The sequence below is a fragment of the Athalia rosae genome, chromosome 7 (assembly GCF_917208135.1).
Source record: "Athalia rosae chromosome 7, iyAthRosa1.1, whole genome shotgun sequence".
Taxonomy (NCBI): Eukaryota; Metazoa; Arthropoda; class Insecta; order Hymenoptera; family Athaliidae; genus Athalia; species Athalia rosae.
Genome location: NC_064032.1, coordinates 13,973,668 through 14,042,002, shown reverse-complemented (window position 1 = coordinate 14,042,002; position 68,335 = coordinate 13,973,668). Strand labels below are relative to the sequence as shown.

The 68,335-nt window shown below is 38.1% G+C and overlaps 10 protein-coding genes across 28 annotated transcripts in view; 4 read left to right on the top strand and 6 right to left on the bottom strand.

Annotated features, from left to right (window-relative positions):
* LOC105689526 (obscurin-like) overlaps positions 1-24,185 on the bottom strand; it is a 144,207-nt gene extending 120,022 nt beyond the window's left edge. Inside the window, exons 1-3 of one of the 3 annotated variants that reach the window (XR_007279248.1) lie at positions 23,938-24,184; positions 23,178-23,320; positions 21,204-22,999 (exon numbers count right to left, since the gene is read on the bottom strand). The gene's annotated coding sequence lies outside the window, so the exon portion shown is untranslated. Of the gene's footprint in view, positions 1-15,082; positions 16,644-21,203; positions 23,000-23,177; positions 23,321-23,937 lie in introns of those variants that run through there. The other 2 variants (XM_048657948.1, XR_007279249.1) reach the window with 2 other exon arrangements.
* Positions 24,186-26,849: 2,664 nt separating this feature from the next.
* LOC105689570 (sodium/hydrogen exchanger 7) lies at positions 26,850-37,322 on the bottom strand. Of its 11 annotated transcripts, none has more exons than XM_012406685.3 (14): positions 36,895-37,322; positions 36,124-36,353; positions 35,957-36,034; positions 35,482-35,558; positions 34,817-35,026; positions 34,482-34,729; positions 34,205-34,407; positions 33,849-34,114; positions 33,720-33,771; positions 33,076-33,102; positions 32,593-32,649; positions 31,960-32,184; positions 31,776-31,862; positions 26,850-28,397 (listed from the first exon to the last, which is right to left on the bottom strand). In XM_012406685.3, the coding sequence occupies exons 1-14, from the start codon at positions 37,139-37,141 to the stop codon at positions 28,356-28,358; spliced, it is 2,049 nt and encodes a 682-aa protein (XP_012262108.1). In that variant the 5' UTR covers positions 37,142-37,322; the 3' UTR covers positions 26,850-28,355. The 11 variants fall into 11 exon arrangements, with proteins under 11 accessions (XP_012262108.1, XP_020710014.1, XP_020710015.1 ...); XM_020854355.2 differs by having other exon boundaries at positions 26,850-27,955; XM_020854356.2 differs by having other exon boundaries at positions 26,850-27,955; positions 31,960-32,169.
* A 149-nt stretch (positions 37,323-37,471) lies between these two features.
* On the bottom strand, positions 37,472-39,529 carry LOC105689546 (alpha-methylacyl-CoA racemase). Its single transcript, XM_020854369.2, has 5 exons — positions 39,388-39,529; positions 39,094-39,289; positions 38,701-38,989; positions 38,397-38,643; positions 37,472-38,321 (listed from the first exon to the last, which is right to left on the bottom strand). Exons 2-5 carry the CDS (start codon positions 39,199-39,201, stop codon positions 37,811-37,813), a joined length of 1,155 nt encoding a protein of 384 aa, XP_020710028.2. The 5' UTR covers positions 39,202-39,289; positions 39,388-39,529; the 3' UTR covers positions 37,472-37,810.
* A 62-nt stretch (positions 39,530-39,591) lies between these two features.
* Positions 39,592-45,439, top strand: LOC105689583 (U2 snRNP-associated SURP motif-containing protein). Of its 4 annotated transcripts, none has more exons than XM_012406719.3 (19): positions 39,592-39,733; positions 39,841-39,957; positions 40,068-40,164; positions 40,233-40,547; positions 40,625-40,689; positions 40,777-40,942; positions 41,023-41,186; positions 41,606-41,665; positions 42,096-42,139; positions 42,327-42,431; positions 42,533-42,760; positions 42,842-43,084; positions 43,179-43,365; positions 43,448-43,634; positions 43,722-43,855; positions 43,951-44,039; positions 44,123-44,276; positions 44,362-44,516; positions 44,603-45,439. In XM_012406719.3, exons 1-19 carry the CDS (start codon positions 39,710-39,712, stop codon positions 44,886-44,888), a joined length of 2,820 nt encoding a protein of 939 aa, XP_012262142.2. In that variant the 5' UTR covers positions 39,592-39,709; the 3' UTR covers positions 44,889-45,439. The 4 variants fall into 4 exon arrangements, with proteins under 4 accessions (XP_012262142.2, XP_012262141.2, XP_048515017.1 ...); XM_012406718.3 differs by having other exon boundaries at positions 44,117-44,276; XM_048659060.1 differs by having other exon boundaries at positions 41,023-41,192.
* A 1,453-nt stretch (positions 45,440-46,892) lies between these two features.
* LOC105689547 (eukaryotic translation initiation factor 6) lies at positions 46,893-48,654 on the top strand. Its single transcript, XM_012406631.3, has 6 exons — positions 46,893-47,232; positions 47,303-47,388; positions 47,466-47,641; positions 47,745-47,921; positions 48,037-48,218; positions 48,313-48,654. Exons 1-6 carry the CDS (start codon positions 47,126-47,128, stop codon positions 48,320-48,322), a joined length of 738 nt encoding a protein of 245 aa, XP_012262054.1. The 5' UTR covers positions 46,893-47,125; the 3' UTR covers positions 48,323-48,654.
* A 235-nt stretch (positions 48,655-48,889) lies between these two features.
* LOC105689586 lies at positions 48,890-53,435 on the bottom strand. Of its 2 annotated transcripts, none has more exons than XM_048659114.1 (9): positions 52,193-53,435; positions 51,866-52,114; positions 51,502-51,787; positions 51,225-51,418; positions 50,861-51,004; positions 50,539-50,782; positions 50,308-50,450; positions 50,084-50,219; positions 48,890-49,968 (listed from the first exon to the last, which is right to left on the bottom strand). In XM_048659114.1, the coding sequence occupies exons 1-9, from the start codon at positions 52,874-52,876 to the stop codon at positions 49,787-49,789; spliced, it is 2,262 nt and encodes a 753-aa protein (XP_048515071.1). In that variant the 5' UTR covers positions 52,877-53,435; the 3' UTR covers positions 48,890-49,786. The 2 variants fall into 2 exon arrangements, with proteins under 2 accessions (XP_048515071.1, XP_012262145.1); XM_012406722.3 differs by having other exon boundaries at positions 51,129-51,418; positions 52,193-53,433.
* Positions 53,436-53,560: 125 nt separating this feature from the next.
* On the top strand, positions 53,561-55,016 carry LOC105689577 (TM2 domain-containing protein almondex). The gene is made up of 6 exons (XM_012406706.3): positions 53,561-53,912; positions 53,980-54,056; positions 54,137-54,280; positions 54,381-54,502; positions 54,568-54,711; positions 54,807-55,016. The coding sequence occupies exons 1-6, from the start codon at positions 53,828-53,830 to the stop codon at positions 54,940-54,942; spliced, it is 708 nt and encodes a 235-aa protein (XP_012262129.1). The 5' UTR covers positions 53,561-53,827; the 3' UTR covers positions 54,943-55,016.
* On the bottom strand, positions 54,961-59,892 carry LOC105689575. Of its 3 annotated transcripts, none has more exons than XM_012406702.3 (5): positions 59,754-59,892; positions 55,732-56,921; positions 55,366-55,661; positions 55,180-55,297; positions 54,961-55,100 (listed from the first exon to the last, which is right to left on the bottom strand). In XM_012406702.3, exons 2-5 carry the CDS (start codon positions 56,905-56,907, stop codon positions 55,005-55,007), a joined length of 1,686 nt encoding a protein of 561 aa, XP_012262125.2. In that variant the 5' UTR covers positions 56,908-56,921; positions 59,754-59,892; the 3' UTR covers positions 54,961-55,004. The 3 variants fall into 3 exon arrangements, with proteins under 3 accessions (XP_012262125.2, XP_048515072.1, XP_012262123.2); XM_048659115.1 differs by lacking the exon at positions 59,754-59,892 and adding an exon at positions 57,695-57,949; XM_012406700.3 differs by lacking the exon at positions 59,754-59,892 and adding an exon at positions 56,998-57,139.
* Positions 57,548-59,524, top strand: LOC105689576 (integrator complex subunit 14). The gene is made up of 6 exons (XM_012406705.3): positions 57,548-57,730; positions 57,807-58,131; positions 58,215-58,426; positions 58,489-58,743; positions 58,816-59,151; positions 59,216-59,524. The coding sequence occupies exons 1-6, from the start codon at positions 57,548-57,550 to the stop codon at positions 59,438-59,440; spliced, it is 1,536 nt and encodes a 511-aa protein (XP_012262128.1). The 3' UTR covers positions 59,441-59,524.
* Positions 59,497-60,433, bottom strand: LOC105689578 (pyroglutamyl-peptidase 1). Its single transcript, XM_012406707.3, has 2 exons — positions 60,076-60,433; positions 59,497-60,000 (listed from the first exon to the last, which is right to left on the bottom strand). The coding sequence occupies exons 1-2, from the start codon at positions 60,307-60,309 to the stop codon at positions 59,596-59,598; spliced, it is 639 nt and encodes a 212-aa protein (XP_012262130.1). The 5' UTR covers positions 60,310-60,433; the 3' UTR covers positions 59,497-59,595.
* Positions 60,434-68,335: the final 7,902 nt, after the last annotated feature.

The window sequence follows — 68,335 nt, the reverse complement described above, 5'->3', positions numbered from 1 at the left end:
TATATCGTATGTATACCCCGAGCTAGGAAGACGTAATTGATAGCCGAAAACTCTACGGTATAACGATAAAACAATTTTTATCGCGGCTTATTCGTATCGTCATGAGAAATATATAATGTTATACGTAATATACGTACCCTGGACTCGATGATAAAAATGACGGAGGAAAAAAAGATCGAAAACCGTTATGAAATATCAGCGCTATATCGGAATATAATTATTATACATGGAATTTAGAAAAATTTTACGTATAGATACGTATAATAGGGTAGGTATGTGTACCATAAACCGTTCGAAAAGTGGTCCACTCGAATTAAATGTTAGAATCGACGAAATTTATTTCGAATACATACATATATTCCGACGAATATGGGATATTGGTAAATCCTGGAAAGGTATACTTTTTCTTATTGACCCGTGAATTGCTGAAGAGGTTTCTTACATATATGGGGGATTAATATATTGCATTCGGAACATATAAAACCCGTTGCATGCGAGCGGTAAAAAGTTGTTTTATAGCGTCCTTCCTTCCCTTACTTTTCCCATTCCTTCGATCCTCGCTGAATAGCGGAATTGGAAAAAAAGTAAATAAATGAAAAAATCGCGGATCAAAAGTGCACGTATACCTACATGCATACCGGCTACGTATACGCAAACTAGTTATAAAAAAGAAAGAAAAAAAAAAAAAATGGAAAAGAGAAAAAACCACCCCCTAGCTGGCCATACCGTGTCCAACCCCTTAATTCCCGTAAGAGGAATTTATGACAGTTGAACAACGCTGCGGTTCGCGGGTAAAATGTACATACATTTATATACTGTGTACCGTAGGTATACGTATGTGCAGAAAAGTATAACACATAGGGGTAGCAAAATATAAATACTACAATCGTATCTCTTCGGGCGTGGTTATCCCTATGTAAAAGTAGGACTTATATACTTGAGATAAAAAGCAAATAAAAAAAATACAAGCCGTGCACGATCGTTGAGCTTTTGACTCGATATCATACGCAGCTACCTACACATTAAAGTCGACTATTTTTATTCGTAACGATTTTTCTTTTTTTTTTTTTAAATTTTCTATACGTTTTATTCAAAAACACGCAGATCCGTGTCGCGTCTACAAAAAAATCCTCCATCCCCTCAAACGGTAGACGAGCTTTTCTCCCTTTCTGTATCTTTGCGCGCGACGTTAAAATTTTCCTTTTACTTTTCATCCCCCATTTTGTAAACCCCAACTCTTCAGCCCTTTTCTGAACAGGTAGATCGTCCGCTGGCTTGGGTTACATCACCTACGTCTATATAGATGCATACTATGTACTTAACGCCACCAGAACTGGGTGCTATAGAAACTTTAGGAGGATCAGTTCCCGCAGACATTTCATCCCCACACCTATCCACATAGGTAAAGTACACGGAATCTTTCCTAGGCTTTTTAGGGGCATGATCTTCACCTCAAACGTTTTCTCCCTACGTACCTAACGTTATGTACTGACCGCAGATAGAGCCTACGTACATAGGTATGCGACGGCCTTTAATTCCCCCTATTTTCGACATTGGATTTCTTCGCTTCCTTTTCCTCTTATACCGACGCTCATCTTCTTCCAGTTTTATTTCTTCTGGCAGCTCCATTAGCCGCGTTCTCATATAACCGCACACGAGATTAGCAGTTAGTCGGACGTTTTATAGGTAGGTATATACGTATAATAATTCCCTCTCACAGCTAACTCGGCGCAAACAGCCAGGGACGACAGAATCTTATCATTTAATCGTCGATTTTCTTTATCTCAGGTATACCCCTTTCGTTTTCTTCATTTTATTTTTCATTATTATTTTTTTTTTTTTTATCCCCTACTTTCTCTTTCTCTTTCTTTTCAAATTGGGTATACGTATAGCGCTATGAGAAGGGAAAAAAGCAAACTTGGCACTTTTTCCTCTAGTTACCGAAGAGCCGCGGGATTTACACCATTTTTATTATACCTTCGCAGGTATTAATTGCCAGCAAACCTTTTGTCTCAATTTCATGACACACGATTTTTTCGAACAGATCCGATGGAAGTTATAGACTAGAATTTTCGACGTTTTATTTCTCGTGCCAAAAATTCGAGAGGACTGGATTCCGAAAAAATAACCAAGAGAACTGAATAAAATAGGGGAAAAAAAATATCGAAAATAAACTCAAGTACATAAAGTAGCTAAATTTTTTTCCTTTCATTTTCTATTCATTTGATGCACTTGAATTTTTATACGGTGCATAGTTGATTGTGTTTTAAGTAAGGGAAAAGTTTGTTAAACTTCAACTTGAAGTTGTTACAAATCGACGGAAGCTGCTTATCCCGTCGAGTTAAGTTTATTTAGTTGTTTTTTTTTTTTTTTTTAGTTTTTGAAAACCTTCGAGTGCAGTGGCAACTTTTCGAAGGAAAATCTTTGAGGGACAGTCCGATGCAATAAAATACATACATACATTCTATGTGCGCGTAAAAATATGAGAAAGACATCGTTAAATAATTATCCGATCATTTAGATAATTACGTGTTTGATCAAAGTGAAATAATTGATGAGCTTTTTTATAATTTTTGCCATTTTTTTTTCACCTCCGCATTCAACGTCCGGACCGCTTGGACTTCATTCTCAATTGGACATTCGTGAAAATTGAAAACTCTCTGAATATAGATACAGTCGATCTTCAAACACACCCCTAACAAATATTTGAACGGAAGCGGTCTCAACGAGAGAGCTTTTGCTAACGTTAATTTTACATATACGTATATCAAAAATTGTGGGGATACGGAAGTATACATATATGCAGGTACATGTAAATCTATGGAAAAATAAATACCCCAATGTACGCATATACCTGTATCAAACGTGTGTGTATACCTAAACGAGAGCGAAACATTTATTTGAGAATGTCGGAGCCCGCTGCAGGTAGATATTGACCAAATAACGTTCACGTACGCAAACATATTTGCTATAAAGTTGCGTCATATGTACCCACATACAATGTATTTGTGTAGACAACATATATACCTTTACATATATCTGTAAAGTACCAACGGTCATATGTGCGTTTCCCTATTTGTTCAGGAATAATATAATATGCGAGATCTATGCGAGAAGAAAAAAAACCTCTGCCGTTGCATGATCAGATGTGTATTTTTTTTAGTGATTTTGAGAAAAAAAAATTATCATAATTTTTATCGTCGTCAAACATTACATACACGTATCCCAGAAATTTTATTTTAATTGAATTTATCTCCGGGCCCTCCTGAATTTCTTTCTTCGTTTTTTAATCACAAAGCGGCTAAAACGAGAAACAAGAAGGTAAAATATTTGAAATTTGAGCATTCTCTTGAACTTCGTTAACCCGCATACACGTACTTATATAGGTACATATATTTTTTCTCTTCATGGAGTTTTCGAAAACGAAGGGAGCAAGAAAAGTGACATACGATTGAACGAGTAAATGAGGCATAGCGAGTTATGGGGATATATTCCTACCAGTAGCGTTAAAATGGGAAGCGTGAGGGTCGCGCAGCTAGTGCGATAACGAAAAGCGAAAACGGAAGATACAAAACGACGTCGTACGGGAATAGGATAAATCGACGTCGATCCCACCTAGATTCCCACCCTACGCAAGGCAACACTTCGTCAAATAATTTCTACCAGCAAAAGTAGACAGCTACCGATAGAGAAGAAGACAAAAACAGAATCGACTTTTTTGGTTTCATCAGTTTCTCAAAATTCTCATCTCAGAGCTTGAATCATTTTCAGGCGTTGGTGACCACATTTTTTGGGATAATCCGATAATCATCAAGAAACATTATATCAACCCAAGTCTAGGAAAAATTTTCAACCACGTATTCTCTATGAAAAAGAAAGAAAACCGGAAATTTTAAAATCGATCGACTTCCTCTTCAAAGGGAAGAACTGCGTTATATCAGACTGAAAAAATCTCAATTTAAATCTATTACAGTACGTACATAGATACCTAAGATACCTGTATAATATATATAATATATAGGTGCCCATATACGTACATGGCTGCGTACTTATATTACCGTTACGATATGGAAATTTTCCGTGATTAGCAATTAGTTGTAACAAGCGGGTGACGCAAGCGGCTCATACATATCGCATGATATGCATATAGGTATTCAGGTATATAAAGACATACAATATATACACAAAGTAAGGGTGATTTCACATGGAAATAGAGGTCGAAAATATATATATATACCATGATCATATATACATGAATATGTATTTTCTGCACGCAGATGCTCCAAATGTTCATTATACAAAAAAAATCTCTTCTTTCACTCCTTGAATTTTCTTATTTCGGATATCTTCGAAGAAAAAGTATTTCATCATCTTCAAGATACGCGAAGATAATTTATAATCAAACGCAAAGATAAAAGCTCTGAGATCTGAATGAGAAGAGAGATTATTGAGCGTGATAAAGCGTTAAGTAAATGGAATAATGCGAAAAGGATGAAGACTCGCCGGGGGATATCGATAAATTAAAATAATTTTACATAGCAACGCACATCGCCATCTAGATTCCAATATTTCAAAGCAGAGATGAATCATTAATAATTGCACGTATAGTTTTAAGGGAAGAACATTTGATTTTTTTTTCTGTCACCTACTTGACTTCGAATTTGCGCGTAGAATACGACCTAATACCTACTGATCCCAGTTGAATTATAACAGGCTGTTTATTATTTAGCTGCGATTCAAACTGTGCTACCAACCAACCCCCCGAAAAAAGTGATTAATCGGGCAAATCACCGCTAGTTTAGCACCAATGCAGCACGCAGACGGCTCGTAAATTGTTGATATATTCGTGCCCAAAATTTTGACCTATTGGAATACGCCAGCCTCGTTATTATCATTCCAATAAATAATCGACGAAGCATTGCAAAAATGAAAAACTAAAAAAAAAAAAAGAGATATACAAAAGACGAATTTGCTGGACCAATTTTGGGCAAAAAAAGAACAGACAGAAATCGATCCTGAAAGGATTACTTTCCAATTTTTAATTTAATTTTTTCTTTTAATTACGTTTCTTTCATTTCTCGCACAGGGAAGGGGTGGAGTGGAGGGAGTGAAATTTGTGAAAAATATAAATTAGGGCGGGATGAAATATTATTAGGGGCAAGTAAAAGCATGCGGCGCTAAAATTCCGACTGTGTGGTTATGCAATGATTAGCATGATAAAGAAAAAAGTTTAGACGTTAGAAAAGGCGCCGCGGGAATGCAAATGTGTTAATGCAGCGAACCCCCTCAGGTGCCCAATTTTAGAGCTTTGTTTGAAGATTTTTCTGTTGCCATAATTCGCGAGAAAAGAGAGAGGGGAGAAAAAAGACGTACTCTCCTACCCACTTCGCACCGACTTATCCCAGACTTATTTAATTAAAAGTAAAAGAAAAAAAAACTCGTCAATTATATTTAGACATCAAAGATTATTACAAGATCGGATGTGACTAACTAAGAGGAGGAAGAAGAAGTACGGACGAATCACCTCCTAGACGAAGGATAAAAATATGGTCTTAATTTTCGAGGACGAGAAAATTAAGGGAGAAAAACTTGCGGGATAAAAATGGCCGCGGGAGGTGCTGGTTAGTAAGGTGATGGTGATAGTGATAGTGATACCGAGTTGGTGTGGAAAATAGAGTGAAGATAATAAGTAAAAGTAGAAGAGATGAGGAGAATAGGGGAACCTGTGGTAATGCAGCGCAGCAAGCCCAAGAAATAAATTCAAAACTCTAGCGTGCCCAGAATTCAGAATTCAGTGGGAAATAAAGGAACATTGCAAACCGTAACAAACTTGCAGCCAGTTTTATATCGCAAAAATTTTTAAATCGCTAAAAGCACCCCTCCCCCTTTTTCTATATTTATACGACATCCAACTTTTACATTATCTCTTTTCGCTCCGCAGGAGAGGCACCTAATACATACCTATATAGGTAGTCAGATAGGTATATACGTACACAACTATTTATATACAAATATAATACATATTGTATTATATATGCACACCTCTCCCTGCCAGAAAGGTGTACCGTATATACGTATATTTTTTCGTTCTTTTTCACACTGCGAGAAAATAGTTACAGCTTCGCTTAATTGGGGTAGTAAATTTTACCCTGCAGGTAGCTCAGTAAAAAGCTATACAAAATTTTTTTTCTGTTTCGTTTAACTTCTTGCTGATATTATTTGTGTTTTTTATCCCCCCCCCCCCCCCCCCTGAAGCTTTCGCTCGTTATTTCATTAAACTCTGCAATTACCAAATTTTCCTGTATTTTAAAAAGAAAAATAAATATAAAAAACAAAAATTGAATAAGGAAATGATAAAATGAACTAAAAAGCTCCAGTACCTGTATCCCGATAACTGTCACATTTTACTTATCCTGCATGTGAATCATTTCGTAGGCAAATCGCCATTTTCGCAAAGCTGCAAGCTCATCCTCGACAGGTCGATTTATGGAAATTGCATAAATAGCGTCGCCCAGTTTTGCATGATATCCATGTACATCGATGCGGTCTACTTTTTCTTTTCTTTCTTCACGCATCAAAGTGACCACCCATCAAAATTCCACGTACCTACTTCTCTACGCTTCTATGAGCAACGGACGTGCGTTTTACATACAGAAAGCTTACGTACGACCAGATCAAAGCTGCAGGCGCGGTTAACCAACTTCATACTTGCAGAGCAACTCGTTGCGAATAAATAGACGTATAAATGGCGGTTTAATAATATGCAAGTATACTTGGGTACAATTTACGTACAGTACGTTCCTCAAAGCTCGCTTTCGGTACCGCGAAATGGCGGTCAATGTAAAGCAAAACGCAACAGAGAACCAAATACAAGAGTAGCTTGTATAACGCGGCTTTCCCCTCAATTTCACATACATATGGTGAGAACATATGCGGAGCTTATAAATTTCCGGACACGAATGAACTGCGGTGATGGAGGGTAAGAAGGGAGAGGGTGGAAAAGCACGCCACGCCTTTAAACCCGGAAGTTGCTATGCAATATCGGTGTGTACAAAACCATGCATTATATGTATACATGAGAAAAGGCCGGGGGGAGTAAAGATATGTATGGAGAAAACCGAGGCCGAAAAACGTACAATTCTACCTGACGCAATTTCATCTTGCGGATTTGGGTCTCCTTCCTCCTCTCGTATCTCACAAGCAAATTATGTATCGTTTTCACTATACGTATAGCCTTGTACGTTATATACATACGTAGCTCAGAGCTTTTCCTTTTCCCTTTCCACGGGGGGCCAAATCTCTCCGGCTATATTCATCAAATGAAACCCGAGCACGCGATACGACGACGACAGTAGAGCGCGCGAGACGTGTTGAATGAAAATTTTCTACTTTCCTTTTATTTCATTAATTTTGCTGGTATTCTTTTCTTTTTTTTTTTCCTTCTCTTTTCCAGTTCTTATTACGACTTCTACACCTCGAATTCAATTCAAGATATCCTCCAAATTCTCAACCGCGCATACTAATTATGTCCGCTGAATCAACACAGATAATACATTAAATTATTCTGAACCAGAGAACGAGTCGATCGTGGCTTTTCCGAGGGCTTTTCTCCCTCTTATCGTTATTCTGATACCCCTTCCTTTGAACTCCTCTTTTTCTTACAATTAGGCAAACACGAAAAAAGGAATACCATGAATAGAAATTTCAAGCTTCTTCTCTATAAATAATTTCCAGCTTTATTCTTCATATTTTCGCGACCTATTTTCGTAAATTTTCACTTGGATTATTGTCGATTTTGGGTGAAAAAAAATATTTTATTTTATATGCTATTTTTGTGTATTATAAGTGGTGAAAAAAGTTTCAATTTAACAAAAATATCTTAGAAAAAGTGACCCTTTTGAAGTCGAATGCTCCATATCTAGGTACGTACGTAATGCACCCTTAACAGCGTAGCAGTAATTCTGATAAGTTTGATCATGGCGCGCATGGTGTTAATTCGGTTTAAACTTGTAATACAAACGCGTATCACATGAACTTTGTCACTCTGAGCGATCCATATTTCATACGATATACGCGTATTATACATTCTAAACACTTTTTGACGTGTATAAAAAGCAGAATTTTTTCGTCGTCACATGTTCATTTCTATTTCTTCTATTTCTCCTCCAACCGAGTTAAACCACCTCATATCACGCATCACATAATCAACACATACGAACGAAATGCAGCGACGATATTTTCAATTTGGCTCGCATTTTCTTTTCATAAATATTATTACAACATAATAATAATATACTCCCCCCCCCCCCCACCCGTATACCCTCTACCTGATTGGAACCCAACGCTAATGAGAACGCATTTTTATTAAGTCTTATTTTGCTTTTCTTCTCGTATTTTTTCTCTCCTTTTTACCCCAATTATCGAATAAAATCCTATCGAAATTATAAAATTCGAGGCAAATGAAAATGAGATGAAAAAAAAACCCCGACAAATAATTGAATAAAGTGATGAATAAATGGTGTATTATATGGAATTTGTAGACGTGGCACAATACTCGAATATCATGAAGTTATACGTTCCTACAATTAGAGGAAACGAGGTGTTGTCATCTTTAAACTTTGAAACCTTGACGACGGTAAGTCTTTAAATCCTGTGACTCTAAACTTTGAAATACTAGGCTCTACTTGCTACTACGGATGCTGCTGCTGCTACTGTTGGTTGTGCAAAAGAAACTTGTACCCCACGCGAGACTCGCGTTCGTTTTACCTACGTGCTACGATTTCTGATGTGAAAAGCAGCATTTTATCTTCCATAACCTCCGATTCTTTTTTCTAATTTTTTTTTTTTTTTTTTTTTTTTAATTCTTATCTCATTCTTTCTTTACCTAGCTCCCACCACTTGTTAGCTGTGTATAATAATCTAGACATGAACCAAAATGAAAAAAAAATTGAAAAAATAAAAGAGCAAACTAACAAATTTCCAAAGGCACCCAAAAACGATTCTACAGCCTATAAAAAAAGAATCCTAAAAAGTTACACGGTAAAAAAGTTCAACAATTTTCCGGGACTCTTGAGGCGACAAGTGTTTTATATGGAGTGAAAGAAAAAAAAACTTCAAATCCCACGTCACCTGGCAAATCATCATCGAATTCCCTATCGTATCTATCGGATGATTTTTTTCTTCCTCTCAATTTTTCTAGTTTGTAAAAAATTTATCGATTAGAATTCAGTTGTTGAGAGGTATCAAATGAAAACCACTTAGGTACCGACGGTGTCGACGAGGATATGATAGAAATGCGTGTAAATTATATTAGGTATATTTATATACGTGGACAACAATCGTAGGTCGCGTTGTTCAAGAGGATAGAAACCAGTCCATTAAACATTTGCTGCAGTATACTATAAACCACGATATAATCTCGCAATGCGGTGAACACTGCCAGATAGTTAAGCGAGAACGACTACTTCTATCTGCGCTAACCTGCTGCATCTATACATCGTTATATGGTACCTACATGTATATTATAACCAGAGCTGACCCAACCTGACCTGCACCCTAGGCATAATATTCTATGTCTATCCCATCCCTACGTTGTGGCTTTAGATTGTCCTAGGTCCTGTCGTTGGTGGTGCAGCACAAAGCGCTCGCATCAGGATTATATAATAACGGAACAGGCCGTGATCAAGAGTTCCGAGTCGGCCTAAACACCATCCCAATTGATGAGAATGTGGGAATAGGGGAAAATTAGCAAAATTTCGAAAGGGATGAAGATTCGATTGAAACGGTAAAAATTTTCGGATAAAACTTTCCCCCAGGTACGGAAACAATACCTTCCAGATGATTAATTATTTCTCGATTTTTTTTTTTGGACACTCGCATACAAGATGCGAGCCACTCGTTAGTTTTTTTCTTACGAGTTTAGTCCGTTTTTTTTTTTACTTTTTCTTTTTTCCATCTACACAACTTTATAACCCAGTTGTTGTTCTTTCCTCACAGTTGGATTGAAGTTGGCCGAGTACCAAGTAGGTAGTTTAGGTATAACATAGCTGTATAACGAAAAAGTATATTATCGCGAAGACTACGTAGATACATATGTATATCGTACATATGTATGCTAGAAGGTGAGTTTGGTAGTAACTGAGGAACGGGGGAGGGTCAGTAAATAAGTGGTAAATTGTAATTAAAAGTTGACGCCTAATTGCGCGACGGGGATTGTGACGTAAAAAAGAAATAAAGAAAGAAAGAAAGGTAATGGAAAGATAAAAGAAAAAACAAAAAGGAAAACGAGGGAAAAAAAAAAGATTGCAAAAGCGTCGACGGAGGTATAAAGAAACCAAAAAAAAACAGATCGTTCGCAATTTCCACAAACTACGAACAGCGCGTACACGGGTATGGAGGCTTCTCTCCTAGTCAATGTTAGCAAAGAATTGAACAAAGTGGAAAGCGGGGCAGGGGGGCAGAGAAAAGAAAAATCCACAAGAAATAGAAAAAAAAAAAAAAAACCACAAGAAAGAACGTGAATGTCACTGCAAAGCAAAGCTCTAATACAATAGGTAGACACGCGAAAGACTTTATACAGCTTATTGTCATGGCGATGACTTCGAATTTAATTATTTTTCATATTTTTCATTCTACTCGAAATGCGTTTGAACTTTCCAAGTGGGTTCAACATTGAAGTCGCACAATTTATAATGAAATGAATTTTGAAAAACATATTTTCTATAAAAAGTTTAGACGACGTTATGCCATCAACTTTGCTATCGGATAACAAACGCAATTAGGTACAAAAGCACATAACAAGCTCGGGTTCTTTTTTTTTCGTTACCTATTTTATCACCGGTTCAATTTTTTATTCTCCCTTTTACTCTGATCAATGTTGATTTGAGCAGATATTCAAAAATTTCGAATTTTTCCCCCTTTCGCTTAGCTCGAACGCAGGATTAAACAAACAGCGTACGGATTGATTACTTTTCTCTCAGATATTATCATCGTTATTATTATATCAGGTGGAAAATTTCGCGGGTCACCAGCGAAAACCGCGGATCTACTTTGCACTTAGTACTAACCCCGGGTTTCCGGTTCGCTAATTTTAATATCCTAAGCCTGACAAGTACTTTTAATACCTTCGAATATTATTAGGGTATAAACCACGCGATTCTACTTAAATCACGCTGATTCACCTGCATTATAACCTTTTCAGAAATCACGACGGAAATACGATAACGATTAATTCAAACGATTGATTCAAATTTTTCTATTCTTTTTCATTTCAAATTATTTGACACGATTCTAAATAGGCGTGCGATTATATTTTTTCCAATTATTCTAAAAAACTAACGGCATCCCTCTGCTGGGATCTCTGTCCCACTTTGTAAATTCTTTCGACTGGTCTCTTCCTTTCGAATCTCTATTTCTTATGACAAAACGAGAAACGAAACGAAAGAATTCTCCGCCTGCAAGTTCCTCATTTACAACATAATCGTATATTTATATATGTGTATATTCTTGAATCTTTAGTCATGTAGAATATTGCAGTTGTATCAGATGCACCTATCTAATATGTATACCATAAAGTGGAATTTACACTCTCTAAGATCTCCCTCGCACGAGTCTGTATCTATATACGCCATATGCTGCATATATGTATGTACGTACATACCTAATACTGCAGTTTCAATCCCGAGACATATTGTTTGAAGGTATAATGTAAGAGGTAAGTTTCACCTACTTCGAAAACCGCTGCAGCTGTAGGTATTTCCTCTAGGAATTGAATTCGCGAACTCCTATCTCACTTACATTAGAAAGGTGTGATGTAACTCAAAGCCACACGATAAAAAACTGATGCATTCAAAAAATTTCTCAAAGTTTTTGTTGGGAAATTTTTTCTTTTCATAAGTATAGATAGAAAAATCAAAGCAAAAAAAAAAACCACTACGACAATTTTGCTGAGACATTCAAAGGAAAAAGATGAATTTTCTTTCATCGAACTCTTTGATATAAATAACGTAATAACGATGATGATAAGCCCTGTATAAATATGGAGTGCCTAATTTAAGGAACTGAAAATCAGTAAGAATTTCAGCAAAACTCAACCACCTTTGAATAAAATTTTGTCGCCGTTCCGACGAGTCAAACTGTACCCTATTTTCGAGTTGAATATATCGTCGTCCGCATCTATACGAAAGTCGATCGCGGTGAATACGATTATCTGTAATGGCGTCATTCGACCAACTGTGTATAAAAATATATAGGTAATATAGGTGCGACGGAATCCACCGTTGTACGAATATAAATGGCAAGGAATTTTCGAAAATATTTTCATTTCTCTCCCCACGTTCCTGTGCGCCATTGTTATTTATTTATTCGTTGCTTTCCATTTTTTATTCGGAATCTTGATTTCAAAAGATACGAATTCGTGGATGAAAATACACCAGATAGATAGCGATCAGCTGGTGTTCCGTTAATTAAATATCCCTATAGTCTCCTTCGCGGATAGACGAAGCAAAAAGAGAAATATATAGATATGCTTATATGATTATAGCTGCAGCGTACATAAAACGAAGCTCGACGACGTTACGCGACGGAAAAGCAGCTGTGAGCACATGCTCTGATGTAACATTGATTAGAATTAAGTTCAGACGAAGTGGGTAATAACGAGCCGAATTTCTAATTAAGCTTCGAATGTAAATCAGATCGCTGGCAAATTTTGCCCGCACCCATCCTGCACCCGGGCTTCGAGCTTTTGTGGAACGCGATCAGCAGGGAAGGGGGGTAGAAAAGAGGGAGGGAAGATTCACCCTATAGGAAAAGGGGGACGAGTCGCGTAAAAGCTAAGTCGTTAGGATAAACCTGACGAATTTACTGCCTCGCCAGAGCTTTAAGCTCGTTCAGACATAATACGACGTTGTAAAGTTCAGGTAGAAACCACCCACCCCAATCTGAATATCTAGATCCATGTTCGCCATATGCTTCAGAATTAAAAATCCCAACATTAAAAGCTCCGCGATTTTCAGATATCCGATATGACGATTAAAAAAAATCGACCGACGATTATTTTTCCCTTTTTCAATATCTCTGTACGCGTGAATATATATATCAGGCGAAAATTTAACCGACGAGATAATTAAAGGAAAAGAGAAAAAACATTAATAATCTTCCTTCTTCTTCTCCATTTTTTTTTTTTTTTTTTTTTTCAAAGCGAACTCCTGCTGTTTAACGATCCGTTATCATTTCTCGGCCCTTCAATTATGCTAACGTGGCAAAAAGGGATATTATAGCACCGCGCGATTACCGCCATGAAAAGGTCCGGCGGCGAGCAACCGAAAACCCACCGGTCGTCGTATCGTTGTAAACCTAAGCAAAGTTTCCGCACCGGCTGACCAAACGCGGATTATATCTACTGCCGCGTATCGCTATAGCCGTACCGCCGTACGTACCCCGGCCGACATCCCATTGACTCGCACTACTGACTGATGAGATCGGAAAGAAAGGAGGATAAAATTGGATCGAAAAAATAGGAAAAAATATGGATAAAATATAGAAACTAAATTTCTTTCTACCACGTGTTTCTAGCCTCCGATGCGATGACGGAATTAGCGACAAGTTCGAGTTACAAATTTAGAATATTTGGTCGGAATCTTTGAAATTTCGCAAACTCCTCGACAGGGCTGTCGAATTAACAAATTTCTAATTAGTAAATAGTCTGTTATTACAATAAAACCAACCGTACGATGTTTTTCTAACGCTGGCTGATGAATAATTTTTTTTTAGACAAGATAATTGGATCAAAGCGGTGATAGATAAGGGCGAATATAGAGCGAGGAAAATTTTTCCCAAGACACAAAATATCGTCGGACTAGTGTTTGTCGCAGGTATATAGAAGTATAAGGTATAAAAGGAATAGAAAATAAAGGTCGAGGCGAGTCGGACGGTTATGGGAACACTCCATCACATTAAATGTGGCAAGTGTCCAATACCCGTGAATTGATTGTAAGTTAACAAGACAGTTTCTTAGTATAAAGCTGCATTTGCTCCGGGTTTTTCGGTGCGCTGCTCGCTGCAGCAACAGAAGAAGCAGCAGCTACCAACTAAGTTTCGTACTTTCCGTCCACGTTAACGGAGGTGTATTTTATATCGGTAAAGTCGCGAAAAGTACAAAAAAAAAAAAAAAAAAAAAGGGCAAAATAAAATAAATGAATAAGAAGATCGGTACACGGTGTACGCACAGCTTTTCGTCCCGTTCCCGTTCCGTTTCGTTTCGTTTCTTAATTGGGCAAAGCTTCTAAAAGCAAATTAGGAGAGAACAAAAAGCGGCGAAAATAAGCTCGATATATATATACCTCGTCCTACGGAAAGACAGAGAAAATCAAAAAAGGGATGAGTGGTAGAGAAAAAAAAAAAAGCTCCGAAGAGAAATTGCTAACATACTACCTAGCTAAGGGGACAAAAAGCATAACTATACGGTATAGTAGGCAAACAAACAGTGGTGAACGAGCTGACTGAAGAAGGATCAGCCAGTTTCTTATTTCACATCCACTTCATTTTCGCAAGGTGTTTTCAACTATTATTCGTATCTATGTTGTTTCTCAAACTTCATCTCGGTAGCTTTGCAATATCATATCCCTGTATTATCCCACCTGTCGACGAATATAATTATCCTCGAACTAAATATATGAATGACGTGAATATTATCATCTGACTCACTTTCTCCCGGGTTGAGGAGAAAGAAAAAAATTAATAACTTTTAATTATCTGCTTCGTTCGGAGAGAAATTTACGTGATGAATTTCTGTTCAATAATTTCCGCTTTTCGAAAGAGACGAATGAACCCAAAATAAAAGCTAGAAATTTTCGAGCATAGGTATATGTTAAGCAGGTTCGTGATTTGGTTGTGAACGTGCGATTCAGAGGCAGCTGATAATTACAGTCGATAATAATCTGTTAACGTTTCATATGATGCAGCAACGTCGTGTACATATCAATATACAACAACCGCACGTATATGCATGTGTGGCATATATATATTCTGTATATATCCAAATATATATGTATATATATATATATATATTTATGTATATACTAACGTGAGTTGTCGCCAACGGGTGTATATCCGCCGGTAGATAATATCGGTGATGATGAATTATAATTAATCAAACAGATCCAACATGAATAGCAGTAGTAGTGGTAGTAGTAGTAGTAGGAACAGCAGCAGTAGCACCAACCACCCTTTCATGCGCACTGATTTCACACCGCCCACGCCTTTTGCACCCTCCTGTTACTGCAACGTCACCGATTTCGCATATCGTTTGCATTTATTTATCAATATTTCAGCAGTGAAAACTTGCGATATGCGTGGGTATAAAGAAAGAGGTTTTTTTTTTAGCACCCTCGAGAAAAAAAAATCAGATGAATAAATAACTCACATCAAACGCGTACATAGAAACACTTCTTTTTTTGCATTATCTTTTTTACAGAAAATTCCACGCACTGTTAATATTAAAAAATTGATTAAAAATTATCACTGATTAAAATCACATGTGAATCTATTTTGTTTTCAAATTTCAGTCGTTTCTCTAAACTGATAACAGCTCTTGTAAAAGACGTTCTATTTTTCCTGTTACGATCTTCGAACTCCGAACAAAAGTTTACACTTCTTCTTTTCCGTGTGCACTTGTAAACTGTTGGGATAAACTCACGACCGAAAATAGTGATAAAATAGAGAAAATAAGAGAAATGAAATAAAACAACACCCAAAACTGGACGGAAAAAACAACTAACAAGCAAAAGAACCTAATCGTCTAATGGAATCGAACGAACAAATGGACCGATCGCACAGAAGCAACAAAAAAAATGAGTCAAATAAAATTGATCCACTAATCTTGTTACTTATTCCTTTTCACTCTTCACGGTTCAGAAGTGATGTATGACAACCGACACGGTTAGATTGTCACGAACTTTTGTATTTTTTTTTTCTATTTTAATCCGTGCAGTAAAGTTGAATAAGAAAGGACGTCTAAAGAGGAAGGTAATCTAAGTTTTGTAGGGGTAGAAAACTCTCGCTTTGGCGTTCTGCTTTTTACAAGTGATTTACGAACTCCGAGCAGCTATACAACCGCTGCTCCATTCCTCAGTCATATTCCCACCACCACCGCACCTGATCTTAAGCGAATCTATAGCGTCAACGATCTTTCTTGAAATTCTTCCTTTTTTTTTTTTTTTTTATTCTAAGGAGAAGAAGGGGATGGTCGGAGTAGTGTCACGTGTATGCAGAGACCGAGGAACGAGTAGTTCCTTTTTTTTTTTTTTACGGCGGGTTCGAGGGGAGAAGTGGAGGGAAAAACTAAACTTTAAAGTTGAGCGGTAAAACTTGGTACGTTTTTCAAAATTCTTTGACAGCCTTGCATGGTTTCCCCCCCTATACCGTCATACATAGTTCCGCACCGCGGATTCCGTGTATAAATTTCTATATTTTTTTTTTTTCTTTTTTTATTTTATTCGAATTTTTTTTTTCTCATGGGTCACTCGCGTGTGTAAAACGCGCGACCGATTGCGAAGTTCTGAGTTCGATAGCATACGAGTTCGGTTAACCTCGCGGCGAGACCAGTACCACCGAAGCTTTCAGACTCCTGGTTGTTGGGAAGTTCGGCAAAGGACTGCCGACCGGAGGCGGCAATCTCCAACGCGCATATCGCTCACGCACCAGCTGTCCCACCCCCAACCCTCTTTATATATGGAATATACCAAGCTTTTCACCCTCTCCCTCTTCAACATCCTACATTCTTCTTTCTCCTACTCACCGAACACCCGCAACCATGTCGCCAACGCCGACGCCGACGGTGTCACAGAAACCCACCCCCTCCCCCCGTCCAGATATGACTATCGCTACCGGACTTGTAAAAGTAACTTTGCTACGAATAATCAAATTCCATACTGCAGAAAATTACATCGATAATTTCAAAACGCCCGAGCTCGCTATTCCAAATTTTTTATCGGCATCGCTAATCGACGCGAGCCAAACTTTGGCAATTCGTTTTTCCCTATTTTTTTCAACCGACAGATTAATCGAAAATTCTACTTACGTTTCGATCGATTCGATCTCAAAAAAAAAAAAAAAAAAGGGAACACGATTCGGATCCGAGAAAATGGGAAAAAAAACGCGAAGGGATCTCTATCGTACATTACGCGGAGTATAATCAGGTTTGTGGGTCCAGGTGAGTTGCAATGTGTCGTGCAATGGAGGATGGGTTTTGTCTGACCGGTAACTGGCTGGCTGGTCGGTTGGTTTGGCTGGTCATATTGTTAGTCTATCTGTTTGTATTTCCCCTGGGAAACGCAGCCTGCCCGGGTACATATAACCTACGTATTCATACGGTACCAGATAACCTACCCCCCCCCCCCATATACACAAGTGCATCGCACGTTCAGGTTTACCAAACACCTGAACAATTATGTGTTATATAATGGAGAGAAACAACTAAATATATAATATTAATATAATACATGTAATTGAGGGTGTGCGATTTCTGTCAATTTTAACCATATCGTTATTATTAATGTAACCGTTCGACAATTACGCTTCAGTTGTGACCATTCGGATGTACGCGATTGACGAACCCTAATAAATCCATAGCCGAAAGTTTTTCTTCGGGTTTTGGAAACGGTGCAACTTATCGAAATAAAAAATTTATACATTTTCTTTCGATTACAGATACAGATGTATACATATGTATACCTATGTGTAACATCGACGTTATCTCGATTACCGAAATCGTATTTCTGAGCATATTTTCATTTCGATCTGATAGGAAAACGAACTCGTACGCGGTATCAATGTGTAGATTCGATGTCGAACAATTGCCTTTGGGGTTATTCCCAAAGGTGTAATATACTTTCCCAGCTTTTCCTTCCTTCCTCCCCATATCTCTATGTACGTTAGGTATATTGCATATATATACGTATGTAGACGCGCATCCCTCGATGTACATACACATATAAGCGCTTATAGTAAACCGTAAAACAGGAAATGGAAAATTAAATTAAACCTCAAGGGTCAAATACCGCGCACCTTCGAGAGCTTGCAAAAAAAAAAGAAAAAAAAAGAGAAAAAAAAAGCGCGAATAAAATCAACTAAAAAAGAAAAAACCGCGCAGCGATATCTTTCAAAAGCAATACGAATGGCGTTCGTAAATTCGTCCGGTACACCACGCGAAAAACATAAGATAGGATAATGCCCAATGTAAACGTTTTCTCAAGCTTTTCCATCCCCTATATACCTAAGAAATCCCAACGGTAAATATAGAATTGTTGGAATCAGTTGTTGCGGGTTATGTACCTGCTTCGCAATTGTCTAGTCTGTGCACCCTGCAGCCGGTATCGCATCTAAAACTGTGGAGGGATTTTGAGTCGGTATGAGAAAACGCGTGGTGTGGGGTGTGGGGTGAGGGGTGAGGGGTGAGGGGTGAGGGGTGAGGGGGTGTAAGTTGTGTGGTGAAAATTTGGCTCTGGTGCCAGACCATTCCGAGATTGAATCCCGCAAAACTGGCCGCACTTAATCCTACGCGTCTCGGTGTCTCCGTAGTTGTTATAGTCACTTGTGTCTACTTCTATTACAAGTGTGCATACCTCATATGACCGTGAAACAAACATATACCGCACACCGTTCTATCCACGCACGTATATAAATTTTCGCCAACAAAATATCATCTCCTTAGTATCTGAGGACCGTTGGAAAAAATTAGAGAAATGTACGAGAGTACGAGCAAAGAGAAACTGTAGAGGTTTAAAAAAAATAAGTCAGAGGTGTAACAGCGAGGGGGGTGGGGTGGGGGGGACTAGTACCGGTAGGGATATAATTAATTCATAATGCCCCTAATTGCGCGACCATGTCGGATGCACGTAGCGTTTACGTTGGCGTTTCATTTGTTCGCTAATTAAACGGACTGCATATCCGCGGTAGTACCTACTCCGCAGGGTAGTACGGGAAAGTGGTAGGTGCACGATATAGTCGTACAGTTACAGTCGTACTCAAGCTATGTAGTGCTATGTGCAATGTTTAGTGGAAAGTCCCGAGCCTCCGAGGCTTTCCGTATAGTAAACCGTTTTCAGAAGCAACAACGTGCGGAACCAATGTACTTCGCGTATACATATATATACATTCTAGCGGATGACTACCCCCTCAGAGAAAACCACCACCTTTGCCTCCGAGAATAGGAGAGTTAAGTTGCCACCATAGAGTCACAAAACCAACTTCACATAGCTTAAAGCTATACCTGTACTGTACATATGTGCGCGAGTAAATAGTATTATATATATATACCTATCTACACTCGTCCAGATCTAGGCTGAGAGAGAGAGAACTCCGTTGCACTATTCCCTCACAAACGCGTGATTAAATATGTACATATGTACATCTTATGAGTACATATGTGTATGGTGTATACCTATACCAGCGGACTAAGTACTCTGACGTGGTAGTCGAAATTGGCTTTTGGGAGTTGGACAGAAGGGAAATATGATATTACTCACGTTTGAGGCGTACGAGATTATCGGTAAATTTGTAAGAGGATAAAAAATTTTACCAAAGGATTTTTTTTTTCTCCCTCATTTTTTTTTACATCCCTAATGTGAACCATGACTGTTCCCGCTACCTATTATCGCTCAACTGCATCTGGGCGCGGGTTGATAAGAGAAAAAAAATCAAAAAAAAAAAAAAAAGGATGAAAAAGGAAGGGAAAAAAACTGGTGTATAAAGCAAGTTGTAAGTTTTGTCGCGCGGCGTTATGATTTATGCGAAAAGGGGTGGTGGTAGCGACGCCCAGGGTTGTTGGAGGGAAACGAATAGAATTTCGCGAAGGTTATAAAAGGGAAGAGGAAGAAGTGCGAGAGGAATGGAGGGGGGGGGGGAGGGGGATATAAAGGGGGGATATTCGTGATCCTTATCGCGGCAGGATCGGTTCGTCGCAAGGACGAATTTGCGTACCGAAATTGGATTCCTATTCCGTCAGATTACAAAATTGACTAAAAGGTTATATACTGCAGATACCTATATGGTATATACGCATATATATATACTCGAGTATGCGATTCTCAAGTAATGGCCCCTCCGATGCTATATACCCGTCGATTAACCGTCAATCTCTTGAACGCACGCTCCGTTGTGTTCTCCCATCCGGTAATTTTGCCGAAGAGTTTAATCATTCCAAAGTCTACACGATCTGGTATAAAACGGAGCTTTTTATACATATGGCGTATGTATACTATGTATATATGTGCCTAGGTATCTATGTACAGCAAAAGAGTCTCTAAGGTTAACTGGAGGAAGTTGAAAACCCCGCGTGTCGACGTTGAAAAGAGGGAAAATATATATATATAAGAAGAGAAAAAGAAGCGATGAGAATATGAAAAGGGGTAGAAAGTGAGAAGAGAGCAAGGACTAGGGTATAAGAAGGTGGAAAAGGGCGTAGAAAAGGACGTTTTGGTGCGAGTCAGCTAACTGGCTCAACCGTGCGAGAAATAAGCAATTCCCTCGACAATGGTGTTGGCGTTCACCTCACCCCCATATACCTAGGAAAGGTACTTAGAGAGGACATAGTTATGGAAGGTGTGAGGTTACCATCACTTATACGACATACGCGCATAAGAAAAGAGAAGATAAGAGAAATAAAACGGAGAACCGGAAATTAGATTTCGAATATCGAGTCATAATCTACGGTCAATTATTCATTTTCGATCCATACGTCTTTCTCCACCATAGACGAGATTTTATTTCATTTTTTCATCCCTTTCAAAATAACCTCTGAAGAAAGATATATATTCACACCTGGTTCTAATCGGGTACCGAGTACACTCTATGCGGGGATAGAGATCGGAGGGGCCTATATACGTGTATGCTAAGAGATGAAGGAGACGGAAGAGACGACGATGATGATGGATGAAGGTTGGCCCGATTGGCACCCACGTTATTGCCGACACGTTGCGCAATCACCATCAGTAGAGGGTGAATGAGAAAAAAAATAGAAGGAAAAAGAAAAAAAATAAGACGAAAAAGAAATATAAGTACATACATGTATCGCATAATATGCTCAAGCGCCGCGTTCTTTAGAGACTCATACCGCCACAGAAAAAACCAAATGTACCCTAATTTTATCTACTTTGCCTGTTACCTATTCTTCAGTTAAAAAAAGGGCTAGTTTGATGTGTACCTACATGTAGTTACTGCGTTCTACAGCATTGGCGGTTGGTCATCAGCTTCTGTAGCAGATCTTCCATCGTCGTTCCAATCGTCTTACTAAATTAGTAAGAGACTGTTCGATCAGTTCGAAGCCCTGGAACATTTCGGTATTTCCGATTACAACAGAAACACTGCTCTACAAATATCCATGCCTCCCGAGGTGTTCGCAAAGGAACACCTCGCTATCTGCGGTGACCTGAAACCCACAGCAGATCAGATTAGTAAGGAATTAATAATGAGGGAAAAAATTCGACTTATCCGAGGACTTTACCGACAAAAGACCCCGCTCACTGGGAGACCTGCAACACACAGCAGATCAGATTAATTTTAGATATTCGTGGGAATAAGTATTTTCTAATTGGAGATCTCTGGTAGGCTAAATCCTCTCACTGGAAGTCCTGAAACATTTGGCAATATGATATGAGTACGTGTCAACGGATAATACAAAGTTTCGAGTCCGAGCTCTAATTGCAAACGAGCTGCGAGACTCTCAACTACCAAACACATGCGTAAAGCGATAAGAAAAGAGCATTGAAAAAAAAAAAAAATTATTGAAAAAGATAGAAAGGGAAAAGGAAAAAGTAGAGACAAAGATAATTGGTGGCATGGCGGTCGGCGATCCTCTTCAATACGATGGCTTCAGGCGCAGCATCCCTCCTCGACCCTGTACTCCCCGTTAGCACAGAGACGAGGGGGAGCGTGTTGCCCAGTCGAACAATCGCTTGGCTTTATTCTCTATTTTAAAGACAAGAGGAAAAACTTGATTTTCAAGAATTATAAGGATCTCATCGAGATGAGTTTATTGCTGAACAAATTGGGAACAAATGATATGAATGAAAACAAATTGTGCTAAATATCTGTGCGATTGTAGGACGCTGTGAAACGAAAAAACGCACGCGCTTAAAAACTACCTGCCTATCCGTTCGCGACTCCTTCCTACCCCTGTTCTTAATCACCCCCATAACTCGACGGACCGATCTGATCAAACCTCGGAGTTGAGCCAAACGTTCGCAAGTCAGTCTCAACTCCGGGTTCTTATTAATAATAGCGCACATTCAGTTCAACCCACATTCGACACCCGGCCTACCCAATCCTACCTATACCACCTATATTTAATTACGAAACGCATTCTCACCAACACACTCACTCTATACGCATCAATCATACAACGGGGTTCGGAACTTACTTCGTTGAGTGTCACTGTAGGGAAAGAACGGATTAATACATCCTGTCCAAAGTATAATGCTAATTTTGAAGCGACTTTCAAGTTATGAATGGAATATTAAAATATGTTGATCATGATTTTTATTAAAACAATACTGCAATCATCAGTTAGAATAATATATGAAGTAGATCAACATTTTCACTAAATTTTTTCGTCAAGTAATAACTGTTAAAATACATCGAACTTCTAATTTTTTAAGGAATTGACAAATTATTTTAAGAGCTTGAAATATACATTAAATTAATAAATGACACAAACAATGGTGAACATTGGTACCGCCATGCCACAGGATAGAAAAGTTAGATGAAAGATAGATAGCAAAATCAAAGCATGCGACTCACTGACTCTGCCGAAGTTGATTTTCTTCTTCTGGATTCACTGCCATCTCAGCTACCTCGCAAGTCCCATTTTTTCCATCTCCGGTATCCCAATAGTTATAAAAAGTTCCTTCTACGTTGAAGTCTCTACACACTGCACCACACTACGCATTGTAAAAAGTTCCTTCCACGTTGAAGTCTCTGCACACTGCACCACACCACACACTATCTGCAAAGTTTTAAAAATGCCATTAATTAATTACATTTGGATATTTTCGTTTATAACTATCATCAGCTATTGGCTTCGACTGGTGGGTTTCATATAAATATAGATATGCTTTTTTGAAATAAATATGGAAACCAGCTATGCAACTCAATAATTAAAAAAATAATTGCTCGTCACTTACCACTTTCAAAAATACGTCAGAGCTGTGGGGTCGACGGCTCTGCCAAAATTCAATTTTCTCTTCTAAATTCACTGCTATCTAGAAGCTACTTCGTAGATTCAATCCTTTCCATACGGCTCTCGCTTGCTCACTGTGAAATATTCCTACAAAGTAAAAGCAACACTGAAGTAAACGAAACGCATTCGTAGTAGCGGGCAACTCAAGTTCAAACGTACGGAGTACATGTTTTGGTTGGCGGCTTATCCCCACCCCTACCTATCGCTCCGTCCGGACGCAGGCGGTTGAAAATTTTCTATTCAACTGACTAGCAAATAGCAATGGTAACCGGCCCCAAATAAAACGACACAATGCGCAATCAAGAAAGAGAAAAATTGTTTTTCGCTAGCAAAACCCTAAGCCCAGCACCCCCATTACCAGCACTGAGAAAGTTCGCGACCTCATTTCGTTTGATTTTCCAGAAAGATCCGGCCTAGCAACCACCTAGCAACCGATCAACAACTACAGAGAATATATGAAATTAAATATTTCTACCTTTGATTCTACGCACCAAAATGTACAATAGAAACAATATGCTCCAAGAAATATACCGACGCGACAGCAAATAAACCAAAAACTTTTAATTCTTCGTCTAAAAATGAAATTTCTACTCCGGATTCGTATATACGACGCAAATTACTCCACGATGCGTCTCGAGGCCCTGCATGGCGGTCGCGTGCCAACAGCGATTAGAGAAAATTATACAATTTGAAATTCTACTTACTCAGACGCTGCAATCGGGTCTGCGATGGTTTCAATTCGATAATAGGAGTATTATATCGACATTTTGCAACAATTCAGCGTTTATAACAAAATATTTCAACAATAAAATTTTAAATAATCAAGAGCGATGTCGATGCCAACCGTCCTCCCGCGTCGACCCACGAAGAAAGGACGATCGCGCGATTTCAATGGCGTAACATTAAATAATTTCACAAATAAAAAAAAAAAATGGCGGAAAATTATGAAAAATCTCCTATCATGCTTGTTATGTCTAATCTTATCTCTGAACGTTGTGTGCAAAATATTTTACCCCAATTTACCTAGTCTGAGCTTTTAGAACAATAATTTTGTCAAAATAGGTTGAATCAAGGGTAACTCGTAATATTGTAGGTGACGTACCTACGATTATATTGCTCCTCGATTCCCGCCATCTTTCAAAGCATTATTACCCCTATTATAATACAGCACACCGTAGGTATACACCGTGATCATTAGGGATGAATTTTTCTTTCTCGTGGCTATCGATAATTTCCCTGCTCTGATTTTTATTTACAAAATGAGTTTCGGTAGGGATTCCATCGTATATATTATATCGATCCTTCTGCGACATGATCTAATCTAAGAAAGTACGAGCCCCTATGCTAAGATAAAAAGAGTCTGAAAAGGTCCCTCAGAAGCTTCGTCCCACATGACATGTCCGTATGCATGTACTTAAATTACACTATGTGTTACGTGCATGTGTATATAGCAATGTAGGTAATATGCATAACTACAGAGCGAGTGAGATAGAAATTTGGTATTAAGCTGACGATTGGGATGTTCGTCACGGAGAACTCACAGATGCCCATTGCTTCTACCATGCCTAATTACACCGCAGGACGTGTATTTCGAGTTGGATTGGTTCACATTAGTGAGAAACAACGACTCTCCCTGTATCGTCCGTGGGTCGAAATTAATTCATTTCACATACCTGAAATGATATCACAGTTCCTAATAACTAGGTGCAAGAAATCATCATTTTGATGCCTAATTCTTACCTGAGTAGTTATGTATGAACTCGTTACAAGCTCGTAATTAAAAAAAAGCTAAGAAGAAATGGTGTACCTGCATATCCCATTACTTGTCAGCAATGTTATTTTTTTTCACCATTTCCAGTGTGTAAGTATACAGTATAGTGGAGCTTCATGGGCCAAGAAACATTGGCAAGAGCGCAAAAGGTGCAAGCTAGTTGAAAGCTATGCTCGCTATTCACCATTTTCCTCACGGACGTTGATATAAAGCTGAGACACAAATTCGTTGCACCTTTGACACTGCATTTCACCTTTATAACGCTTCGCATCATAGCGTATTGAACATCAGGGTATTAAACAAGGATTAAAAAAAAATAGAAAACGCCCAGGTATCCCTTGTTTTTGACAGTGTATATGATGATAAAATACTAGGAGATTGAAACGCGGTTTCGAATGGGCTGCACCTGGTATGAATTCGGTGAATTCTTCACCAAAAAAGCAGCAGCAAAAAAAGAATAACTGTAATTTCATTTCCCATGCTCACCCTCGAAGTGGCGTACTAGATATTGAAATATGCGTGATTAGTTTCGAGTCACACGATGATGATGTGTATACGTTATTAAATAATTACCTGTCCCGGTTTTTAATTACGCAGTCATTGTTTGTAGAAAATAAAAATCCGTGCACTCTACCCCATGCAATAAAATGTAGAGGGTATATGATGTACCTATACATACATGCAGCGAACGCTGTACAATACACATAAATATAACGCTCTTGGAAATGATGAAGTATTTAATATAAAGTTAATGTAGCTTGCCGGCGCAGCCTCTGATCGATGCTACCCATCAATCAGGCTACCGTTCTGCAACGAAGAAAACCACCCTCTTCGCCCTGGCCGACTTCCTTTTACTATAATATCAGCGTGACGCTCGCGGTAAAGAAGAAGAAGAGGAAGGCGGACGACGAACTCCCAGTTTGCTCAAAAATCTCGAAGCTTTCGGAAGCCCAGAATTTATCTTTCCATTGCCCTAATGCATGACAGAAAGAAAAAAAAGCTCATATAAAAAGAAAAATATGTTTACGGCTGGATCGATTCATCAAAATATTTATCTATCTAACGATATTAGCTGTACACACATGACAGCATGGGAACCTCTGACACGATTGGCTGTTTGTTTTCCATCCCCTTTTCCTTGCTTTTTCTATAGAATGTCGATTAATCAATCTTATTAGATGTATTTCCAGTGATCATTCATGGTTTTCCACACATATGTATGCGTACCATGTATTCCGATATTTTTAATACCTGAATACTACCCTCATCAGTTGAGAAGAAATCACGATTTTCACTGATGTTTGCGTCAGAATTTTCTAGATAAAAGAAAATAATCTAATTTCCCAATCTATTTTCTGCTTTTCTTTCCATCACCACTTTGAACTCATTCTTCGATCAAAAGTTTTTTGGTAGCAATGCAACGTGGTATTTTATTTATTTATTTTCCTTGCCTAGAAGAGATGAAGGATTTTTTTGTCGGGTGAAATCTGTACCGAATACATATAGAGTCCTGTTTAATGGATTTAACTTGATGTAGGCTCGCCTTCGGGGCCTATTTTACTTTTCTTACCGCTGTAATGATCCGTGCAAAAGTTAGAAGTTGGAGCCCTAGCTCGAAAACATGGTTGGATTAACCCTCGTTTTTGCTTCCTTTCTCTTTCTTTTATGACCCTTCCCTTATATTGTGAGCTTTGCAGTAGTAGGGTTCACGGAATTAGTAGGCCACAATTATTCCGAATTCATTCTTATTACAGTTACCCTACTTCAGGGATAATTCTGTAACTAGAATATTAATGGTCAGTAGTGCAGGTGTTACATTACAGGTAAAAAACTATAATTATTCGATTCAGATCGTTACGAGACAATTTTTATTTAAAACACTTGAAAATTTCAGTGTGAAATATAATTATGTAGGCATTTATAAACATGGGTAGACATATACCTACATACATACATACATATTTGAATTCATATTTACATCATGTATAAGATATATAAGTATATTAGTGTCTTTTGTCCAGAATTTTTATGAAAAAATAAGTAGGAAAACGAAAACTAGACATTGAAATTACATTAGCTATTAGTATACGTACATAACTATTGTTCTCATAGAAACACTGGTAGAGATTCAAGCATATACCGCTCCAAGTCCGCATTCAGAAACTACTGGAAAATGAACATGGCAACAATTTTCTCGATGAAAAATTTGAAATTCTAAGTTAAATGTCAATTTCAAGAAATCTACATTTCAGGAATCACAGCCAAAACTTAACTTTGCATAAGAAATATAGCGATAACAATAAATCGCGTAATGATTAATCAGATTCAAGGTCATGAATGTTCTAACTCCATCATAAATTTGGTCTACAGCATAAAAGACGAATTGATAATAATCAATGACAATAAATTGGGCACAAATACATAGTCATTATTGTACTTGCGATCAAATTACAATTCACAATTAATCCGAACACTCTAGTATTTCAATTAATAAATTAGAACGTCGTACATGATTAACAGATTTTCTGAATTCCATCATATCCCGTTCACTCCAATATGCTTTTATCTATCTGCGTCGGAGTATGGTCGGAACAAAATTGCTCAACAAATGCTGTTATATTCACACCATAATTACAATCATTTTATAATCTAAGTTTGTCGATCGAATTGTCTGCCTCCACAACACAGTATCATAGTGTACCGAATGTCGAGTGCAGATATTATAGAATAGAAATAATTTTCATGTGTTTTCTCTTTTTTTTGTACAAAGACAAGAATCATTATATTATTAATTTTACATCAATATATATTTATGTATACTAGAATTTGTAATTACACATAATACCTGTATAAATTCATAAATGTCTGCCGATCAAACCTGGCAAGGCGACACGTGTGTGGAGTTGCTGTTGTTGCTCCGGACAAAGTACTTCTCCGGTCACAATTCCCAACTGGCTCGCACGAAACGAATTGAAGAAAAAGAAATGTTTTAAAACCATTGAGAATGGCGACGATAGAATTAGGTACACGACACACCTGTCGGTCAATAATAATGTCGAAATATTCTGATTACTACGATTATTATTTACAAAAATACTGGTCCTTATACGTGAGGTATGTCTGTGCGTATTCTATTAACAAATTTACTATGTACTAGAAATTGTCGCTAATTTAATAAATAGTAACTAATAATTAAAACACAAATAAATAGAGATAGGAAGTTTTGGGAAGACTTTGGAGAATTCTAGCACACTATTATAATAATAATGATAGTAATAAGAAACGAATAAAAGGATACTTAAGAACAACGTATCTGTCTTCTCTATAGGCTGAACTCAAATTCATCAGGTTTTATAAATGCAATCCGTGCATTGGGGACTGCGTAATAATTGTCTGCGAATAAAACGAAAGGAAATAAAGGCGGTTAATAATGAATATGAATTAATACTATTTACATAGTGATCTGCGGCAAAAACTATAGGAGGCAGAAGTACAAAATACCAAAATAGAAGTGTAATAAATTGTTATGTAGATTAATGACATTATCATTACCATTATTACCATTATTATTAATAGTATTAATGAGGATAGAAAAATGAATGAATAATTTCATATATATATTTTTTTTTTTTTCAATTTGTTCAGTATTTATTTAATCAAAATTAGCAATATTATCATAATATATGTGTATATATATATCTTAGGTATTTCACACAATTAATGTATGTATGGGTACCACACACTACGTGCTGTTATTATTGTACAGTTAGTTATGTAAAACTTTTTAATAATCTTCAAAAATAATATGTTAAAACAACAATTGCCGCGACGATTAGCAATATAAAAATGTTTCCCAAAATGCTTAACTATATACCAATTTACATACGTATGAAAATGACTCATTCGTCTCACAATCAGACTAGAATACGTTCAAGATTATCCCATAACTACAATCATATATTATATAACAACATGTATATATAAATATATATACATGTATGTCTATAATTACCGTGTTATGATAGCAATAATCGTAATTGAAAAAATGATTACAACGATGGTAATTTAAGCATTTCAGAAAACTATGATAAGGTCCTAAGAGTTCGTAGGCATAAATATGTAACTGGAAATGAGTTTATAATATTATGAAGAAGAAATGAAAGAGAAAAATTGAAAAGAAGAAAAAACAAAATAGAAAAAGGCGTTCAACCCTCTGTCATTAATTGGCACACACTGTTGTGTTTGACAACATCGATAAAAAAAAAAATAATTACATATGCAATATGCTTGTGATATGAAATCTAATTTGTCAACTAGGACTTCGTAGCTATTAATTACAACTACCAATTGACTCGATATGAATAAAAACAACAAAATCAACCTGAAGACGAAAAATTGATGATAAAATATGAAATTTCCTAATTCGGTCCAATTGTTACGTTTAGTATTAATGATAAATGTAATTGGTCCTATAAAAGTGACCATTCTTTCTCGACTGATGCGATGAATTAGTTTCAAGACGTGCCTCACATGAAGTTGAAAGCCTGAGGTGAGACCGGATCCTCCAAGCCGCGTGCGAAAATGCTTGGTAAGTACTTTTTTCTGTATTCTATTCAATAGCTAATAAATAGTAAACGCAACGCATAATACATCTTTAATACAATATCAACTATGTAGGTATAATATTATAGTGAAATAAGAATCAAGTAAATAAGGCATACGAAAAAAACCGCATTGAAAAAGAAAAGGAAATAAAAACTGACCGCAAATGGTCGTGATTTCAGAAGCGATGATAATATAATTACGCCGCAGGTAGGATACAATTATATTATACTGTATGCATAGGTAGCGAAAATTATGTTTAATGTTCGACGTTTTATATATATGTATATATTATTATTTTTTCGTACCTCATTAGATCTTCGATTTACTTTTTTTTGTATATATATATATATAGGAATGATCGTTGGACTAGACGTTGAATGCAAATCGTGTTTCATAGATTTCTATAGGAATGTAAAAATTATCAATTATGTAGGAACTAGTTGTTATACGTTACGACTATAGTGTATATATGCATAATATATCATATGAGTATGTAACCGAATAAACTTTCTTCGTACAGGTATTGTTTGATTTTATATAAAGGACGGTAAAACTCGCAAGTTATAGACGCACAGCTGGACGGTTCTTACCGCGTTGTTTATTCATTATTTAATTACTTTTTCTTTTTGGTTTTTTAAACCACTTTTTACGGTGGATAGAACCTATTTCGTTGTTGTTATTAGTGTGAGGCTTATCGTTATTATTTTTTTATATTATTCCGTTATCTACCGCTCGTCTCACATTACAAAGTTCGCAATGGAATAAATCCTTCCATTCCAACGATACGAAGATCTCCGTCGGCGCTAGATTTCCACTAAAAAAAATTGATTAGAATTTTCGTACAAATTGAAACACTGAATTATAAATTTGAATAAAAAAGACTTTCCCGTTTTCATAATTGAACAGAAAAATTATACACAGTATCAGAGAGTTTATACACAACTATGAAGGGTGTGCTATTTTCTAGACAATTTGTTAGCAAAAAAATCAAGCAAATTCGACACAAAAAATTATATCCGTCTCAACGACTCCAATAATATAACTCAGGACAAAATATTTGAGCGTCACAAATCGGTTCGTTGGTAGATATTAAACGTTAAACATTGAACACAATTTTCAATTTTATCAAACAATTTCTATTTCATGTATTTGCTTGATACGTAATATCAACCGAATCACCACGTGTAAGTAAATTAAAGTAATGAATAAATTTTGACTACAGGTATTAAAAATTCGTGAGTTTTTTCCGTTCAATTTTTAATCCTGATTTTCTGAATGAATCAATTAAATTTTACATATTCATTACGAATGATAGGTATTACACGACTTACGAATTATGGTTTAGTATCGCCGCTCGTTTAAATTTCTGAAATAAATAATATGAAATAAAAATATTTTTCTCCATTAGATTTAAACGTTCGGCCCTTCTGCTTCGTTATGCACAAACTTTAGATCCACCTGAAGTGTTGTTTTAGAAGTCTTGAAGATATTTTGGGTGAAGTTTTCCCTTTGTACAAAGTTTATCTCTGTATTATAATACGAGCTAATACTATATCCGAAGCTATAACGATCGGTTGTACAAATTTTAACGAATTCCCGGTAACGATAAAATCAACTAAAATATGATGGAAATTAACGTGATATACTGGTGATCACTTATTCCTAGAAATAAACCAACTTCAATTCCATATCCTATCGCATACTAAAGTTTCTTTTTCATCGAGACGATAAAGTTACTTTTTCAATAAATACCTGACATTCACTACTGAGTAATGTGAGAGAATTTGATATTTTTAGTCCACACCTAAAAGTTTCTTTCAACAGCCCTGACTAAATGATCAAAGTATATGCTAAATAAATAGAACAAACGATAAATAAGTTTCGTACCGAGCGTATAAGAAATAATCACATGATCCATCCATACGCTGGCACGTATTAAATATCTGAAGCCAAGCATGATGATAAGCATTTACATAAAAGAGCCGTTGTATGGATATTGTGTTAATAGGCGAAGCGAGTTGTTAGTAGTTGATACATCGTCGATTGTATTTATTTTCTTGTAAAATTTAGGACAACGAAAGGCTCATTTGGATTAGTAATAGCGGTGCCGTTATATCGGTAGCACGGATTGTTAGTATAATTGAAGCTAGGTTGATGATAACTCACCGGCTGAATGCTAGTTCTCCGTCTATCGCCATCACGATCCTCCAAGCACAGGTCTGAATCCGAATCGACTCTCCGCGAGATATCATCCTGTATTTTCAGTACAAAATTAGAATAGTAATCGATGAATGACAGAAGAAAAAGAACTTTTCCAACGAGAAATGTCTAGCAATATCCTTTTACTTACTTGAGTCATTTGTTGAGTAGTTGTTAAAATTCTAGCTAATGGACCACAGCAAACTGGAAGTGTTTCCAGTAGTGTAGGTCGCGAATGCGTTAATAGCGGTTTCATGTATCGGGTATCAAAATTTCCCCAAATTCTAGCCAGTAGAGCTTTTTCGTTTGTCTTAGACGTGCTTCCTCCGCCAGAAAGGGATCCATCCTGCATAGAATCGTACTGTGAACCATAAACCTATTTCATTTGAATGAATACATTTCAATTATTCTATTCAGCTATTCAATTACTTGATAAAAAGAAGGATTTGAAAAACAATGAAAATAAATTGAAAAATCGAGAGCAGGTATACGAGAAAAATAAAAATTGTGTGAGCACCATCAACTAATGATAGATTACACATAAGACATCAGACGCGTTAGTATTATCTCAATACATACCATACATATGTATAACACATCATGTTTTTCTAGCATATCATGCATGTATTAATCTAGCGATAAACTTAGCATTATTTGAGGATGCATGTGCATTTAGAGATAAGAAGAGAGAGAGAGAGAAAGAGAGAGAGAAAGAGTAGGAAGAATGGGAAAGAGTATTGAGTAAGGCTTTATCAAAGAAGAGTTTTAAAAATAAGGGACATACCGGGGGGGTTCTTTCTCGACGACTCTCTGGATCACCAAAGCCACCTTCGCCAGCAGACTATTAACATTCGTAGGTAAATATATCAAGAATTTATCGTGCTATAGTTACTTGAATTTTTTAAAAAATAATTACATTTAACGGATCATATTGTACGGAATGCAGATTATAAAAAATATCATCTTGCATTTTACTACGAAATTCTACTATAGGTACCAAGATAACAATGATTCGGATTATTCTACTGTAAAAAGCTTTCACATAATTAGATGCATACAATGAAATATATCAAATTCAAAGGCTTAACACCTATTTGATTATTGGTTTAAACAAGCGTACAATTGATGCAGGCACTTATAAATAAATTTTAGGACAACAATATAAACAATTCACTATATGCCATGCCTTTTAAAAATAATAGTTAGTAGATTTGCATAGTGATGAAAAAACAATAACAATAATGATGAATAATAAGATCTGACGCACCCCAGTGGCGTCCATGGAATTGTACACCTGGGTGTTAGCAATAAGGGACACAATAATGATAATTAAAAATATATTTAGAAAAAAAAAATTAAAAATCACAACAAACTTCTATGCCTGCGTATGAATTTACGCACTCCGACAGTTCATTTGAATCGTGGATTTATGTGCGCAAATTATTATCACTGCTGATAAATGAGACCACAAGAGAGTGTGCGAAAAAACTCGAGTACACACCATATGACTACTAATTTTTACGAAAAATTAAGAACGTAAGGAGAAGAAAAAAAAGAAATAACCGGCTGCTAATTGAATTCAAAGAACTGGGTCACATAAAAGCGTAATCGCGTATGAATATTTATAAGCATGGAAGATTCGAGGCGACAAGAAGAGGGGTAAAAGCTTGTTGATCTTGCTTCCAAGCTACTCTATTTATTGATTCTTTTCTTTATCAATTATCTCTTGTTTCAGAGATGAGTTTGGGCATTTATAGACAAGAATGAAGTCGCTGCGCGCAGATTAGTTCATTACTCATACAGAATCTGACGTATCTTCTACCAAGCGCTCACATTCAACTCAGGCTGTTGGTTGTTAATGAGTCAGAATTATTTGAATAATTTTTTATGGCATGGAAAAAAACTACTTACGCTTCTGACTCCGTTGTAAGATAGTACCTCAACTTCTTCGTCGACGCCGACCCTGAAATAATGAAAACCAAAAACAAGGTAAGGAAGAATAATCGATCGCGGATAATTACAGAATTCATCAATACTCACGGTATATTAAACCAACTTAAAAACTGCGTGGTCGCCCCCCCTTGAAATATCACTGTCAAAATAACAATGAGACTAGTGGTTGTGAGCATGGCTTGGCGAGCATCGGATACAGTGTTCCTGATCGCAAGTGCAAAACTCATGGCTCCTCTGAGACCAGCACAAAACAACATGTGCTGATAATTTTTGGGTATTTTTGGATTACGACCTAAATTTAAGAGGAACGACAACGGATACACGTTTGCCGCACGGCCAAGAAGTGCACAGAACTATCATTCAACGAGTTAAGGTGTGCATATTTCTGGCGAAACAAAATTTACTTTATCAACATGTATCTATTTGGTTGAAGAAAAGGATACGAATCCGGCAAATATAAAGCCTGGATCAAAGTGGTGCTTGGGAAAGGTAAACATGGACACACCGATGTAGCTGAAGATAAAATTCTCTGCCAAAAAGTTGAGTAATTCAAAAAGCTGCTTAGTCCGTTGCCGAGAATCTAAGCTCAAGTTGTTGTAAGTGTAGTGAGCTTGGCATATTCCGCAGAATAGAACGGCGACGACTCCTTGAATGACAAAGGTATACGACGTGACCGATCGTGTAACTTATCGTCAATTTGAGCCAAAAATTAATTTTCACCTGTAAGATCAGACGCTTCCGCAATGAGGAAAGTGCTGTACGACATCAAGACGAAAAGTGCTGATTCCAGCAGCGGAAAATCACGTACTCTAGTGAATTTTGTTAGCAATGCAGTGACACAACCCATTGTTGCTCCTATGAATAACGACAAACTGAAAATGCCAACAAAATCTCCGAGTGCTTGGAAAAATGCCCAAGTCTCAAATCCACCAGATCCAGAATAGCGTTCGGCGTAGTTTTGAATAGACCTGGTGAAAAAGTTTAAAGTACAATAAGTAGAGAGGATGTCAAAGAAAACTATTCCAGCTTATTAATTGACAATAAGATATCCTTACCCACTGAGCACAATAGCAACTGCATCATTGAGAACGCTCTCTCCAAATACCAGAGCATATAAATTAACATCAACGTGTAGATCATTGAAAATAGAAATGATAGTCAGGGGATCAGTCGGGGATATCAAGGCACCAAAGTATAAAGTGTCCAAAAAAGTGAAAGATGCAGCCAAGTGAGGTATCAGCTGTATGAATGCATACATCAGTGCCCTGGAATCAGAAATGAATAATCTACTAAGTCACTGTTCAAGACTTCATTGCGATAGTAGACGTTAAGCCCTAAATAAAAATAGCTTTTTGGCTATCATGTTCTTCCGTTTACAATCCCCTGTATTTAATCAGTTAGAGATACGCATAAATGTGTTTAAATAAGCAATTGAGGTAAAGTTTTTCGGTAATAAATAACGGCCACAAGATGGCAAACATAAGAACCAGAGAGGCATGTGACGTGTGCGGAGGACTTCAAACAAATCGTTGAGATGAAATAATTTGATAAAAAAGTCATCCAGTAAATTACAAACGAGTTATGCATTAGTCGAAGTGAGCTAAGAACTCGCTCAATAAGATAGGAATTATAAAACAAGAATGTGATAAATATGAACAAAAATAGTTGTTTGTCGTATATATTCAATATGTTATTTAATAGTTTGTGAAATCTTACTCACCCAATCACAAAGGAAGATATAGTCGTTCCTATTAAAGCATAGGTTAATATGGCGCCGAGATTTCTGAAGAAGTATTTCTGGAAACAATGGACAAATTTTTTTTTTAAATACCAACGTTAACCAATACTGTCTACCGCAGGCAATGTTAACCTTACGAGTTCTTTGTTTAATATTATACTTCCAATTGTGGAGAGCTCTTAAAGGCCAATCATTATGATAACACGTAAAGTGTTGACAGTACCGTATCCAAGATAGTATCCTTGAAAAATATGTTTACACAAAATCATTCTGTGCATTGTCTTTGATTTTCTATGTTATCCAGTAATCAATAATGCCTGCAAGCTGCAAAACGTTTCTTTGAAATTCTAATACTATTCAACTAAAAATGAGGCTTTAGAAATTCTTGAATCGCCTGCTTTTTGAGCCAATGTTAAAGATTCTGACAACCAATTATGAAAATCTTCAAACTTTATACCCTTTTTAAACTATATCCAGCATGAAATATAATCGGTGGTAGTATGATGTTGAAGAAGATTTCTGGATCAAAGGTGGCCTGAAACCAAAGAGTATTTTATATAATAAAAAAATTCAAGGCCATTGAAGTTGATAAAACTTATTGTGAAACCAACTATGAGAGACTACCTTGAGATCGATTTCATTGTCTTGCTTATAAATTTCTCCTCTAAACGAATACGCAAATGTCTTGTTTTTTATGTTGCCATCTTTCTTGTCCTCAGGAAAGCGTAGCCACAGTGTGTCAGGTGGTACTGACTGGTTGTATTGACTACTGGCATTGTCAGGTACAACTGGCATATGCAATATTGTACTGCTGCTTGTAAATCCATAGCGAATTATCGCTCCAACGATGAGACCTGTTTAATAAGCATCAAATTATTATTACAACCCCAGCAGTCAATATGTAGAAGTTAAAAGAAACGTTATGCGTTAATGAGGAAGTAAGATTTACGAAAGACATAAGTGGGTACTAGTAGTAATAATCAATGCCGGGTAACAGTGATTTAATGAAATGAACATAATTGACATTGAATATGGAACTATGCCATAACCCTGTAATAAAACGATACCAAATTCTGTTCTGTAGCATTTTAAAATCATTTGACAGTGACATTGAGAATTCTAGGATACTCGTACGAACAGAACAATGCATTGCGTTGCAAACAAATCGAAACTGCAAACAGTACGCATTAGTGTGGCGACAAGTAACAACAAATTACATAATTATTTAATAATAGATTTTGACAATTGATAGGCGTTACTGGTAGTTTTTTAGATTATAGCCCTAATCCATGAATGCCAGCTATGCCGAAGACTAGCTTTTCTATTTGCTATTACTATTTTTATGTGTACTTCTATTTCTGGGTCTTTTTCATCGAAAACAAGCAGACGACTCACCGTAGATGACAGCAAGCCCTGTCTCGTGCAAAAACCGCAATCGACGATGCTTGAATGTCCATATAGTTAGTACCGTAAGAATCAACAGAAACGTGTATAGTAATAAATTCAAGCTGTCAAGTCTGTGTAATAATTGAGCCTTTGCGTCTAGCTCGATATCTGTCGCTGCTCCGTAACACGATTTTATAATAAAAACACCGCTAATAATCAGTAAGAGAGACAGACGAGTCATGGCTACGACTGCCATCTTCCCTTGCGCGTCACAGAATCTTCGAAAATTTAAACACGATCACTTGTCGCTGGTCGGCGACCGACTACTTGCGCCGACGTACACGCGGCAAAGCAAAGACTGGAGCAGACTGGAGATACCACCAGCAAAACACCAACCTCATTTCCTGATAGCAGCACATGACTGACATATTACCGCCACTGGCCTCTGACGGATCGAAAGGAATCCACTACCCTTTTAGGAAGGACACCGAACTTCTATGCACTTGTCGATGCATCTGAGCCACCTGTTGCACCGCGTTCTCTAGTGCACTGCTTAGCCGACTGGTTTGAACAATTATTCAAATAATTCAACAATGTAGTAGGTGTTTTATTGACTAATCTGAAATATAAACCACCAAAATGAACTACATTTTCAATTGCTACCCCTTTTCACCTTACCCGTCAAACCGGATTTCTCGTAAATATATTAAATCAGTTAAATGGAGGAGACAGACTATTCATCTCCAGATGTAAAAAAAACAATCAAATGTAGGATATGGTAGGACTCAGTCAAATTCTTATCGTCATTGTAAGTCGTAGTCAATTTGATCCTGCAAAGTTCCACAGAAGGGTGTCATCTCGTACTTTTTAATGTACTCTACAGAGTCTCTTGATATTGAAAATCATATATCATGGATACAAAGAATTAGAGCTTGCTAGATAAGCCATTCTGGTAAACTGTACCTCGGTCAATGAATCCTTGAATTTCTTTCGAATTGAATCCATGTTCAAGTAGAATATCAACACTATTTTCACCTGCATCAGGACCAGGCTTTTCTACGCCACGTGCAAATCCAGGGGTTCTTGACAGCTTAGGAGCAGGGGATGGAAAAGGATGGTCAGATTCACAGTTCGTGAAACTATTCCTAGCTACATTATGCGGGTGAGCAGGTGCAGAGTTCAAGCTTAACACAGGAGTGACACATGCGTCTGTTCCATCAAATATCGCGCACCATTCGTTCTGAGTCTTCTGTCTAAAAATATCGGTTAGTTTTGCACGACCTTCTTCACGATCTTCGAATTGATGTAGATTGGAATCTTCAAGGCCAAGTTTTTCCAGCAAAGTTTGGAAAAACTGGGGCTCTATAGCCCCAACAGCCATAAATTTTGCATCTTTTGTTTCATAAGTGTCATAAAAATATGCTCCACTGTCCAGTCTGAAATAATTCATAGTTTAATCACATCTCAAATGAATAATTGAAACCTGTTAAAAGAATTGTAAGTTCACAAACAAGTTTTTCCCTCGAGGTTCTCCCCACAGGCCTTCCATCACTTGTGAGCGATATAGCCAGCTCCCCAAGTATGCTGCACCCTCAACCATGGAAGTATCGATTACTTGGCCCATGTTACTTTGTGAACGTTCGAATAGCGCCATAACTATACCTAATGCACATATTAAACCACCGCCTCCAAAGTCTGCAGCAAGATTTATGGGTGGTGTCGGTTTTTGCTCATGCCTGCCAAAAAGTGAAAGTAGGCCTGTGTAGAAAGCTCTGCGTTAGTCGTTTGCCAGTTCACAGTATTTCTGATACTTGCCAGATATTGCCACATAATTGATATCGTGTCCAGCCATGCTAGAATATGGACCACTCTGACCAAATCCAGTAAGTCTTGCATAGATTAAACGACTGTTGCTTTTCATTAGAATCTCTGGTCCTAGTCCTAGCTTTTCCAATACACCTGGTCTGTAAGGATCAATAAGTACATCGCTTTGATCACTTAGTCTTTTCAGTACATCAGCACCCTCCTTTTGTTTGATGTTTAATCCAATTGACCGTTTTCCATTTGCCAAAAAATCTATCGCCATTCCTGTGTTTCCAGAGGCCTGTAAAGAATATGGATGGTGATATAATAAAAGTATTTTGTTATATACTTTCTTAAAAGGTACATTTATAATACATTCAAATTTGATGCTTATTGCACACTCACCTTGTCAACCCGGATTACTGATGCACCAAAATCTGACAAAATCATACCACAAAAAGGCACCGGGGCCAGCCCAGCTAATTCTAATACCTTAATCCCTTTCAAGGGCATTTTTAGAATTCTCTACTGGAATTCAGATGCAATGATGACTGATAAAATAATGCTTATTCCAGCAAATGATATTACATTATTGTTGTTCCTGAAATAAGTAGTATTCAAATATATTCATAACACAAATGTTCACGTGGAGCCACAGTTATTTTCTACTACTATACAGATTCGGTTGCTACTATTCACCAACTACTACTTCAGCGTGGTGCTGCCGCCACAGCCAATTTTTTTCAACATCCACAGTTTGGAGGAAGCACAATGGTACATTTCAGTGGGGTGGATCAACAAAAATCATTTTTTTCACTGCAGGTAGAGTGAAAACACTTTGATTCATCAGCAAGATATTTAACACAACGAGTTTACACGGTGTCACCGTATACTTCATTGATTAATTTCCTTTCAAATTAATAAATTTTTCAATAAGTTGTCGTTGAGAGCGCGTATCGGCTCGTGCACTATGAGATTTTAGGCTAGGTTGCAATTGTAGAGTCTACAATCACTGGAAGAGATGGCGGACAAAGCGATGATGAAGGTGCGTTGCCTCAATATTTTACTGAATCATTTATATTTTTATACAGTAATATTATTTGAAAGAAAGATTGAATGCTGAATTAACAATTGAGGATTATACAATTTTAGCAAATTGCTGAGCAGAAACTCAAGGCGTTCTCAATAGGCACTATGGGGAAACGACCTCTGAGTAAAAAAGAGCTCGAAGAACAGCGAAAGAAGGAACAGGAACAAGCAGCAGCTCAAGTAAGGAAAAAGCAATTTTCTTATTCCTGTATAATTTTTTTTTGTTTCACTTTCTGTTGTGAACTAATAAGCTTCTGAAAACGACGTGTAATCTTTGTATTTACTCTAAGGCTTTCGAAGAGTTCGTTGCAACATTTCAAGAAACACCAAACAAAACAACAAGCAAAATTTGGGTCAAAGCTGGTACTTATGATGCTGGCAAGAGGCGTAAGTTTATTTCTTTGGTTATCAGAAGATCCACGGATATTTATGACTAATGTTCATTATTTCATTAGAGGAAGACACAAGGGAAAAAGGGAAACTGTACAAACCTCAGTCAAAAATTTCTGAACTGGTCGACAATAGATCTTCAGCTGAACAAGCACAGGAATATGCAAGACTACTTGGCAGTAATGAGAGAAAAGTAGACAGACTTGGTAAAAAGAAGAAGGAGGGTGAAAAAAAGAAAAGCAACCTCGAGTTATTCAAAGAAGAGTTAAAAATGATACAGGAAGAGCGAGAGGAAAGACATAAATACAAAGGAGTTGTTAAAACCGTAATTTCTGCACAAACTGAAGACCCAATGCTTGCTGCTCTTAAATGCGTGGAGGGTGAGAAATATTCACCTTCATTTTTAATCTCGCTAGATTATTCAACATTCTAAATAATCCTTGGCCCTTTTTTTCAGATGGTTCTTTTGATAACGGTGATCCAAATACAACTAATTTATATCTGGGTAATTTGAATCCCAAGGTACGTTCACACTTTTATTTTTACTGTATTTCTAGCTCTTGCCAATTCCTTCTAATTGCCCAAATTCATTGTTTGTCTTCCTTGTAGATTACTGAACAACAATTGATGGAAATTTTTGGCAAATATGGCCCACTTGCAAGTATCAAAATCATGTGGCCTCGCAGTGACGAGGAAAAAGCAAGGCAAAGAAACTGTGGTTTTGTCGCATTCATGAGTCGCAAGGATGGTGAACGAGCACTAAAAAATTTGAACGGTAAGGTTTACGCTTGATGATAAATAATACTTGACTTCACTTTTTCTGAATCTGAATTCATAAGTTCATGATCGTTTCAGGACGCGATATCATGCAATATGAGATGAAATTGGGTTGGGGTAAGAGTGTACCGATTCCGCCGTATCCAATTTACATTCCACCAGCCTTAATGGAGATAACACAGCCACCTCCGCCATCTGGTCTTCCGTTCAATGCACAGCCACACCGCCGAGATAGACACAAGGTACAAGTCAGTATAAAACAAAGAGTTAGTAGCGTGGTTAATAAAATGCCCGATTATCTAAATTTTGGCTATCGATTTCGTTTTATTACTACTTGACACGTTCATCCTTGACATTTCATCGCATTGCCAGCATTAGAAGGTGCTACATTATTTCAAAACATAGTTTTGGTTGACACAGTATTCTTTCGTGATGCTGATTAATTACTCTCCCATGAAGGTAGTTCTATAAAGGATTAAAAAAAAATTAATTATTTTTTTATTTTACTCAACAAATTTTTAAAAAAAATTTAAGTCACCTTCTTTTAATTTTGCTGGCTAGTAGCAGGCTAAGCAAGACTAAAAAATTATACTTTGTATAATCTTCATCGTCTCTTCCTGCTAAGAATGGGTATAATCATGTTTTTGAAACACAATCTCAGATACCACGTATTCGCAACATCCAGAGTGCCGATCCTGAGGAGAAGGAAAACATTGAAAAGGTAACGCCACTCTATTCAGCTAGAAATGCGCGCGCGATATCCTGCCTAACTTTGACCTTGAGGAACATTAAGTCAAGTGAAGCCTAGTGCCCGAACAATTGAATTGATTAATAGAACATTGATAAATAATGCTGCAAGTAGACGGTATGGGTCGAAGGTTCGAAGTTGCAACAACTTGTGCAAAAATAGTCGAATTTTCATCAATGGCAAGGCAAAAAAACAGACTCAAATTCAAATAACAAAATAATCTGTGGCACGTTAAGTGCAAAACTGACTATGCCGTCGATCCATCTCTCTAATCCACGTTTACAAATTGTGTTGTGTTGACTTGTTGGCGTTCGTCCTTGGGGGCGCATTTTGGCATTTTGGGTGGCACGCTCCTCTGTCAACCATCTCTGTCACTCTTGCACTGTGATCCGGGACTTGACAGATTTTGCAGAATGCGGTTGTCAAAGTGGTTATCCCGACCGAAAGGTATTTCCCAATTTTAGTTTGATTCCAAAACTTTCTTGTAAGTATACAAAACTTACTAGCTAGACTGTAAGTGTCTTCGAATCTTTATCTTTCATATTTCAGCCCTTTGTCAATTTTTTTTTGTTAAAAAACGCCATGCATTTCATGTGATAAACAGTCCTCGATATAATTTGATTATGCCTTATAGGAACTTAGTCATGTTGATACATAGAATGGTCGAATTTGTCATAAGGGAAGGGCCAATGTTTGAAGCAATGATAATGAACAGGGAATTGAATAATCCAATGTTCAGGTAAGTTCTATTCACTATTGAAATCTGATCAAATACACTTGTAAAGTGCTAAAAAAATGACATGATTCCGATAATAAACTTACAAACTATTTACCCCACAGGTTTTTATTTGAAAACTACTCTCCAGCACATACCTATTACCGATGGAAACTTTTCTCTATTCTACAAGGTGATGCACAAAAAGAATGGCATATAGATGATTTCAGGATGTTTAAAGGTGGCAGTGTCTGGAGACCTCCACCGATAAACCCGTGGACTCAGGGTATGCCAGATGAATTAATTGAAATGGAAGAAAGACAAGAGCCCCGAAGAGGCAGTTTATCCAACAGGTAATGCATTGATGATTTTTGATTATGTTGCTTGGCAACTGAAACGTATGCTTTGATATTTTTTTCTCTTCATATTCACAGTCAAAGAGACAGACTAGAGGATCTATTACGTAACATATCACCAGAGCGCATAAAGGTCGCAGAGACAATGGTATTTTGCATTGAGCATGCAGAAGCGGCGGACGAAATATGTGACTGCATAATGGAGTCCTTATCAATACTTCAGACCCCAGTTAATAAAAAAATTGCTAGACTGTATCTGATCTCAGACATCCTTCACAACTGTGGTGTTAAAGTGACAAATGCTACCATCTACAGAAAGGCGTAAGTGATTTCATGCCCTCTGTAAATTCTTTGGTCGTGCATCAAGTTATTATCCATGTAATTGATTCTTCAATAATTCTTGTATTTTGCTAAGGTTTGAAGCAAGGCTGTTGGACATCTTTCATGAGATCCATCAGACCTACAAACAGCTCGACAGCAGACTTAAAGCTGAAGGATTTAAAGTACGCGTTATGAGAATGTTTCGAGCTTGGGAGGAATGGGCGGTGTATCCTCGTGACTTTCTAGTCAGATTACAAAATGCCTTTCTTGGCCTTGTTTTGGTACAATGTTCCTCGCAACCGTTCAGACGATAATTATGGTATTCCATCCAGCTTTCGATATTAATAAAATTACTCGTAACAGACTGATGAACCTGAACAAGAAAACGATGAGGATATTGATGGAGCACCTTTATCGGACGTAGACGGGGACGCAGGGGAGGATTTAGATGGCGTACCACTCGATGGTGCTGCCCTTCTAAAGGGTGCCCTGAAGCACGGACTCACCCCTCAACCTGTCACCAATTATGACGACATTGATGGAGTGCCAAGTGAGTCTCATATAATCTAAATACCTTTTGAGTAAATAAAAACAGAGAAACTGTAGCCGTTAATAACATTTCTATTTTGTCGTACAGTGGATGAGGATCTTGATGGAATACCAATGGAGGATGAAGATCCGTTTACATCACGTAGTAAAGAAGAGGATAAAAAAGCTTCCATGCCCGCAGGGTTTGTGCCATCCAGATGGGAAACCGTTGATCCTGATCAGGCATGTTAATTTTTATCATAATTAAAGCTGAGCACATGATATAAAAAAGTTGTAGCTTTCACAGCGAGGTTTGTATTTTTTATTCTTGACCACAGGTTGAAGCGCAAGCAATGACGACGAGTAAATGGGAAGAATTGGGTCAAAACGATGACTCTAATTCCCAAGATGCTAGCATGGACTCCAGGTGAGTTTATTAAAATCTAATTATGCCATAGAGTCGAAAGATGATGCGATATTATGAGTAATTTACCTACTTGACAGTGGCAGGGATTATAATGAAGAAAGACGCAACAGACTCAGAGAAATCGAAGTGAAGACTATGCAGTACCAAGATGAATTGGAAAGCGGTAGAAGGACTTTGAAAGCTGGGATGACCATTCAAGCTCAGGTCGAACACTACAGAAAAAAGCTCATTAGAAAGGTGAAGTGCCCATTGACACACTAGGATAATATGCTCTAACAAATGTGCAGCAAATTTTCATACCCGCTTATATCATCTCCCGCAGAGTGAACGAGAAATTAAAGAAATGAAGACAGATGACCGAGACGAAGATCGAAGGAAAGAAAAGAGGAGAAGTTCAACGCCCGAATCACCAGGGCATCATAGGGACAGGAGGCGAGGGTCTCCTAGTCCCTCCTCAAAATCTAGCAGTCGGTACAGGTGTGTGAAATCATTAATAATTACTAATGTATATGAATTGAAAGAGTTTCATGTACAGAATAACTAATGGAAGAATGAAATTTCAGATCCAGGAGTAGATCGCCTCGAGGAAAGCGTAGATCTCGTTCACCACATAAAAAAAGATTACAATCAGCAGCTCCTGCAACGCCGTCACCACCTCGAATCCGCCGTACTCCTTCTCCATCGTTTTCTTCATCTAGATTGTCTCGCAGATCTCCGGGCAGTGACCGAAAAAAACGGGGAAGATCACCAAGCATGTCACCACCGCCTCCTCCCAGAACATCTAAACATAGAGCCAACAGTCCACCGTCCCCGGTACCGAGGAAACACAGGCATAAGCACAAGTACTGATTGGCAAAATCGATGATAATTTTTTGTAAATTTGAACCTTTCCAGTTCCATCTATCGTCAAAGAGTTCGTCAATGAATTCCGATATTACAATAAATATAATTTCGGGATATCAATAACGGCGGTTAATGTCAATTTCTATTATTGCCTGTTGAAAAACTTCGGTTCTTAAATAATGGTCAAATCCTGGGATGTCGAAGCTAAGTCTTTTGCATCAAGAATCATATGAATTGCTTTATTCTTGGTGAAGATGACTTATTTTTCGTGTGAACCAGGGGTTCACATATTGTTCAGAGATCGAATCAAAATTGTAGAATATTTGTTTTCAGTTCATTCTTGCCCTGAATTATTCGAGGATGAAACTTACCAACAGGACTTCTAGTTTACAGAACCAAACGATATTTGTGCTTTGTGAGCGCTGTGCATAAGATTATGTTATGTACGGTCTAGTAATTGAACATACATGAAAATGATATGACAGGAAATTCTTTATGCTATACATTGTATAAAAATACAGAATAAACGATAAGCGTTATGCGGTATTTGAATATAATTTGTCTCGCTTTCTAAGGAAGAAGAATTATTTTTATTTTTGCCCCTACTAAAACGCAACTATTATTTATTTGCTATAAAACAACTTTATGAAGCTGTGACGCTGCACTTTGATGATACAATTAATCTCGATGAGAGATTATAAATGAATTCTATCAATTTTTCCTGATCTGGAAGAATATCTGCGGGAGTCATTTGCGCGTAAATTAACCCAGTTTCACCATCCCAGATTTATTCCCGATTTTCTCCTGATTATTCCCCATTTTTCCCAATTTATTTTCGGCTTTTTAATTAATTATTCAATTATCCCGTCTTCCCCGCCGAAAAAGTGACAACTAGCGCCGCGAAGCGTAAAACCGGAGTGCGGCACTCGCCTGAACTAAAATTCCAAGTTTCTTGCCCCTTGACGCGACGAGACCCGCCTTACAGCGAAGAATTTTCGTGTAATGCGGGTGCATCTATCATCAGGCGCTTTGGACGCCTGACCGCGCGCGTCATTACGTTACGCGCTTTGAGGGGCTCGGGAAGATACGCGGTGATTGAATAATTAATTAAATAATCGGAAAAATTAGGAAACAACATGAAAAAAGTCTAGAAATAAACTAGAGGATAGAGGAGGTCTACTAATTAATCGAAAATCAATTAAAAAAGATTCGGGAATAATGAGGGAACAATTTTGTAATGAGACCTTACATAAAGATATTACCATAGATATATTACAATTTCTTTACTTTTATGTACAGCGAATTTTATACTTTAAAAAGCGAGGAAATTGTGACATATTTATAGTTTACAGTCGTTATTTAATTTCCTAATGAGGCCCTTGCTTTCTATATTAAAATATAAAGAATCACTGCCGTCTCATCATTATTAATTTTTTCCCTCATTATTCCCGAATCTTTTTTAATTGATTTTCGATTAATTAGTAGACCTCCTCTATCCTCTAGTTTATTTCTAGACTTTTTTCATGTTGTTTCCTAATTTTTCCGATTATTTAATTAATTATTCAATCACCGCGTATCTTCCCGAGCCCCTCAAAGCGCGTAACGTAATGACGCGCGCGGTCAGGCGTCCAAAGCGCCTGATGATAGATGCACCCGCATTACACGAAAATTCTTCGCTGTAAGGCGGGTCTCGTCGCGTCAAGGGGCAAGAAACTTGGAATTTTAGTTCAGGCGAGTGCCGCACTCCGGTTTTACGCTTCGCGGCGCTAGTTGTCACTTTTTCGGCGGGGAAGACGGGATAATTGAATAATTAATTAAAAAGCCGAAAATAAATTGGGAAAAATGGGAAAAACTCAGAAAAAATCTCGAAATAAATCTGTAATCGTGTTACTTCATCTATACATTATTGGTTGCTAGCAGGATATATAGAGAAAGTCTAGTAATTAATTAAAAATCAATTGACAATTTGAGCTAGTGCTATCTTGCTATCGAAACGCGGCGGCTATTCTGACGACTGACGAATCTTCTCGCTAGGAAGGAAAAGAGCTTGTCGCTACTTCCTGCCAACCTCAAACACACCTCGTGTTTGCTACGATTTCTGTGGTTAGCTGATTAAAGATTTACCAAATTCACAAATAATATAGGAGTACACAACTCGAGGCAGTGGTTGGGAAGGTTAAAATAATCTTGAACAAGTTTTATCAGCTTACACCACAAACATAATTTGACGAAAAGCATCGATAATGGCGGTGAGAGTGCAATTTGAAAACAACAATGAAGTCGGTGTGTTTTCGAAACTGACAAATTCCTACTGTCTCGTTGCCATAGGAGGCTCAGAGAACTTTTACAGGTAAGCCCCTCAAAAGATTATCCGTTTGTCAAAAAAATAATCGATCTGATATATGTTGTAATTTCCAAAGTGTCTTCGAAGCTGAATTAGCAGAGACAATCCCAGTCATCCATACTTCCATCGCTGGATGTCGAATCATTGGAAGATTATGCGTCGGTGAGTTCAAACGTCAACGCTGACACTTCAGATGGAAAAAAGGGAAAACTTTATGCTCAAATGTTTGTCATTGACAGGAAACAAAAATGGTATGCTTGTGCCAAGTGGTACAACAGACACAGAGCTCCAACAGATCCGCAATTCACTCCCTGACAATGTCAAAGTACAACGAATTGAGGAGAGATTATCAGCTCTTGGAAACGTTATTGCTTGCAACGATTACGTAGCCCTGGTCCACCCTGATTTGGACAGAGTGAGATGCTCTTGCTCATGATTTTTATTCATTCTTTTTCTTCCAACATTCTTGCGTCTTTGGTTTTGATAATATGATGCATTTTATTTCTTGGTTTTTCAAGGAGACCGAAGAAATCTTAGCCGACACGCTTAATGTTGAGGTGTTCCGGCAGACAGTTGCGAGTAATGTGCTTATAGGATCTTATTGCGTTTTATCAAACCAGGGAGGCCTGGTGCATCCGCAAACTTCCATACAGGATCAAGATGAACTCTCGTCATTGTTGCAGGTTCCATTGGTGGTAGGTATTTCCTCTATATGTATATATTTTATTTGGGTCTACTTTTTACCCACAACTAGAATTACTGTGAACTAATATTTCAACCTGTATTCATTATATGAATTCTGATTACCAGGCAGGAACAATAAACAGAGGTAGCGAAGTCATAGCTGCAGGTATGGTAGTGAACGACTGGGCATCTTTTTGCGGCATGGACACAACATCAACGGAATTATCAGTAATAGAAAGCGTCTTCAAACTTAACGAATCAACGCCGGCGGCAATAACATCTACGATGCGTGCTTCTTTGATAGAAAGGTATGCAAATCTACTTACTGTTAACTGCTTTTTAGTTTCCAGTATTTCCTAAAAAACTAACTTGTTAATGTTATTATTGGTTTTTCTCATTCAGTATGTCCTAAGTCGACAACGTTTCCTGGTGGACTTGAGAATCACAAATGTGCACGAAAAAACTTGTGCAGGTATCCTCTGTATATTCGATAGACCAAATCTATGTCCGCACATCTCCGGCAGACATGATTCTTCTACAACATATAGAAAAATTAAACCCTGTCATAGATAGCTTATTATCCAGAAAAAAAACAAAAACAAAGGAAAAATATTGGTATGTTATTTTTTTGTCTTTTGCAGTTATGATCTGTATACTTATTGAATGTATACCTAATTGATGACACATTGTGGCTTTCTATCAGAGTAAAATTTCTATTAAAAAAATTGAAAATACGATAATTAATTTTTTTGTTGTTGTTTTCTTTCTCATTTATTCGCTACCCATCACTTTTGTTTCTTTTTTTAATTAGGTACTACGAAAAATATATACCATGTTTTTTTAGAACAACTTTCTTCTCTTTTCCCTTCTTTTCTTTTTTTTTTGTTACGGCTAATGGATCATGATTTTTTTGAAATCATGAGCCATAGATATAATGTTGATCAACAAAAGGGTAATTAATAATTATCAACACAATTAGTATATTCGTTATACCATTCGGTTTCCTTTTCTTTTTCTTTATGTTCAATCGATAAAAGCTGTTTTTTTCATATCTCTCTTTCGTTTTTTATGAGTAGTTAATTACAATGTGCGAAATTATCCAAACAGCAATCATGAAGAGTTGGTTAATTAATTAATTTAATAATCAATTAATTAGTAACTGTCCTGTATTATATAATGCAAGGCACAACAGTCTAGCGATCATTAAATCGGACCAATGCACCGAATCAACGTTACTTTGGTGGTAATTATAGGTATAGTAAATAATAACACATTTTTCAGTTAATGCACGGCTACCATCAATCTGTTAGCTAGTTTAGCTCGGTTGATTGTGATGAAATATATTTTCGATAGCTTAGGATTCTCATGTTCAAATATTTTGTTGAGCGCAGGTAAGTTCAAATCATTGTTTGATTTTTCTTTGCTTTTTTTTTTTTTTAAGAAAGCTGCGTTATGTATTTTTAGTTTCTCTATTCACACAATGCTTGATTGATTAATCGCGTGTTCTTACGAACATTTATTACTTTATTAACTTATTACCCGATAATTTTGAAAGCCTTCAAAGTTAGCGAAAAAAAGAGGATATATGAAATTGCTAAGCTTCAATTCGTTCATCCCCATCAAATGATCATGGCAAAGATTTCGAATAACTAATATGGAAAAATAAACATCTAATCTTGGTTTTTCAAAGTAGTTATCAAAGTATTCATTCGCCAGAAATAGACGATGTCAGAAAAAAAATAAAATAAAATATAGTCATAATATTTTTTGAACTTTAAAAGAAAAAAAAACAAAACAAGACAAAGAAAAAGGAAAAACTGATGAAGTGAACAAGTTTCTAATAGTGTTTAATAACGATTATTTTTGATTATCGAGACTAGAGAAGGGGCAGCTGTTCCGTTCTCAGTAATTCTGCTGCCGCCGGTGCGTCAGAACGCATAACAAAGGTTATACCTGCTCGGTAAGACGCTGGTATCCGGATGTGTGTTACGCTTGTTGTGATCCCAGAACTCTGTCTTCTTTGGCCCATCGTCTCTCGTACCAGGTTTACAACTTGTCCTAAACAAAATTCCAATGATGAAAAAAATCAACTATCAAGTTGAACTCCAGATGAAACCGAATTTAGGATTGTCCAGGAATGAAGCTGGCAAGTTTGAGCACAACGGAAACTCACCGAGAACATTCAATTTACGCCATCGTTGATCCAGAAATGTCAGTGGTCTGAGATCTGTGTTCGTACTCCAGTTAGCTAAGACATCTTGTCTTCTGATGAGGAGAATACTTGGACTTACGAGCTGGTGCCAGACAACCTGTTAGTAATAAGATAATGGATCAACTTTCGCAGCCTCCTAAGTATTAGTTAGGATATATTCATACCATGTTTTAAATGCCACTCACCTGTTCAGGCAAACACTGCAAAGGATTTGATAAATATATCCCTGCTGGTCCAACGCCAAATATCATCTGGTGATGCCATGCATCTGGAATATTTGCACCTTCTCCGCAGTGTTGAAGGTTCAAAGTCGCTATTGGAACTGCCCCTTTAAAATGGAATTGCCAATTTTAATTATAATTTTTTAGATTTAAAGGTATATAATTTTCATTTAATCTGGCTATCGAACCACTAACCCCTAGATATCCAGTACTGTAGCCAGTGAGACAGGGAAATTTTCCTTTCTGGGTAGAAGCCAAAAAATTTGGTGACCACTGCGCCACTTGTTGCAAGAGACATTCCTCTTGCAAGATCCTTGTGAGTAGCTCCTGCCATTGATCTGCTCATAAGATACCTAGGGAGTGGCGTACCAGGTTCTCTTAGTCTAGTAGCAACACCACGGACCAAAACCTCCAAAGAAAAGGCGACGTCCAAAGCAAGCTGGAGAATTCATATTTATCATTCATCCCCCATCTATTGGAATATAATTTTCATTTTTCTATCATCCGATTGACTTACCAGAGCGTTAATAGCTGCAGTAGCTCCGCAGGCAGATGTTGCGATTTGAGTAACTTGTTTAACCGTGGCTTCCTGTTCACTCCAAAGCATGACCTTCTCAATTGGAAGTAGGTCCTGAGTCCTGTCATTGCAGAGTTCACTTTCCTGTTTAAAAAAAATAAGAGGAAAAATTAAAAATTTTATATCCGTCTAAGCTTTGAGTATTCGTTGTTATTTTTTCAGTTGAAATCTAAGAACCGTAGAGCTATTTCTATGGTTATATACTTACGAGATTTGAATCACCACTCTGATTAAAAGCAGTTTGTTTGTTGAGCATTAGTTTCTTAGCCATCATGCGGTGGTAAAGTGTAGAACTGAGATTTACTTTTCTAGAATCCAGGTTCGAACTTTCTGGTACCGAACCGGCCCCTGGACACGCATCTTGAGCCCACAATTCAGACTCTGAGTCTCGGCTATCACCCGGGGATATTAAATCGCCATTCGTATTATGATGTCCATAAGATTCCTGCAGAGGACACAACGTCGTACGATGATGCAGACCCGTCGCCTCCCATTTATCTGAAATATCGACCACAGCGTTAAATTGTCATCAAGTTTCTTCTAAACTAAAATCAATCTGGTTTTAAACATAAAAAATTCACCCATGCCACTGCTACTGCTACTACAGCCGCTGGTGCCCGGCATCCAATGTGAAGAGCCGGGCTGATTTGGGATCTGATTAAAAGTAGATTCTGGCCTATTTACCAACTGCTTTTGCGGTTGACTAATCATGTCAGGGTTTTGATTATCCTGAGCAGGATTCTCTAACCTGGATGCGACTCTGCCGCTGCTAAGATCATTGAGGGGTACAGGATCAGGGTCTATGCAATCCAGTGCAATGTTCTGTATATCTTCATTTATTGATGCCATGTCACTGTCTCCTGTGTCCTGTATGAAATCAAGAGTTTAAACGTCACAGCTTTGTTGGAAAAGAATTAGCATGTTTCATGAAAATGAGTCAACTACCTGCTCGCACGAGGGGCCTGGGTCAAAATCCATCTCTAAGAAGTCCATCTCAGGACTCGAGCTACCACTGGGGTGCCGTGGTTCCTCTTCTTGCTCCTTCTGTTGCCCTCCTTCGACGTGTCTATCCCGCAACTCGAGACGTGGGTCATCTGTCCCTTTGTAAGTGTAAAAACAACAGTCTTCGCCATCTGACATATCTCCTTCATTACCGGAACTGGAATCCCTCCGCTCTCCATCTCGTTGTGATACCTTTGAGAAGAATCATATCAGCATTATCATTGTACCTGTTTGAATCAACTGTATTTTCTCATACTTCTGAAAACTTACCCTTTGAAGTCCACTAGGTCCTGCAACTTCTCTACTACCATTGATATTGGGTCTCAAGAAACAACAGGTTCCTTGACTAGTAGATCCAATACTGCTACCAATATTGTTCATGCCTCTGTTGGGCACAAAAGAGCTTGAACTCCATATAGGAATACTTTCAGAGGTTGAATCAGTGCCACATGCAACTTTTGGTGGACATTTTTCAATTCCAGATCCATAGTCTACATTGTTCCTCATGTCCGTATCTTCCTTTGACCCATTCTCACTTATTGTTGTAGAAAAGTTTGGGACTGTACATGACGATGTCTTGGCATAAACCAGAACATAATTTCCAGGTATATTTGTATTCATCGAGTGCATGTTAGTAGAAAGCATCTCTGAGTATGAAGCATCCAGAACCTCTTGTCCTGCAGTTACCACAGAACAATTTTCTTGTGAGTTTTGAGGGCCATTTGAAGACATTAGAGGAATATTCTCATCTCCATTTTCTTCGCCAATGTTGTTGTTGAGTTTAAATTGCTCTGTGGCAAGTATATTTTGAATCTTGGCAACCTGCCTCGGATTTCCCTCAGTTCTTTGGGTAGATCTATTGTCATTCGTCTCCTGTTGTTTTGGTCCTTCAACCCTGGTATCTCTGTTGTCTGTCCTGTGATTTTGTCCATTGTTGTCTTCCTTAGAATTCATTGTCACTTTTGGTTACTTGTTTATCGTTGGATGTGGTTATTGCGATTCTAGTCAATTTAATCCAGGAGTTGAGTATCCTGGCTGTCACTAGGCATATTGCTGGTATTAAAATTAAAAGTATAATTCTGTCTCATGAACGATAAACATATTAGGAGTGCCAGGTTAACCTGGATGTCATTTATAGTCGAGGTCTTGTCTGGTATATGTGTTTCAATTGATGATTTTATGACTGTCCAGAATTTTGGTCGCTCTCCTGGTTGCCTTTTTTGGGGTTCAATATCGTAGTTTAAGTTTGATTACGGCTAAGATTACAGGCGATAGCATCGTGGATACTTCGCGTGCTCGCGAGGATGGGTAACTATTTTTATTCACCATAACTGATATATGCGAACAACGTCGACCTCCGAGACCTTGACATTATTTCAACCTGATTCTGAACTATGGAACGAAGCTAAATGCCGGTTTGTTCGTTTTATATAATCACTGAAAACTGGTTAATTAATAGCTTTTTTTCAATCATAATACAAAGACCACAGTGGCTACTGCTGCTGTCACCAACACTCTACAGCACACAACGGCGATATTTATTTCTGGTGTACTACGCGGATAGTAAACATCCGTCAGATTCAAATCAGCTGACGGTTTAGCTTATCAACTGGTGTATGAGGAGGAAACTAGGAGATCTCAGTTAGCCAATGGGGTTCATTGATGATTGAAGTGATGAATGTCTCATGTAGTCCTATGTTTGGCTTGTGATTTGGTTAGCTGTCAGAAAAATACAAATCAGAATCTCCTGGTATCTTGAGATCAAAGGCTGCTTTAAATTTGAATCGCTATTCTAACTTTCTGCACTAGGGAGGCGACACGTTGAATTATACCCTCAGTGTTTAAAAAAAATTCTGTGTTATTTAAAAATAGCAACACAGAATTCATTTTTACAGTACATCCGGAATGAATGTTGTTAGAATAAACTCTAGAAATGTGTTTTACATCATCCTATCCTTGCTTTTGAGCACGGTGAGAGAAGCTCAAATGGGTAAGCTGGTTTGTTTACCATTATTTTGATGTGGCAATATTTCACATGAAACATTTTTTCCTGCCAGGAGGAATGGTTGACTACGTGGCCCATGAAAGAGGAAAACGTAATCTGAATTTGACGCTGCCATACAGTCAGAAAAAGGTTGGGAGTCTGCTCACATGTTTTCCTACAAACTCACTTGAGCTTATAAGTTTTTCTCATAACGATTTCATTTTCTGCAGGAAGATACTCCTGCAGATTGTGTACTAGAAAAACAATGTTCAGAATTAGGTGGAGATTGCTTGAAATGTGATACAAATCTACAATGCGTTTATGGAGATACTTACACTGCCAACTGCACCGTTCTGGATCAGGTCGAGTGTATTGTAGGTATATGAGGCCTGTCAAAAATGGATGAGGCGCTGAGTTCACATTCAAGGTGAAGGCTTTGCTGTTTTCAATGGAAAAAATTGTTTAATTTTCCAGGGTGAAAGGACCTTTGAAAAAAAATATATATGCCGTTACTGCTATCAAACAGAACACTGGGAGCATCGATGCCACCAGAAAGCGACTTGCAGTTCTGTTGCGTCACCTCAGCAGCACTACCGGTACCTTTACAATATTTTTTTCATTCACAATGAATAGATCATGGGATATCATTTGTTTGTTGTAGAACAAACTGCACAGTAAACAGTGAGATCTTATGTCTTGGAAGGAGAAAATTCCTCAAGAATCTACCCTGTAATTGGACAGGAGGGTACCGATGGTCGACTGCATTAATACTGAGCGTTACTTTAGGAGGATTTGGCGCTGACAGGTAACAATGAAATGCATTATTCTCACTCTGAACATAAGATAAAGCTTACCAAAAGTCATACTATGTGAAGTACGAATCAACTTCATTCTTTGCAGGTTCTACTTGGGACACTGGCAAGAAGGAACAGGGAAGCTATTCAGTTTTGGAGGTCTTGGGGTCTGGACATTGATTGATGTGATCCTGATTTCCATGCGATACTTAGGACCTGCCGATGGATCTTTATATATTTGATTATTCCAACATCATTTCTCCAGTCTTGAGACCATCATGATTTATTGATAATAAAGTCAAACTTAGATTTTAAATGTTGATTCTTTTACCAAGCTATCGATTTTCTCCCGTATAAAATTAATTTTCAATTCCAAATTGCTATCTCTCTCTTCATTGAGCTGAAAATTATCAAAGGAGAGGGTGATGATACTGAATTTTATCTCTGAATTAAATAATGTATACATTTTAATAACTCACTAGAATGGAGTGAAACCCAAGCTTCTTGATCAGTCTGAGCTTTAGAGACATTAACCCATGTGGTTTCCTGCTACCCCTGAAGCATGTGTCGTTGTTCAGCATATCCACGTGAATCCAACTACAGTTGAATTTTCAGAAATGAATGAGCTATGAAAAATTTTAAAGAATATCTTTGATCACACTTACCCCAGCGTTTTGTGTTTCGTGCTAATCCCGCAAATCCTTAATTCTGAAATAGGATACTCTATCTTGGTTTCATTCATTTCAGAGTAAGACACGAGACTCATAAGAAGCTCATACATCGAAGAGAGTTTTTTGCTCTTTTTATTCGGTATTATCCTTTGTGATAGCATTAATTGCGACGGTAATTTTATTTCTGGGGCTTCAATTTTCACGCATCGCAAAAGTAATTCAAGTCTTTTTTTTTCACTCATGACATTTAGGCAGAAAAAAATATTTTCTCGAATGCAGTATTTGATCTTCTGTAATAGAAAAGAAAATCCATATCTCTTTTCCATTAAACTGTATTAGTATTTTTGATCAAATACAAACTTTATGAATGTTTTTGGAGTTGAGGATCCACAGAGACAGAAGCAAACTAATGAAGCTGTGTTCTTTTATCATCTCATCCCATCTATCATCTATTATACCTTCTATTACGTCAAATTGCTGCTCAGTGAATTTATAATTGAGCCTTCCAGCTGTCCAAAGAAGTCTACTGATGTCTTTATTCCTTACATTTATTACACCAGTTTGCTTTTGGGAAACAATGTCTTTTTTGATGTCAGATACGGAGTCTCCAATTAGACGATCGAGGACTTCTTGCTCATGTGTAAAAGTAGATGCGTATAATGCCATAATTGGTGTGGCAAAATATAAATTATATTCTTCTTCGCTATCCAAAATTTTCTTATTTAGGAACTCAAAGGAAAAGTTCCGTGAAGGTCCTGCAAGTCTAAGAGCCTTTATAAGGCAAATTAAAAGGCCTTTGTCTTTTATCAAAATATCCCAGTTTCTATTAATGGAGTTTTCAACTGCTTGAAGTTTATCATTTGTGAGTCGTACGCCTGCCTTAAATGTGGCCACACATAAAATAGCTTGTGCAGTGAGTGAAAGTTCATCAATCTTTTGTAGATTGTTCACAAGATTCTGCATATTAATTGCCGTTCTCTTTCTTTGCCAGCTCAGTAGAAATAGAAGATTTATTATTTTGTGGGGTTCTGTAGACGAGTTAAAAATATTCTGTAATATTGACATGGACTGGTCATAGAAATTAAACCTTTGAAGCCTGGAGGGAAACATTTCAGCCAGCTTATTTAATAGAAGCAAGATCTCAATGGCACTAAGTGCATTCACAAGATCACAGCAATCTTGATCAAGATGATCAAAATATGGCTTATATTTTATTCTATTATTCCAGTAGCGGAACTCGTTTATCTGTTCAAAAACAGGCTCGAGAATTGTGGGTCTGTATGCTGAATTCTCCCAATTTGCAGACCTTAGATTCTTTACTGGCTCTTTGTTATTTTTTTCACTAGTAGGGCTTGTGTTTAGTTTCAAAGTATCTTCCAAAAATTTTATGAATCGATGTTGCAGCTTGGTGGGATCTCTTCCAAATTTATTACTATAACTTTCATCATTTTCAGGAAAGCTATACAATGTTCTTATTACTGTCTTCAAGCTTGATGAGCGATTGACTTTCAGTATCCAGTGAATACAGTTCTTCATGGTTGATTATAGGACTGAAAGAAGATGTATAATAAGTGGATTCTCAAACTTGGTAGACTGGAATATATTCGAAAAAAAGGTTTGAATTACCAGTAGAGCACTGCTGCAATTGTAGCATGCAAAGATTGTTTAACAAAACCTACAAATTTCAACCGGTTTAACCAACGTATCTTATCGACTCAAGAACTTGGACATTTAGGGTTCAATCGTGAGGCTTTAAATCGTATTTGATAAATGTAGCATTGACTTTCAAATAGACTAACGATACCTAGTTATTTTGGATAACAAGAGTTACTGATCGATGAGAAATTCGGAGGTTGGCCGCTTTTGCCGAAACATAACTTTACCTGAACTGAAGACTGTAAACACTCTAACCTCTTCCCAACCGTGTAATGTGTTGTTAAGGCCTAATTTTGTTTTCTTTCTCTTCGTTATAGGCCCATTTAGAATGCAATGAGCAAGTTGTGATGCTGTGATCTCAAGGGTTGACAGTGATATAAAATAATTTATCGCAAGAGTCATGACACTGTATCAAGATTATACCTGATTTTGGTTTTGGCGCCTACCCTACTTGTATGATTGCGAACAGCCGGGAAGACGAAGAACAAGATAAATTTGTGTTTTATAGTGTAAATACAAAATGCCGACAGTAATCGCATTGGACGTCTCTCTATCTATGAGGCGTCCGGTGGTGGGATCTGTAGGGGCTAATGACAGCAGCTTACAAGGTGAGCAATTGACCAGACATCATCTGGCAGTTCAAGGAATCAATGCACTTATTGATTACCTGCAAGTTAATTCCAAGCTCGAGTTTGTTGCTTTGGTAAGTGAAAATCTGGCGCCGTTCAGTACCAAAATTTGTTGATTGATTTTGATATTTCTATCCGCTTTATATTTAGGTGGTTTTCTCCTCGCTTTATGAGGTCATTTCACCCTTTACGCGGGATTATGACAGCATCCGATCAAAGCTAGTAAACATTGAGGAATGCGACAAGACCTGCATAGAGACCGCACTTCATGGGGTCAACAATGTTGTTATGGCAGAGTGGGGAAACACAACGGCTTGTCAGGTTGTTCTCGTCACTGATGGAAATCCTGGAGTCGGACCCATGTCCCTTGGTGACTCCCTCAACTCCCTGAACCTCAAAAGAGATTCAAATCTTTTCCCACTACCCTTTCCCTATCCTGGAAAACTAACAGTTGTTTGCATCGCCTCGCAGCAAGGTGAGTTGGTTGAAATTTTTAGAAAATTTTTGCTAAATTTCTCTTATCCCACTTTAAGTTAATCATAATATTTCGATCAACAGATCCAGGACTCGCCATCGGACTTCCATTGTATCAGCGTCTGGTGGAATTAGCTGGAGGTGAAAGCATCGTTCTAGTTCCAGATGGACCCTTAACAAAAAACTCTGTTACAAACTGTTTCCAAAAAATGGCAGAAGCAAACTATATCTCATTCCAGGGATATTTGAAATGCGGACACTTAGGCTCTCGTATCCTACTATCTCCTCCACCTCTGGTAATAATGACATATTAGCTCATCAATTTGTTAGATTACCTCAATTATTTTTTCTCTCACAGCCATATATTAAAAAGACTGACTTCGAGCTTTTGACTGGTTTAACGATCTCAAAGACACTTGAGATCTGTGGGTTTATATCTGTCGCAGACGTAGGCAGCCCAAACGCAATCTCTAGGCATTTGGTGTTGCCTCTTGCGACGGATAAGACGATCAGCATGCAGGGTATCAATTTGGAGGAGGAATCTGATGGAGAAGACAACGGGGATGAGGGGAAGACGCCCTCCTTTTGCGTTCTGCTTCATGGCGCCCTCAAAGTGAGAATCTTAGCAAAATCTTTTCAAAGGTCAACAAGATTGCTTAATAAATGAGTAATATCATTCCACAAGGTCGAGAATATGGCAGCTCTCTGTCTGTTAAATAACGACTGGTATGGATTCATTTACTCATGGGCAGATACGAAGAAGAAGTCGAACTTGATGCTTACGGTTTTGGAACCGGGTTCGGACGTGATACCATGGCTTGGGAATTTGAATAATTTGGGACCGATAGATGCTAGCCAATTCAAGGATGGAGAGACCGGATTTCCTGTCAAACCTCCTGAGAAACGTAGCTATTCTCAAAATGCGCCATCATGGATCAGGCAGGTTGGACTTCAATCTGACATTCAAAAGATCCTCAGACATGCACGGAAGTTACCGGAAAAGACACAGAACTTTTATAAGGCAAGTAGACTTGTGGGTTTTGAGTGAAAGAACATAATTAATTCCTCCTCCATTTGTGTTACAGGAACTCAACAGGTTGCGCAGAGCTGCATTATCGATGGGTTTTGTAGAGCTTTTGGATGGATTAGCTTCAATATTCGAAAGAGAGTGTGCCTTACTGCCCCCAAACTTGAATCCGGATTGTACAATTCAAATGGGACATGTTGCAGAGATGCTAAAAAAGCCCTATTCACGAGAACTCAAAAATAACATTACACCGGTCAGAACGAAATTCCATCATACTGATTAATTAGACAAAGACAACACAATGACAAAGTAAGTCAAGGGCCAGATACGAAACATGTATAAAGAAAATATAATCATTTTTAATGGATATTATCACTCGATTTTGAATGAATCAGACCTATTCCTTGCCATATAATCTCTGATTAATACCAATTTTTTTCAATTTTTAGCAGACTCAATTTGCTTGATAGCAAATCTAATCACGTCTCGAATGCCTTTTGCCGTTTTTGTCGCAGAATATATTTGATTCTCCGGAACATGAACAAAGATTGTTTTGCTTTCTGTGAGCATCAGGGACTCCCGAAAGATATACTCACAGAGGTATCTCCCAGCGTCATGAGAAACGCAGGCCTTGCATCCGTCATTTTTGGCCCCATTACCCTCCACATCCTCGCAGATTTGTTTCACATTTAAACTCGTTTCCAAAATCCCTGGTTCTAAAGACAAAGTTTCCTCATCAGGTAGTTTTAGTAGATTATCGGAACGCACATATCCGGTTTTGTGGGCTCGCGACTCTAGTGTCAAGCAAGTCGCCATTGAAGATACTCCAAGATGAATGACTAGCTGTGAAGATCGTCACATCTTTTTTTTAGATATCCTGTGAGGATTTTAGTTCGTATCATAATTTAATTACGTTACCATAGGTTTCAACTCCGAAATGAGCTGTGGTACTATGGTTGAGACAGCTTCATAAATGACTGGAATTTCTTTGGTCACAAGGACGATGTTGCCCAGATCATTGATATCTAGCTTCATTAATTCTTCAACTGCGGCCCAGCTAGCATTGATCTTGTATGATCCAAATGGACCGAATCCCGTAACCAAAACGATACGGTCCCTAGTGTTATCCGTATTTTCCTTTTGCGTTATCATTTTATTCAGAGTTTAATGCAAGTGTTTATACATACAATTCAGTGGTGTTTAAACAACCCCTGACCTCTAACAGCGGTCAATGCAAGTGTTTCAGCACGTTTCAGGATATCTTTGACCTCTGACAGAGGTCAGTAGTAGAGCTTTTTATCACTTCACGTCAGGGGAAGAAGTAGGTGATCTTAGCGACAGATCCAAGCATGCACATCAGCTGCCGGATCAGTTTCTGAACATTTCTTCTTTATCGTTTGACGGAGCTGTTTCTTTCTACTTTTTTTTTATCAGTCCCAACACTTAGCTGATCAAATCGCTCGATATCTGCTGCCAAATCCCTTGCTCTCTGAATTATCTATCGCATCGACTAAGAATTTCGTTTATAAAAACTGCTGTAATTTCACGAAAACATCCTAATTTCGCGAAGATTTCATTAATATTTTTTTTTCTTGATTTGTAGTTTAAGCTTCCGACTGCTTGTTGAACGAATCAGAATCCAATCTTGATTTATGCTGAATTTTAACGCGTCTCAAGATGGGAGATAATTTTAGTAATATATTGCAATTACATGTATGTACGTACGTACTTGAACCCCAACTGGAACACTGTATATTCGATAGATGAATATTATACCAATAGACAGAATTCCATAGAGAGATTTTACAAAGCGACGATTCCGGAGTTCTTCTCCGTGTGGGTGTTTGACGTATATATTCCTTTGTCGTTCGCGTTTCCAATAGTCACAATTGAATATTTTCCAACTCTGATTTAATTCCACGAATTTAATAATTTCCATTCCCAATATGAAAACTGAGCTCTTTGATGTTTGCGTTTTAGTATATAAGCCGTAATACGAATAGGAATATCCGCATAAGGGCTGGTATGGTATATCATTGTTCGTCAGAATCCGTTATAGAGTATAATCATAGATATATTGAACTAGATCGGACAAGTTGCGAAAAGTCAGAGTCATAGGGTATTAAGTCGCAAAATAAGAGTGCCAGCCCAAAGCGCCCTCTGCGTTTCATGGTAAAACAGACCCTTCATCGACCTCTGAGAAATCGTCGGTCAACCGCACGAGCGATCTGTAGATCCAATCTTCAAATTCATCCTTATAGACGGTGACGCGCGACAAATACAACACGCTCGTCCGGACTATCGGTATTAAGATGCAGCAGATGAGCTTCTCTCATCACTAGGATGATTTCAGTGCAAATGGATAATATGACAATTTGGTCACATTTGAGTACAAAAATCTGGAATACAACATTTTCTGTAAAGAGAATTATTCTTGTTCGGTTGAAAAAAATTTCAGTATAGTTCTGAATATAACTGGTATTCTTGTTGGGGCTTGCGAGTAGGAGTTTGTTCGTTGTTTAGCTTTTTGTGAACTTGTTTTTTTTTATGTTATGCAAATTTTGAATTGATCTATTGACATAGATATAATAATTTATAATCGGTTGATTTATCGGAATTGAACAAATAAATGAATCGGTACCTCTTATATTATCATGCGTTATAAATTCGCGTAATTTCGACGAATGATTCTTGGGTATGATCGAATAACAAAAAAGATAATACCACGATACGCTCGGAAGATATTTTTACATACAAAAAACTAGAAATGAGAAATTCAATACATGCACATACTATAATAGCCCGCTATTTTCGCGCACAGTACAGAAATCAGCGCCCTCAATTCACCCGTTTGAAAACCTTGCTCTTTTACGCAATTTTAACGTTTATTAAAGTTTGCTCGCAAATGAAACGAAACCCATATAACCCACCTAATTTAGCGAGTAGCATTTTCGAGTGCGCGAACCACTCCAAGCGGCAGTAGCAGCAGCAGCAGCAGCAGCAGCAAGCAACCAGCCAGCCAGCCTCTCCTCCTCATCCTCCTGGTCCTCTTCCTCTTCCTCTTCCTCCTCATCCCTTACCCACCTCTTCGTCCTACCACCCCCTCTCGCTTTACCGTTTCACAGGGTTCCTCTATTGACAGCGGTTATTGCCTAACTGCGTACCTACCTACCCACCTAATATGCGCGAGCTTGAAATCTGCATCCAGGGACGCATCTACACTACCCAGCAAAACTTTTAGTTTCATCAATAAAAACCTTTCGTTCATTCTCATTCAATTTTCATGATTTTGCCGAGAGAATTGAAAAATTGTTCGATATACTTCAGTAAAAAAAAAAAACGTGGAAAAATACCCCAAAATCGTTGTCGAATGAATAACTTTCACCGACGAATTTACAAGAAGTCCCTTGATTTTTTTCTCGCCTCCCTCAGCCGACAACCAATTTTCTGTTTCAACCTGAAATAAAGTTCACATTTTATTCAAACAATAACAATATTTCAGTTCCTCCAACAAATCATTAATATTATTCATCCTGAATTATTCGATAAAATTCTTTGTCCGACAATAGGATGAATTTTGCGTTCAATCGGTCCAAGATTTTCAAATTTTACTCGTTCCATCGACAGCGATGATTTTCTTCATTTTTTCGTCAAATGCAGTAAATAATACCTTGTATGGATGAGAAGTGTTGGGATTGGTTCGGTATAGTTTTGGAGTAGTATAAGGAAGAGGGGCGAGGGGTTGGAGGAGGAGGGCCGGGGGGTTGTAACGGTTTTTGGTAGATGAAACGTTAGTAGCTGGCAACGGCCCTGTCTGCATTTGAAACTCTGTTAACTCTCCGAATATTAACCCGTCCTAGCGAGATTAACCCTATTGTACCCGTTCAAAATGATGACGTCACTACTATTAAACTCTCAACGAGGAACGGAGAGAAACCCAAACCCTTTCCCTCCCGCCCTCTCACCTTCCATACCTCGCACACTCCTCTCCCTTCCCTCGTACCGTCGCGGAAATTGATTAAACCATCAAATTAGTTCGACTAATACTTATATGCTCAGAGCTGTTGCTCCTGCCGCTAATCTATGATATTGTAAAAAATGAATTGAAAAAAAAATTACCTCAGTTAGCAACAACGTACCGTTTGACCGAAGATGACGTCGCATGATTCAAAATCGCCAAGTGCGAACTCTGGGTAAGTGCCATTTATTTTTTGAAGTATTGAAGTTCGAATTTTCGTACGGCTCGGTCAGGGCGTAATCAATGTGACACTCGTTATGCCGGATCATCTTTACATCCTGCGGGCAAAGTGGGTATCTATAAATCGTCCTCACCGATTTTTCTCTTCCACAGATATACGGATTTGAAATGGAAGACATGAAAAGTAAGGTATTCGTATCTTTCTTTTTTTTTTTTTTATACTTTTCAAGTGGGAGAGTGTATAAGCCGTGGAATTATTAGCAGCTATACCGTACCGCGTATACACCGAGAAGGGTGTAATCGTGGGAAGTGTGAACAATTTGTCGCATTGTGAGATGTGGAGATAGGCACTAAACCGCTCGCATATTTTGTTCGCCTCTCTCTTCTCCGACTCTTCCTCCGGGATTCGTCGAGCAGAAATACGGGAGGAGGACGAGGTGGATGAGGACGGAAGGCATGGGAATTCATATGGGGTGATTTCGGAGGGGCGAGGGGGCCGGGAAGGAGGACCCACGCCGTTGGAAACAACCTATTCCAGCAGCCGTTCCGAATCTCTCCCCGTTCTCTTCATCGAGGATAATTATAGGAGGTCGTTTGAATCTAACTGTTTCCTTTATTAGGAGTCTCGGTGGTCCGCACTTTGTACATTTAGTAGACTCCCTCCCCTGCTCCTCTTCCTCATCCTTCGTCGATTCTCTTTGACTTTTGCCAGCATCGGTGGCACCGGCAGCAGCATCACCTTCTGGAACGATCATTTTGGCTACAGCGTTCTCCGCCTACACATATATCCCGCTGTCTCTGTACAGCTGAAATTTTCGCCGGGAATTACCCCCCTATTATCATAATTACGACCATTTACCGATAATATCTCTCTGCGACCCACCCCATTTTCTCCATTACCCTCGCCCCTTCTCTCCCCCCCCCATCTTTCGTTTCATATTTATGCCATACGCTTCTGGAGTTTCTTACCTCGAACCCTTATCGATGCCTCGTTCCTAGGATCTTTTAAATCTAAACTTAATTTCTCTCACCTGCTCTCTCTCTCTCTCTCGAGTCTGGTATAGGTCCTGGCATCCGATTAGGGACAACTTGGTATTCCGGCGTTCTGCTTATTCTAGTGATGCTGTAGATCCAAGCAGTTGTTACGAATCTCCCTTTTTTTTCTCGTAAATTTCCGGGTTCTCCAATTTTTCTCTCCTTGCATTCACGTCCTCACCTCATTTCTCGTCAATGTCCGCCCTGTATGATTTTTCTCTACTCGTTTTTATTTTTCAAATCGTTAACAGGAACGGCCAATTATCAAACACCGCAAACGCTAATATATAATTGCAATCTCACACCCGCAGACATCACTGACGTAATAAGTCTGCTCTTGACAGATTTTAACCCGCAAGGACGAACTTAAGGCCTCTCCCTACCTATGATACTGTAGGCGTCCCGCGACGTCTACCTATATGAGTATGTGAAATAGGGATTAACCCCTACCGGGAAATAGTAGGGAACCTGGTGGGCAGGATTTTGGACGATTATTTTTTTTCTGTTTTTTTGAAATCGTTGCTCGTACTTGAAATAAATTCATACTACCCTAGAGGTAACGAAGTAACCCGACGAACGGCAATATTAATAAGAATAATGATAAACAACGTTAAACAATGGCAATTAAAGTTTCGTCTCATTAAACGCGTAGCGGAGATAGGGTTGTGTGTATCATAATATTTATAATAGGTGTACGTGTGTACGTATGATATAGCTATATATATTTATAGCTTTAGAGTGACGTAATTACGAATATTAATTGCGTTTCCTCGCCGCAGGGGGGGGGGGGGGGGGGGTGGGGGTTTTGAGTGCAGATGTCAAGTCATTATCATCCCTAGCTTCTCCACGTCGGCATCGTTTCTTACCAACTCTGCAGGCCGCCCAGAGATCAGAGCTTTAGAGAGCGCTTTCCCACCCCTGCTGGCCCCCCTTCGTCGTTCTCCATTTTGCGTCCCACTCCGCGCTTCATCTTCCCTCCCGTTACATACCCTCCTCAACCCTCAGTCCCTCTCTTGATGCCTTGTTATTAGAAAGTTAACAATGTTACTCGCCGATGATGAATAGGTGGGTAGCTATAGTTAGGTATACGTATCTATATTGTAATTGTACATGCGTATACGTGTACGTGTAGGTGTATTACATACCATTTGAAACGTGTCATCAACAGCGAATTTATATACGTATACTTATATGGCTGTACAGGGAAGATCTGCTCGAATCAGACGCGAGGAGCTTTTTTAGAAACGAATGAAAAAAAAAAATTCAATACACAAATCGAATAATCAGAAGGAATATTGTACTATACATGTCAATTCGGATGTTGATTATCACCAGAGTCCAGCTGGACAAGTGTTTGTTGAAAACAAGGGATGATTTTGAGCTTTCGATGACGATTGGTGTTTAACAGATTTTCAGGTCGTCAGGGATGTCGATTTTTGAATGCGAATATGATATGGGAATTTCGGCAGCCAATCAGGGTGGCTGACCGAGGATTTTTAGGGCGATGAGACTGAAATGTGATTTTGAAATCAGAATAACTATTTTTTTTTCGAACGATTCTCCGCCGTATTGGATAATATTCGATAGAGGTCGTTGGGCTTGTTTTTCAATTTCTCAAATGCGAATAATGAGAAACAAGGTATACCTGAAAGCGGAAGTGCTGTTGGAGTTTCTTCCGAATGACCTATTATCGTGGTTACTTACATATTTCTTCGATTCATTCATACGTAGCACACGAATCTCGAATATGGTATCGCAGCTTTCCGGTTTCTGGTAGTGCAGTGGCGGGTACATAATATAAAAAGTCGATGGGTTGCTGAAACAAGTAATAATACTTTATGGTATATATGTATATAGACTCACCCGTACACAATCTCAAGTGCCTTTTGTTGCTAAGTAACACTCATAGAGAGCTCAAATCGCGCTAACAGGTCCGATCGAGGGAGTTATATAGGCTCCATTATACTCAACTTAAAAACTTTCAAGACCGTGAAAAGGGGGTTGCACCAACCCCAGCCGAGTCTATAGCGCGAGTGAAATCGCCCCGTGCTACACGCTTACGAATAAAAAACAAAAAGGGAAAAATGAGCGACGATATAACGGGGAAAAAAAAAAAAAAAATCAAAAACGAAAGTGCGAGAACCTACATGCCCCGATGTCGTGGAATAAATTAAACGTACGACTTCCGAAGGGGTATAAAAAATCGCGCGCATCGAATTTCCAAAAATCAGGGATAACGTCGGTCTCTGTTTTATTAGATCGTCCGCGATAAAAGTATTAATCTTTTCTTTCGTGGTTTTTTTTCTCCATTCTGTTCTGTTCTTTTTTTTTTTTTTTTTGCAGAGAGGACGTTGTAGCGTCGGTTCGTCCGCTGGTTTGCAGCAGCATAGGGAGGCGCGTCACACGTACACCTGTACGGTGTATTCCACGTATACGTGATCATTCGATAAAATTGTTAATATCGCCGATAAATATCGCAGACCATCCCTCCCATGCGCGATGGTCTTGCGTGAGATGAGACCAATTTACTTTATTTATAAATGTGGCGAAGTAGAGATTGCGGAGAAAGTTGATTCTCGCCGTCTGTTCCCTTTCTGTATTTTTTTTTTTTTTTTTTTTTCTATTTTCTTCACTCCCTTTATCTCCTTGCTCCCCCCTTTTTTTTCACCTTTCATATTCCTCCGATTCTTTTTGTTTTTTCATCACGTTTCGAGGCGTGGCGGCAGCAACGCCGTAGAGTGAGTTTCAGTCTCTCCCATTCGTGCAGCAGCTGTGGAAACCGGAGGAGGATGAGACGGAGGCCGAGGGAGAGGGAGAGGGTGGGTTAGGGTAATTTCCATTCTATCGGAAAATAATTACATTTTGTAACAAAAGCCCTCCTTCTATAATACTGTCTGAAATCGGTCAATTATACATCCCCCTCCCCCCTTGCCCCTACCCCGTCCCTTCGACACCCTCGCTCCCTCCACCCCTCTGCGATTACGCTATACTTATAAGTACCTACGTCTATTATATACATACCTTAACCCTCGCGAGTACGCGTATAGTGTACACGTGTAATAACCTTGTATCATTTCGTAAAGCCCATATATACACGGGTGATAACGCGCGCTGATATCATCAGGTGATCCCGTTTTATTTTTTTTTTCTCCTTCACTTTTAGGATCGAGTCATATTTTCCGTCGTACTTAATTCCATTCGTTACGTGTCCTTCACGGTATGTTTCCGATCCTGTTGGGAGTATGAGATTACGATCGATGCTCGGTAGGCAAAGAAACACCGTTTCGATTTCGCTCCATACGCATTTGTGCAAGGTGACGGTACGGCGCGGTGATTTTCACCTAACTAATTTCATCACTTAAATTTGCCGCTCTTCCACTTTGGCAGTATAACGAAAAGATGAGAGCGAGAGAAAAAAGGATGGAAAAAAAATTAGAGGGATGAAAAAAAGAATCGGCGGAAGGGGACGATCTGAAATCGAGGGGGGGGTTATAAGGGGTGGTGAGCGGAATCAGCATCACGCCATCGAGCTTGACTTCGCGGCGTTTATAACCGATAAAGTTAGAAGGAGACAGATTTTGGGATGAGTGTATTACGGAGCCGGGGTATATGACGCCACCGAGAAGAGAGAGAGGGATGGACGGATGGATGGGTGAATGGAGATGGAAAGAGAGAGAGAGAAAGAGGAGGAGGACGATCCCGAAGGACGCGAGAGGGAAGAAAGGGGAGGAGGAGGTGAAAAGGGAGATTCGCGGGAGGGGTCGGTGGTCGTGGTGACGCTAAGGGGTGAGGCACGGTGAATTGATATAAGTGAGCGGTTATCTCGGCGTCATTTGGAGCGCCTATTGAAACGGTCGTCGTTCGTCGTTCGAGGGTCGGTTATATGGGTACCGCTATAGGGTGGTTCTCGTTATTTCGGAGTGGGGATGAGGGGTACGTGCGTGT

What these genes read in the sequence shown, in the direction of transcription:
- LOC105689547 (XM_012406631.3), top strand. Translation starts at nt 47,126, where the DNA reads ATGGCGGTGAGAGTGCAATTTGAAAACAACAATGAAGTCGGTGTGTTT. An exon ending in GGCTCAGAGAACTTTTACAG is followed by an intron (nt 47,233 to 47,302) that starts GTAAGCCCCTCA and finishes TAATTTCCAAAG; the next exon opens with TGTCTTCGAAGCTGAATTAG. An exon ending in TGTTGCAGGTTCCATTGGTG is followed by an intron (nt 47,922 to 48,036) that starts GTAGGTATTTCC and finishes TCTGATTACCAG; the next exon opens with GCAGGAACAATAAACAGAGG.
- LOC105689575 (XM_012406702.3), bottom strand. Translation starts at nt 56,907, where the DNA reads ATGAAGAACTGTATTCACTGGATACTGAAAGTCAATCGCTCATCAAGC. An exon ending in ACGAAACACAAAACGCTGGG is followed by an intron (nt 55,298 to 55,365) that starts GTAAGTGTGATC and finishes ATTCAACTGTAG; the next exon opens with TTGGATTCACGTGGATATGC. An exon ending in TTGGGTTTCACTCCATTCTA is followed by an intron (nt 55,101 to 55,179) that starts GTGAGTTATTAA and finishes GATAATTTTCAG; the next exon opens with CTCAATGAAGAGAGAGATAG.
- LOC105689576 (XM_012406705.3), top strand. Translation starts at nt 57,548, where the DNA reads ATGCCGACAGTAATCGCATTGGACGTCTCTCTATCTATGAGGCGTCCG. An exon ending in AGCTCGAGTTTGTTGCTTTG is followed by an intron (nt 57,731 to 57,806) that starts GTAAGTGAAAAT and finishes CTTTATATTTAG; the next exon opens with GTGGTTTTCTCCTCGCTTTA. An exon ending in AGACACAGAACTTTTATAAG is followed by an intron (nt 59,152 to 59,215) that starts GCAAGTAGACTT and finishes TTTGTGTTACAG; the next exon opens with GAACTCAACAGGTTGCGCAG.
- LOC105689570 (XM_020854355.2), bottom strand. Translation starts at nt 37,141, where the DNA reads ATGGCAGTCGTAGCCATGACTCGTCTGTCTCTCTTACTGATTATTAGC. An exon ending in GTTGCTATTGTGCTCAGTGG is followed by an intron (nt 34,730 to 34,816) that starts GTAAGGATATCT and finishes CTTTTTCACCAG; the next exon opens with GTCTATTCAAAACTACGCCG. An exon ending in GTCGAGAAAGAACCCCCCCG is followed by an intron (nt 32,185 to 32,592) that starts GTATGTCCCTTA and finishes CAAATGAAATAG; the next exon opens with GTTTATGGTTCACAGTACGA.
- LOC105689546 (XM_020854369.2), bottom strand. Translation starts at nt 39,201, where the DNA reads ATGCCCTTGAAAGGGATTAAGGTATTAGAATTAGCTGGGCTGGCCCCG. An exon ending in CAATTATGTGGCAATATCTG is followed by an intron (nt 38,644 to 38,700) that starts GCAAGTATCAGA and finishes CTTTCTACACAG; the next exon opens with GCCTACTTTCACTTTTTGGC. An exon ending in GAACCTCGAGGGAAAAACTT is followed by an intron (nt 38,322 to 38,396) that starts GTTTGTGAACTT and finishes GAATTATTTCAG; the next exon opens with ACTGGACAGTGGAGCATATT.
- LOC105689577 (XM_012406706.3), top strand. Translation starts at nt 53,828, where the DNA reads ATGAATGTTGTTAGAATAAACTCTAGAAATGTGTTTTACATCATCCTA. An exon ending in TGCCATACAGTCAGAAAAAG is followed by an intron (nt 54,057 to 54,136) that starts GTTGGGAGTCTG and finishes CATTTTCTGCAG; the next exon opens with GAAGATACTCCTGCAGATTG. An exon ending in TGGATCAGGTCGAGTGTATT is followed by an intron (nt 54,281 to 54,380) that starts GTAGGTATATGA and finishes TTAATTTTCCAG; the next exon opens with GGTGAAAGGACCTTTGAAAA.
- LOC105689586 (XM_012406722.3), bottom strand. Translation starts at nt 52,876, where the DNA reads ATGAATTCTAAGGAAGACAACAATGGACAAAATCACAGGACAGACAAC. An exon ending in GACCTAGTGGACTTCAAAGG is followed by an intron (nt 52,115 to 52,192) that starts GTAAGTTTTCAG and finishes TTCTTCTCAAAG; the next exon opens with GTATCACAACGAGATGGAGA. An exon ending in TGCAGTGTTTGCCTGAACAG is followed by an intron (nt 50,220 to 50,307) that starts GTGAGTGGCATT and finishes TATTACTAACAG; the next exon opens with GTTGTCTGGCACCAGCTCGT.
- LOC105689578 (XM_012406707.3), bottom strand. Translation starts at nt 60,309, where the DNA reads ATGATAACGCAAAAGGAAAATACGGATAACACTAGGGACCGTATCGTT. An exon ending in TTTCGGAGTTGAAACCTATG is followed by an intron (nt 60,001 to 60,075) that starts GTAACGTAATTA and finishes CGATCTTCACAG; the next exon opens with CTAGTCATTCATCTTGGAGT.
- LOC105689583 (XM_048659059.1), top strand. Translation starts at nt 39,710, where the DNA reads ATGGCGGACAAAGCGATGATGAAG. An exon ending in TGGGTAATTTGAATCCCAAG is followed by an intron (nt 40,690 to 40,776) that starts GTACGTTCACAC and finishes TCTTCCTTGTAG; the next exon opens with ATTACTGAACAACAATTGAT. An exon ending in GATGCTAGCATGGACTCCAG is followed by an intron (nt 44,040 to 44,116) that starts GTGAGTTTATTA and finishes CCTACTTGACAG; the next exon opens with TGGCAGGGATTATAATGAAG.